General features: G+C 42.1%; 1 protein-coding gene across 1 annotated transcript; it reads right to left on the bottom strand.

Moving 5' to 3' along the window:
- Positions 1 to 21,626: 21,626 nt before the first annotated feature.
- On the bottom strand, positions 21,627 to 47,150 carry LOC106026535 (ADP-ribosyl cyclase/cyclic ADP-ribose hydrolase 1-like). Its single transcript, XM_013147311.2, has 8 exons — positions 46,826 to 47,150; positions 38,729 to 38,858; positions 37,096 to 37,228; positions 32,542 to 32,624; positions 29,125 to 29,198; positions 26,587 to 26,676; positions 26,161 to 26,246; positions 21,627 to 22,509 (listed from the first exon to the last, which is right to left on the bottom strand). The coding sequence occupies exons 1-8, from the start codon at positions 47,029 to 47,031 to the stop codon at positions 22,484 to 22,486; spliced, it is 828 nt and encodes a 275-aa protein (XP_013002765.1). The 5' UTR covers positions 47,032 to 47,150; the 3' UTR covers positions 21,627 to 22,483.
- Between the last annotated feature and the right edge of the window lie 24,939 nt (positions 47,151 to 72,089).

The raw sequence follows: 72,089 nt of genomic DNA on the forward strand, positions 1-72,089 counted from the left end.
TTGTGACCATACTTATAAGTGAAATAAATCAATCTCACATGTATAAATACTGAATAGCTTCCCAACTGTAATAAGTGATATAAATACATAAAAGTTGTGCTGATCATGATTCCCCGTTATATTGCTTTGAAGCCTTATAATGTTTTCACTCATTAATTGGAATGGGTTCATTCTGGGCTGTTGGATTTTATTGTCTGTGATGGTATGAACAGCGATTTTGAAGGCAACAAGACATCATAATAGCTAGTGCTGATTCAATATCATCTTGTTTTGAAGTCCCATCAAACTGTTGTTGTTTTGTCTCCATTGGTTTTATCATGTTGTATCTTATTGGATTTTATTATATGTGATAGTGTAAACAAAATTTTTTATAGGCAAAGAAATAATATAGAAACCAGTGTTCGTTTTCCATTAGCTGGTTCTAAATACCTTGCAGTTCTTTCATCCTCTTGAATGGTTTCACACTGTCTTGATATGCTTGATGTTATAGTGTGTGAAGTTATATTCAAATATTTCAAGGATAAAGACACTATGGTGACTACTATTAAGTCGGTTTATCTGGTGGTGAAACACTGTGTTGCTTAAATTGTTCTGTTCTGAAGAAAAAAAAAGAAACAATTAAAATCACTGAGCCACATGGTAGGGGGTGCACACCTGAAGTCAGCACTCAGGGAAGTGGAGGCGAGATGATTCCACATTCAACCCTGGTCTAGAAAATTTACCAATCTGGGAAGATCCTGCCTCAAAGTATGTTTTTTAAAGGACTGGAGATGTAGCTCAGTGAGAAAGTCCTGGAGGCAGACCCCATTACCATAAGAAGGAAGGAAGGAAGGAAGGAAGGAAGGAAGGAAGGAAGGAAGGAAGGAAGGAAGGAAGGAAGTCACTGATATGACCACTATCCAGAGTTAGCCAGCTCTGCCTTCTGGTTTATTTCCTGCCCTTTTACTCCTTTACTGTGTGTCACACACATACATATTTAAGATTTAACTTATTAAAATCATATTATATTGGAAATGGGTGTCCTGGTGACATAGGAGATCAGGGTGTGCCACAATTGGCTGGGCAGGGAGGTGGACACATTAATCACAAGATCCGGGAACAGGTGCACAGGACAGTCCCCACCGCCCCGCCTGGGGACATCTTGTGGACCCGAGCAGGTTTTCAGGACCCAGCCTGCAGTGCACAACCCCAGTGCTGCCTCTCAGGAGAGGAGGGCAGAAGCTGCCCTGTGCTTCCTGCAGATCTGGACAGCGTAAAGGGGCCCAGATGCCAAGAAAAGCTTGCTACTGTGGCTTTCACGGTACCTGCCCTGCTTCCTCTAGGGTCTGCTTTCATCTTGCTTTTTCCTCAGACCCAGTTTCTCTCTCTCCAGTTTTACTTTTTCAAATAATCATTCCCACTGCTTTTTGCTTGTTTTCTTCTTTAGTCCAGAAGAGAAAAACCTGTAATCAAACTCCAGAAGGACATGTGAGCAACCCCAAACCCAGTACAGTCTGCGTGGCCAGCCACTTTTAGAAAGAGCTACTAGATGATGTGCTGCTGTAGACAGCCAGGAGTCTCAAAAGCCAGGAGATTCCAGCAGCAGTGGTGTGCCCAGCACTCAGGAGGCTGAGGCAGGAGGATCACCACAAGTTCACGGTCTGCCTGAACTACATAGCAAAAACTTGTCTCAAAAAAACAAAACTTAACAACTTATTTCTATTATGTTTTGGACAACTGGAGTGTGTAATAGCTTTACATTCTGCATAGTATCTTTCACACATCGATGACGGTTTTGCTATAGGATTAAAAACTCTTCAAAGGCCTCTCTTTTCATTTAAATAATGAGACTTATGCTTTCTGATGTACAGCTCAAAGAGATATAAAAGTGTGCAGGTCCATGTTTCACTCACCCCACCACAATCAAGGTAAGAACAGACCCCCGCTTGCTCTCCCAGCCCCTCTAATGTGCCCCACTGCCTGTTCTCGTATCCGCTCCCCTCTCTGGCTCAGCAGCTCCTGGCCTGCCCTCTTTCCCACTGTCCTGCCCTCCTGTACCCTCATATAAACAGAATCACACAGGGCACACACGTTTGATCTGGTTTCCTCCCCTAGCGGGATGATTTGAGTTTCATCCACATCGGTGCAGAGGCATCAGCAGCTGATACTTTCTGTTGCTCAGCTGTGTTCCAGGGCGTAGGTGCCCCTCAGGTAATTTACCTGCTCTCCACTGAAGGACATTTGTGTTGGCAAGCGTGGCTTTTACTTGTTGAATGATACTGCACCCTACAGACTGCCCAAGGCTTAGCAAGCAGGGCTAAGCATTTCCAGTCAGTGTGTAAATGTTACTGGACATTTGGATTGCCCCTACTATAAGCAGACTCTCAGTAAATCTCTTTCTATGTATAAATTTACATATCTGATATATGTATATTACAGGGTACATAGATCTCAAGTATCTATAAGCCTACATCCTGCACTCATGGAGATTTAGAAAAATTCTGAAAATAAAAATACTGTCCTAGAATTTTCTAAATTTTGTTTTATAAGATTATGCAACCATCAGGGGTCATGAAACTTGGTGCCATTATTAAAATAAAGGAATCAAAAATTGCTTTATTTTCAAGGCAGCAGATTAACCTGCTGAAAAGGATGGGATTAGTCTTGTTTCTGGAGTCCTGAGCATGAACCTCACTGAAAAATGACCACATTTCCTCAGGAAGAAACATCTTCAGAGAAGAGGACCTTGTGGTGGATGCAGAATGGGAGAAGACCCAGGGCAGGCAGGCGTGGCCACAGCTGTTCAAACAGCAGAGAGGAGCTTCTCCTCACTCTGGGGAACCCCAGGCCACAGCCACTGACAGAAGCAGGACCAGGGCGGTGCTCTGTTCAGGAACTTGAAACGTGGCTCCCCCTCCAGTCAGTGCTGCTGACCTGAAAATTAACAGTGAAACAAAAGACATCAGTCCTGCCTGCCATGAGACCCCTGCTTTCCACAATACACATGCACCTTCCAGAAAATGTTAACTAGGGCAGACAGTTATAAAGGGAAAACAGTCTCTCAGGATCTGCATTCCTCCTTCCCAGAGAGAATCACCACTGGTAATTTGGGTTGTCCTTCCAGGAAGCAGACAGACAGACACAGCCAGCCAGCCTATCTCTCTGTCTCTGTCTCTCTTCTGTCTCTGTTGCTATCTCTGTCTCTATCTCTGTCTGTCTGTCTGTGTCTATCTCTGTCTCTGTCTCTCTCTCTGTGTGGCTCTGTCTGTCTCTGTCTCTCTCTCTCTTTCTCTCTCTCTGTCTTTCTCTCAGCACAGGGAATCTGCAGTTTGCTTCCTTCATCTAGCCCACTTCTTGGATGTACTTCCAACACCGAGGTCCTCGGTGGCACACATTACATCTCTGGGGATTAACTGATGCAGAAAATCCAGTCCTGACACAGGTTGGCTTTTAGAGAGGGCCTGGTCAAAAGTCAATCCTGTTCATAGCAAATAGCAGCTGACCTCTGGATTTTTGAAAACAGAAATTATGAATTCTGTGAAATCAATTAAAACATGAATTTTAGAAATCCTGAAGCCACCTTGTGTTGGGTGGAAAATAAATCTGATGGCACCAGAAGAGTGGTCTTAAAAAATTCCCTATTTTAACATTGCTGACCCCTTTGCCAGCAGAAGGAATCTGGCCTTCCAATTTGTGTTAGGCCTCCCCCTGCTGGACATTTGCTACAATTACACTTCTGGTTCACTTCCTCAGTCTGGATTCACTAATTCTGCTTTCAAATAACTAATTAGTATAAGGATAACTTGCCAGGCTTGGGGTGCTGCCCACAATCCCAGCACTCAGGAGGCTGAAGCAGGAGGACTGTGGTGAGCCTGAGGCCAGCCTGAATTACACAGTTAGAGCGTCTCAAAAAGAAAAAAGAAAACAAGATAAAAGAACATAGAAAGATACATAGTGGTCCTGAGAGTGCCCTGTGATCTTTTTCCTCCCTCTGAGAACTAAGGGCTGTTAGCAGCTTGGAGTTCGCGTTCTCAGACCTGCTTCTATCATGTACGCCCACTACCACCGACAGGTGGAAATGCACAGCTTAGGTTTCCTTTGCTTCCCACGTCCCTGTTCATGCTCTGTGTTTCGCTTCGTCAAATTTTATCTTCATAAGCTTTGCTTGCTGACATGGGTTATACTTGAGGCAGTTTGATGCACCATTTGTAGTTATTCTGGTTTTAATAATTAATTCTTAATATTAAATTTATAAATTCAGACACACCTTTATGTTTAAGTTGTGAATTGTGTCATTCTATTGATGAACCTTCTGCACTCTGACAAGCTTTTCCCACTCGCAGGGACTGAACTCCCAGGTCTTTCCCAGTATACATCACCAGCGTTTCTTAAAATGCACTGTCTTGAGACAAGGTCTTGCTAAATTGCCCACGCTGCACTTGAACTTGTGACCCCTGCCTCAGTTCACCAGAGTATGGGTGTGACAGGGCATCACTGTGCCTGACCCTGACAGCTTTTCATGGTATTTCTCATTTAATTTCCTTGGATATTTATAGCAAAAGTTATTTAAGGTTAAAATATGCAAATTTAAGCTTGATAATATTACATTAATTTTCCACAAATATTTTAGCTGTCTTTAAATAGGCAAAGCTTCCAGGGGTGGTGATGCATGCTGATAATCCCAGAACTCAGGAGGCTGAGGCAGGAGGATAGCCTGTGAATTCCAGGCTACCCTGGGTTACATAGTGAGTTCAGGGCCAGTCTGTGCTACACAGTGAGACCTTACCTCAAAAAATAAAATAATTAAATAAATAAGCAAAACCTGCTCAAATATTTGATTCTAGTAAATCTAACAACTGCGTAAGAATTGATCTTAGTTGTTTTCAATATTCCAAAAATGACTAAAAAATATAATTAAATTCTCCAATAAGTTACACCTAAGCCTCCCAGATCTCAAATCAGCTAATACCTGCGTGCTTGTTGAGATTGTGGACTGATCCAACCACTGTTCTCATATGCTGAATTCTCTAAAGTCTTGCAAATAAACTTAAAACCAAAGCACAAGATTGTGTCTACACTTACCCTGCAATTATTAATAATATGGATTGAATTAATATCAACAGCAGCTTTGATTCAAAATTTTGCAGACTAAAAATCCTTTGCCCCACTGTGTCTAAGCAAATGCAGATAAATGATCCTGCTACTGTGGCTGGGGGCATTTCTGACCAGACACTTCCAGCCACAATGAGAGAGCTAACACTTGCCCTGGGCTCTCCCCAAATAACTATCAGGAAGAGGAAGGGGAGGTCTGTGTTTTCATATCCTCACCAGCCTGGTCACTGGATTTCAAGCCAATATTGCATCACACGGTCACATAATTTTTTTAAAAGATTAGATTATTCGACATTTTCGTAGAATTATCCACCATTATCTTTGAAGGCTACAACCTGTTCTGCTTCAGAAGCGGATGCTTTTGTGGATTCCTTCACTTGTCACTGGGTATTTAGGTCCAACCGGAGTCTCCAGTTGTTCTTCGTTGAACATCTTTGACCATGTAGACTATATCCATTTCTCCATTATTCCTTTAGAATAGGATACCAGAAGTACCCCAAAGGCTGATACAGCTCAAAGGTTCTGAATATTTTCATACTTCTGGTCATCTGTTGTCAAAGAGTTTTCCCAAAAACATTTTACCAGTTGAAAACCCCATCACACATTCAATGACTTCATGACAGCTTTACTTTTTTTTTTTTTGCTTTGTTTAGAAACTGAGGTGGAAATTATACCTTGCAAAACTAAAATAGTAAGCAGTTTTGCATACTTGCTATGCATGGATTTGTTTTTGTAAATTGTCTATCCATTTACATTGCCATAATGTTCAAAGCAGAGATTGAGAAAATCACTACAAGGGGCAATGAAAGGGGAGGAAAACTTGCCAAAGGGTAAAAGAGGGTTTTCGTCCTCTCATTGAAAGGAAATGGGAAAAAAAGGGTCAAAAACAGACCTGCCAACGATCAGTGAAATAAATACTGAAGCGAGGGGGAGAAAAGAGGCAGAGAATCTCCAGGCCTTTGCACGCCTGCTGTGTGTGTCCACGTGGCCTGAGGGACAGGCAGGGTGGTAGCGGGCACAAGGACTTCAGCTGGTGTTGCTTCTGGCTCTGATCCCATGGTAGTGAACCTGTGACACACATGGCACATCACAAGGCCACATCAGCCCAGCATCACCTCAGCTGCCAAGCATCCAATATCAGCACACGCAGGAAGTGTAGGCACTTTGCTACTTTCTGGTAGGTATGTGGTTTGGAATTGCAGTTTGGACCCTCGGTCTCTGAAGTGTTCACCATCACTGCTCTACACAGTCTGGGTGAACTTAAGGATTCCTTAACCTCTCCAAACCTCAACATCACTGAAGACCAGTGAGGTGGTCCAATGAGGGGAGATGGAAACCACACAGCACCAGCTGGAAGCCCCACCCAGCTACACCACCCTCCTGCCGCCAAGATCAGAGACGGGGCCCCTGGGCTGAATCTCCCTCAGTCAGGAATGCCCCATGGATGCAGTGGGTGCACATGAGCTGTGCCCAGACAGGCTGAGTGACAATACATGGACCTAAGTGACACCACAGTCCAAGACCACACCCCCACTCTGGCCTTGTGACACTCCTGGGGCACTGGGAATCTGTCCCCTTGAGTCCCTGAGATAATGTTTACTGTCCTCCTCTCCACTGAGAGTGGCATAAAATCACAGTTCACTTCCCCAGGGGCTGTGCATGAAGGAATCTTAGGAAGGACAAGAGGTCTGAGTCCAAACATTTACTTACAAAGTCAAGGCACAGTCAGGGTGAGCGCTGTGGTCCACACACATCAAGAGCTTCACTGGGCTACAGAAAGAAAAGGAGGGATTTTTGTTTTGATTTGATTTGATTTTTGAGACAGAGTCTCACTATGTAGTTCAGGCTGGCCTTATTACTACATAATCAGGCTGGCCTCAAACTATTGGAGATCCTCCTGAGTGCTGAAATAACAGGCATGTACTGGCAGCATTTAAGAGATCAAATAACACATCTATCAAACACTTATGGTGGACCTGAAAAGTCTTGGTGATACAAAGACTGGGTCCTTGAAGAACATAAAAAGTATTCTTTTTTAAACCTGAATGGGTGGTCCTTGCCTGTAATCTCAGCACTTGGGACTCTGAGGCTAGCTACGATTTACTACATAGTGAGTTCAAGGGCAGCCTGAACTACATAGTGAATTCCAAAGAATCCAAAGTATGCAAAAAGTAAAGCTAGCTACTATTTACTATACTATGTGCCGAAAAATTTATGGTTATGTGCACCTGTGCATGCTAGGGAAGCCATCTGCAACTGAGCTGCACTCCCCCTGGTAGTAAGAAATGTGATCAAGGATTTCACACAGATCATGTCATTTAATCCCAAATGCAACTGGTTCTATTTTCTCCGATTGCCAGTATTGAGAGCTACACACAGTGACTTGCCCAAGTTCTCACAGTAGAGAACTGAAGAGCCAGGTTTTATCCTTGGAGGTGACTCAAAGCCAGAGGGTCTCCCCTCTCCTGCACAGACATATTTTAAAAGAAAATGCTCCCTGAGGGATATAAGATGATGCTGGTTCCCTAACAATGTAAACACCAAAATACTTCAGTTTCAGTTTTTTTGTAGCCCAAGTAATCTTCAGTTTAATTCAGTTTCTGTTACTCCTGGCTCTAAGAAACAGCAAATCACTAAGATGCATTGCTGGTCACAGGATGCACATTGTCAGAATCAGTGCCAATGTCAAGCCATCTTATTTCTGTACTTCTGCTTTGCAACCTCACAAAAACCTCCCTCCCTGCACCTTGACAGCCCAAATTCCTTAGGAACAATGCTAGTCAGTTCTTCCAGAATATTTAAACCTCATTCTTGCCTCCAAATCTCAGTATAGCTCAGTCAGAACTTTGCTGTTACATTTGGTTCCGTGACCAGTAAGGCTGATGTGCCAGCCATTTGTGAGTGAGGACCCTTCAGCCCTTCCAGGACAAAGGTGTACCTCTAAAATATTTTTAGGGTTTCCCCAAGGGACCAGAGAAGGACACCCTGCTTTTCCATTTGTGGCTCACTGGATCAAGGGAGGGGGTACACAAAGAAACCCACCCTGCCTTTGGCTAAGGTGAGACTCTGGCACAACCCCAAGTCAGACCTATCCCACTGAGCAGGAGAGACTGAGAACTTCTCATTAGAAAAAATTTTCTCCAGAGGAGAGGAACTGTTTTAACCTCTGAATGAATGCTGAGTGTGTGTCTGAATGTCATGGATGGGATAAAACATAGATCATTCCATTTCTGCAGCTCCACAGCAAAGTAATCCTGGACCGTGGAGTCTGAATGTGTCCTAACCTGAAGGTCTGGGCATGCTTCTAAAGAGACATAATGGAGACCTTAGTGATGACTTTCTCCTTAGCCCAGATGGTCCTAACTTTCCAAGAGATGTACAGCCAGATGGGCACCTGAATGGCCTCTCTCTGAGGGGCATCCATCCTTTGTCTGTTGCAACTCTGCTCAATGGCACATCACATATGTGTAGGGAGTCAGCACAGGATCTAATTAGTCAAAGCTTATAATCCTGGAATGAATCCTAAAAAATATTTTAAGAGCTTCTCTGCTGATTATAAAGTTTAAATGAAACCAAATCAATTCCCTGACCCTGAACAAAGACCCATTCTTCTTGAGGATTCTTCCTTGGCAGATATATCACCCCATACTGCCCACTGCAGCTGCTGCCAGAACCTCGTTTCACTGGGTAGTCCTCCTCCTCCTCCTCCTGCTCCTGATGCCTCTACCTCCAGCCTATTGAACTAGTTTCAGCCAATGGTGCTTCTGCTGCCAACCCTAGGCAAGTTCTTCTGATACTATGGCAGTGTGCCTCTCTACACCCAACTCTGGAGAATCCAGTCAGTCATTTCCTGTGTTCAGCCACCAAAGCGTCCCTGGAGCCTTCTGTTTTAATGTTACCCTTACATGCCTATTCTGTCAGATGGCATCATCTAACATCCAGTGGGATGATTATGAGCAATCCCAATTCTGTTCAACTCAGAAATTTTACCACATTTTGACAAAGAGAAAAACTGGAGAAAGGGAGAGGCAAACTGTCAGACATGATGAATGGGTTGCTAAGGCCTTTCCCAAAGGGGCCTTGCCAAAATTACAACACACACACACACACAAAAAAAAAACCCAAAGCAATCCAGTCAAGCACTCCTCAAAGGCATCAAAGAGGGCCACAAACAGCCATCAATATGTCTAAAGTTACTACTGTTACTCTGAAGCTTGATAAAAAGTCATCAGACTTTTTGAGAGACTTTGTCAGGCTTACAGGGTCCACATGCCTTTTGACCCTGAGGCCCCAGAAAACTTACAGATGGTAAATGCAGTCTTCATGCACAAAAAGTACCTGACATCCACAAGAAAATTTGGTCTACAAAACAACTTTAGCCTCTGGCCAAAAATCAATATGTAAGATGTAAGGGCTATCAGCACATTTAAAAATGCTCATACAGACTAAAAGATAAAAACTCTCAAAACTTCAGCCTGGATCAAACAACAGGCTTTTCATCAATCTAACAGGATCCATCTAGGTAAGATTGGACTCCCTTCTTCAGCTGGGTCACTGGCAGACCACAGTACACATCCATATTGGAGAGCCAATATATGATTTTTCTGAAATAGAACACTTTGTAGTTACTTAACCTATTGTCCCTCTGACAGAAAAAGGTTACCATTACCAGGGCAAATGGTATTCTTCATCCCTTCTTGCCAAGCATGACCTTGCAGCCTAAGAGAACATCAAATCAAACATGAGTTCCTATGTATGTCAGAATGCTCCATACCACTTCTGAGAAGAGGCTTCCTCTCCAAATTCAGAGCTACCCTCTCTTTCACAGAAAGCCTAATCAGCCTCACTCTAATTAATCCTGCATCTTCAAAGTTGGTCCTAACTCTGACTGTTCTCAGAGACCAAGAAGGATGCTGTTATACCCCAAAAATGAGCCCCGAGATGTTGTCCAAAGAACAGGGCAAGACATCTTTTAAAGAAGAAAAAGAGCACTTTTATTTAAGCTGGCACCAGCAACACAATGCAGATGGAGTTTGCAAAGCTGTGTAACTGGGTTAGAATTTTGACAAACTTTTATAGCATATTAACCATAGCACATAAACCACAAAGTACAGAGTGATGATGAGCAGGAATGAGGAAGACCTTTGATCCCCCTTTGTTTGAGGTCAGAGGTGTTTTGCAGTAGTTGGTTATCCCTTTCCCTTCCTTATAGGAATCCACAGCCCTTGGTCTGATATTCCAGGTATATTTGTCTCTCACAAAGGGAACAAAGGTGGACACAGCATAATTTATGTCTCACAAAGGGAACAAAGCTTGACACAGCAAACAGGTTACGATGGTAATGACACATACAGAACAGTATGGCTGCGCTTACTTCAGTTAATTTATAACAATGTGGTAGGTGCTCCAGGGTGGCCAGTTGCACAAAACAGCTGTGTTTGAGAAGAGAGTTACATGGTTACTAGGGTGATAAACATAGCACAGGATGACAAAGCTTTTTTTGCTAGTGCACAATAGTTACAGTTTTTTTAACTTTGCATTTCAGCTTTTTAGCATTTTAGCACAACAGATGCCTGCATCATCCTCAGACAAATAATCACAAACCTGAAATTTTGAAAATACTTCTCCAGAGATGTGAGCCAAAGCCTCACTGCTGGGCCTGCTCACCAACCATGCTCCTGTAGTGATTTAATTCCACCTCACCACAACTCCAACTGCTGTCAGACAATATCCCACATCACAAAACACAAACAGGCATCAGCCACTAAAGCAGTTCAGGATACACTAATTTAAAAACTGTCATCTTGGAATGCTCCTCACCTCCTGATGAAAAAGTCCAGGGGGAACGACCAGGCAGTGCAAGATCTTCATGCCATCAACAATGCAACCATCACCTTTCACACTGTGGCTCCCAACCTATACACCATTCTTGGACCTCAAAATGTCACCTGGTTTACATGTGTAGATTTAAACGATGCTTTCTCCTGCTTGTGGGTAGCTCCCATAAGCCAACTACTCCTTGTCTTTGAATGAAGGTCCCTGAGATAGGAGAGGGCCAACTCCCTTGGACTTAATTGCCAGATGGGTTTAAGAACTCTTCTACTACTTTAGGGGTGATTCGCACAAGTTCCTATCATGTTCTCTCTGGGAGAGTCCATTTCTCTGCCCCTTCCAGTTCAAGACTCTCTTTCCTTGATTTTGAGCTGTCAACCTCCTGTTTCTGATTCTGAAACATCATCCTGGGGGAATCTCCATCTGCATCAAGCAGTATCCTTTGCCACAAGAGACTCAACTAGGAATTCAAACACATATCAAGAAGCTTCAGAACTACTGGATTTCACAACTTTTGCCTGTAAAGAAACCCAGCAGGGATTATTGTACAGTTTAGGATGTCTTAGCTGTCAGTTTCACCACAGCTGCCTTTTATCCTGCAGCCTAAAACTCTTATACTCTCCTCAGTCTTCTACCACTCACATCCTTCTGGCATACCTGATTGAACTTGAGGATGCCTCTTTTGCCTTTGATTGGCTCCTGTCAGCTAGCCCCTTTTCATCTTTTAAAGGAAAAAGCCCAGTTCAGAACTCAAAATTAACTGATCTGCACTTATGCAAAATCTCTCACCTGATACTTGTGGCACTAAAATCACTCAATCCTGCCATGTACCTACTCACAAACCTGGGCCCTCCAGGCCATGACTGTCTGGCACTAACTGATGAGCTTTTCTCAGCCAACCAGACTTAAAGAAGAATTCCCTGAGAGATGCTCAGCACATGCAGTTTATGGATGCAAGTATCCCTGTTAGAAATGCAGTCTGCCAGGCTACATATTCTGTGATCACCTTTGACAAAGTTCTTTTGGTCAAAACTTTCTCTCAGGATGGGCTTCACAATGAACTAAACTAGGAGACCTCATAAAAGGTCGCCTCAATTCACCTGAAAATGAAAAGATCTGCTGCTTCCTGCTGTTGCCTGGAAACCCACTGTTAAAAGATCACCCTGGCATGAAAATACCCTACAAGTAAACATAGAAATTCTAATGGACAATTTCCCTGACACTATGATGGTAATCAAAACCCATTTTCCTGCTTATACAAAAGAAAAAGATGACTAACCAAAACAACAGAGAGCCATGAATGGACTCACCCCATGGTGAACATTCCCATATAGACAAACTGTTGTCCCACCAATATGGCCTGAGATACCAAAGAACCAGCCTGGGTTCAAAATCACCACAATATATCTCAAAAATGAAAAGTACCCATGAAAGACCTCCTGAGTCACTCCTATTGCATCTCATGCCTGGTCAGCATCTGTTCCACTATCTACCAACTATTCTAAACCTGTGCTCAAAATAAACCGATCCAGAAGCCTAAGCCTCCTCTCCAGGGATCCAACAGACTGAAATATCTGTCTTTGAAGATATACAAATAGACACTACTGAAGGAAAGCCTTACAATGGTGACTGATATCTATTGGTGCTTATATACACCTACTCAGGCTGGCCCAAGACATTCCCTACCCAAACCATAAGTTTAGAGGATCCTGCTTCAAAAAAAACATTCATAGATATGGCCTCTGCTTCAGCACTGGCAAAGACAATGGGTCTACATTTGTGAAAACTCAAAAACCAGCAGAACTATTAAAGATTAAATGAAAAGTACCTACAGCACACAGGCAACAAATTCTATAAAGCTGAGAAAATAAACAGATCTTTAAAGTAAATTCTTGCTAAATATCACCAAGACACACATATCCCCTGGGTTGACTTACACTCCATGGCGTTATTCAGCATGAAAAGTTTAACCAAATGCACTGGATACACACCCTTTGAAATCTTATATGGAAAACTACCACCAATTATCTTCCATGGAGATCTCTGCCAATTAGGTAACATAGCACTACAGGAACAGCCTATGCAATTAGACATTTAACCAGCTCCATAAAATTTTAACTAAAAGACCAGCCATACCTGCAGAGACCCCTACACACACATATAACAAAGACAACATGATATGGATCAAAATTGGAAAAAAAGAATTCCTATGATCTACATAGAAGAGACCATACATGGTCATACTAACTACATCTACCACTCTTAAAGTTTAAGAAATCCAGTCCAACATTCCAGAGATAAAAGGGTCCAGTCAGACAATTGCTGGAGAATCTATCCAGACCAGACAGCTCCTCTGAAGCTCACTCTGAAGAGACAATGCACTCAAAGCTCTACTCTGGTAGCTCCAGAGGCTAACTGATCTACACATGACTTAACCTTAAGGACACTGTTCATAGAAGTGTCACATATCTAAATGCTTGATTCCCTTTGATTCTTGCACCTTTTCAAATTTTTTACCCCAATCCTTGCTTCCACTTCAGCTTACAAATGTACCTTATATTATATTGTCAAACTTGAATTTGTTTCCCAATCTCCCGCTGCCTGTGACCTTTGCCTTACTCTGTGGATGGTTACCCCAAGAGAAAAGCACAAAATCAATATGATCCTCTTTATTCTACAGTTCACTAAGCAAATTGACCAAGATTTGACAAGTTTCCAAGGTGCACAGAAGACACTCCAGGGTCAGATTAATTCTTTTGCCAAAATACTGTTATAGAACAGACAGGCCCTTGATTATAGATGACCACTTGAGAAAGACTAGAAAAGGGCATAGGAAAGACAAGCCACAAATTCCTGGTGGTAAACTTTCCAATCTTGAGAATCTAAGTTAGGACCCATCCTAGGACCACTGACAGCCTTAAAGCTACTACTCCTATTTGAGCCTTATACACTTAATTAGCTTACTCAATTGGTTTATCTCAATTGATATAAACTCTATCAAATTCCAAAAGGCAAAGATTTGCAGAGGTACTGAAGAGGGAGAAATAAAATACAAAATGCTCCCCTCCCAGGATATAGGCTGATGTTGGTTTTCTGATGATATAAACCACCAGTATACTTCTGTTTCTGTTTTCTGTTGCCCAAGTAACCTCCAGTTTAACTCAGTTTCTGTTACTTCTGTCTCTGAGAAACAACTGATCTCTAAAAATGTATGGAGGTCCCTATCAGGCACATTGTAAGAACCAATCCCCGACTGACAAGACACCCTTCTTCTGTCCAAGAAATAGGAAGAGCCTCTCATGACACCTGAGTGTAATGATACAAATGCCTGCTCATAACAGCCTCAAGAAATGCCTGCCTGATAAACATGAGGTTGTGAGTTCAATATCCAGTACATAAAAGGAAAAAAGAAATGGAGCTATTATGATCTTACTGGTTTATAGTCTCATTGTATCTGTCTGTACCCTATCAAACTCCCACCTTATGCTGTTATGAAAGAGGTCCCCACAAGGTTCCAGAAACTCAAGAAACACATTTCTGTTCCTTGGTTATGCCACAGTAGACAAAGGGAGGAGAAAACAACTTGGACAAATGATAAAGTGTTCTGTCTTTAACTGTCATTAAAATTGACTCTAAAGAGGGCTGGCTTTGTGGAACCGGAACCAGAAGGTCCTCTCTGCCCACTCTTCTGGAGGCAACAAGGAGGCTTGAGCCCATGGGCTCTGCAGCAGCTGCCCAGCAAAATGATTTCCACCCCTATCAACACCCCGCCCCTGAGTGCACCCTGGTCATGTGCAGGGTCACCTACAGGTAGGTGGTCATTAAGCCAGGGGTACTGGAACCCAAGGCCTTCAGTCTCTCCTCCAGGATCTTCACACTGTCCCCACCACAGGACTCTCTAACACAGAAAAACACGTTCTCAGCAGTGAATAAACAAAAGGAAGAGAAGAGGACAAGGGAGAAGAAGAGGCTGACTTTAAGCTGAATGTTTCTTTAGAACACCTCTTAGAGGCAACCTGGGAAAGTCTCTGATCCAAACAGTGCAGCTTCCAGTGAATGCGCAGCGTCCAAGACGGGGCGCTCTGAAGACGCAAAGCAGGGTGTGAGGCTGTGCTCCTGGAGTCCAGGCAACATTACCCAGAATCTACAATGAATCCTGTGTAAGGATAAGAAACTGCTCACAGATCAAAAGTAATTAGAATAAGGGAAAGGAGGGAAGAAGGAAGAGAAAAGATTAAGAAATAAATTTGTGCATGTATGTATATATACATATATATATATATATAATTAAACTGACTATGTTATGCATTGTATTCATTATTAGAAAAGAACAGTTAATATTCCTCTGTTTAGATCAATTTTACATGCCTACATCTGTTAATCTAAGCAACTCACTTGAAGGTAAAGTTACCCAGTCAAGAAACATGGGTCAGGGTTGTAGCCCAGGGGATGCATGAACAAGGCTCTGACCCTGTTAAACCTACAGTGAATTAACAACCGATACACTTTCTGAGTACTGGAAAAGAGAGAGCTGCTACCAACACTCCCATGCACTCTAGCACACATTTATCCATACTTTTGTTTCCTGATTTTTGTTATCCACAGTCAATACTGACCCAAAAATAGTTAGGGGGAAATTCCCTGAATATATGATTCATGGGTTTGAGTTTGCCCAGCATTCTGAGTAGCAGGATGAAACCTCTCCCTCACTGTCCTCTTCCACAGGACATGGATCATCCCCTGGTCTATCATTGAACCCACCACTGTCCATGCTTCCTGTTTATTAGTCACTTAATGAACACTTTTGGTGACCAGATGGACTGTTATAGATAGCAGTCCTTAAGTGTTAATAACCCTCTTGCTGTCAATAATGGTCACGAAGCACAAGACTAGCAATTTCACTCTCTGGTGTTTTGCTGGCTTTTTTGTTTTAGTCTTGTTTTGTTTTTTTGTTTTGTAACTGGAATCAAACTCAGGATCTTGTGCTGGCCAAGCAGCTGCTGGACCACTGAGCTACATCCCTGGCCCTGTGATTTCCTTTCAGTTACTTTTTTCTCACAAGAGCAACTAATGTCTATTTAGCAATAATCCGTACCATAACACTATTTTATTGCTTATGATCTCCAGTTATTCCTAAAATCTGAGCAGCCCAACACCCTTACCGTCTTATCTCATGACCTGCAACTCTGTTTAAACTGTGGTTTAAAATTACAGGTGAGTGTTCTGACCTCTTATCAAACTTCTCCCTCAGCAGACATGATGCACTAGGAAGATGAAAAATTGCAATTTCCTACTGTCACTACAGGTAGTGTCGAAGATCAAACTTTCTCTAATAGATACATTTAAAAAATAGATGAGCCTAACTTCTAGCCGAAGAATAGCTTTTCACAAAAAATGAGAACACCACCGTGGATTTCTCACAGAACAGTAAGTATCATTTGTCTTCAGAGAAGGTAAATGCTGATCTTAGCAGAACCTGAATTATATGCAGTTTGCACATTCATTACAGTCCATTGCCCAAGAGCTAAGGGAAAATCACACCCATTATATGGTGAGTCACAGACGAGGCAGGGAACAGATCTTGCTGTGTTCCCTTAGGACACATGTGCAATGGCACCTCTGCTCCAGGGTTTGGGCAATTCTCTCCTCCAAATATCACCAGTGCTCTGAAGACCAAGGTCTCAGCTTGATGCCAGAACCCACACTTCGGACGCTTCAGGCCGTGGTCTCATTGAATGTTTCTGAACCAAAAGGATTTAACTTATCGGGTCTTGCATTTGTGCCTGAAATGTCTTTATGGGTGCGACATACCAGTTCAGTTTGCACTTATATATAAACTCAACAAGTTTCCCAGAAAAATACGATACGAGTCTTAAAACTTTCTTCCCAAGGTTATCTGAGACACAGTGGTGGAGTTGGTTATTCTGTGAGAATAAAACCTTCATCACGGAGTCCTTGGGCTGATTCTAAAGACCCTGATGAGAGCTTTTGGGTTTATAATGACCAGAAAGATGAACTGGCTCCAAACCTCACATAAGCATAAGGAACTTGCCTATCCAAAGCTGACCAGGTCATTCAGAAACAAACCTTGTGCTCCCTGGCAGGATAAAGGAGGTTTTCCCTCTGGGATCAAAACTGAACAGTGGCATTCCCAGAAATCTAGAACTGCGACCCTCTCAACCAACCCTACCAGAAACAGAAGACTGGCATTTCCCCCAAACTGAGAGTGGAAAGTGGACTTAACTGTACCATATTCAAGAAAACATGATTATCCTCACAGATAGCGCCAAAATTTACACATTAGTCCCTCAATATCATGCATGACCCAGACTTCAATTTGTGTGACTTTATCCATCTACAGGTACAAAATTCAAAATCTGGAAAAAAACTGAGAGACAAAGGGAGTCGTTTTTGTTTTCCCCTTTGCAGTGCACCCCTAGGCCCCAGCCTGGAAGAACATTGCTCACAGTTCTAAGCAGCGGTGGAGAGGCTATGGCACCCGCGCCCTCTCTGTCACCACGGGAACCAAATCACCCCAGCAGTCAAGCATCAGATATTCAGGCCTCATTGCAATGCTGACTCTGTGACCAGTGAGTGAGCAGGGGGTTGCAGTACTGGCACTGGGTCTCCAAAAGGTTCGTCATCACGGTTCTGTACCAAAATGATTCTTTCTCTTTTCATTTTTAATTGATTTGCAAACTGTTTTTCAAAAGGGATTGTTTCCTAACTTTTTTTTTCAAGGCACATTTAATTAATATCAGAAGTGTTAGTGTGAGAAGCCCAAATCCAGTGAAGGGGCCCATCCCCAGTATCACCAAAGACGATGCTGTTAACAGGTGTCAGTGGGATGGACTGGGGGCCTCCTAAAATAATGCAGCGGTCTCCTCACTGCGGCCCTCACACAACCCAGCTGTGAAATGAACATCCACCCTGCTTCAACAGGTAAGCCTGAAATGTGGCAGCATTCCTTCACTCCTGTGTCATCCCTAGTTCAGATTGCCTCGCTTCTGCAACCATTCGAAGCACAAACCATTGATTAAACCACATTGATTCAGGCACCATTAAGTATCACAGTGCTCTGAGCTAACTGGTTAAATACACCTGCTGTAGCACCAACATCTGTCACTTCTGTCATGACTAATAAAGGGCTTCCTATCAAATAAACCCTTTGAAGGTAAAATTCCCCTCATTTGAGATCCAACCCAGAAACACAACAGTGCTCACAAGGTCCACAGTCTCAGTGGCGAAGCTGATACATGGTGTCCCTAAGTTACTGCGCTCAGTTAAGAACAATGCATACCCCATCTTGACATTGAACTGGGACTCCACATGCTCAGTTCATGATTGGATATCTTTAGTTTTCAATCTTCCAAATTGGCTGAAGACACAGCATGACACAGACTCAAGACTCCTGTTCCTCCATTTTCTTCAAACAGAAACATTCCTCCAGTGTCTACATGTTTCAGAAGGGGAAATTTTCAAAGTTGGCCTCTTCTTCAGAATCATCCTCAGGCCTCTGAAGCAAGGGGAGGGGAAAAGAAAAGAGCAGAAACACAGGCTCATCTGGTAAGGTTACAGGAGCCACTACACGCTGGACAGTACGTGAGTGTATGTATTCTTTCCTCAGAAAGCCTGAGCCTTGGTGTGTCCCTCCCCAGTTTTCTCCAAGTATGACTGTCAGAAGTCCTGACCAGGGCACATGACTGACTTAGGAATCAAACAGAAGCTTCCGGGTTCCTTTTGGGCTTGTTTGGGTTGGTCTATCGCCTGTTCCAGGTCACCTTTCATGTTTAGGGAACACGTGTTGGCCCTGGGGTTGGCCACTGTGGATTCCAGTGGGGCAGCACTGGCTGCCAGACTCCCTTGAGGTACTAGGCCGCACCGTGCACACCTGTCCCGTGGTGGTGGTCATTTCTGTTTCCCGGCGTCAGACTCTAGCTGTTGGTGCTTTAGCTTTTCCTCACCCTGCCTTGAGCCAGTCACACCATGTAAGATCTGCGTCCTTGGCTCCAAAGCATGAGCAAGGCTTTCTGTTGCATCCATCCTAGGTCCACTGCGCTCTGCCATAACTGTGAGCTCTGTTTCACTCCGTGGAAACTCTCTGGGACCTTTCTGGGAAGAGGTTATTTGGTCGTCACTTTGAATCTGAGGAGTCACCTCCAGGGTGTGACTAGGTCCCCTGGGGACGTAGGTGCAGGAGGCTGGGTGACAGATGGGGACCTGAGGCATAAAGGTGCAGCTGAAGTCCTCCAACAGCCTCAGCCCAAGACTGGCATCTGGTAGGGTCCCTTGATTTTTATTTTTAGGTTTTGTTATTCACATATTCATCAGCTGCTCATGGTTTAACTGTATAGACAAGGCTGCAATCCTTCAACTATAAACCTGAATTTACAAAGGCAAGCATTCCACTGGGGACTAGGCTACTTCTCTTTAGCTTCCACTCACACCATTTATTTATGAATAAATATTTTTTAACCCTCTACTGTTTTCACTGGTGCTGAAGTGCTTACCGTTTGACAGGATAGGCTCCTTCGTCTCTGAACCATTCAACATGACATAGATCACCCCAGAACTATCCCTGCAATACTGCAAGAAGAAAGAATCAGAGTCATTTTTTAGCAAGCTGAAAGATGCCTCTTTTTCTGCTATGAAATGACCTCTTTTAGTGATAGTTTTCAACATGGGAAAATGTAGTATTTCGAACATTGTGTCCTTGAAATCAGAAAGTGTGCAGGGCTGGGTTGGGCTTGTTTTAAACATTAAGAAAGGCCCAGATCCTGCCTGAGACAAAGCCTCACTGAGTTTCACCAACACATTTGACAGCTTTGTGAGTTACAGAACATTGCTGAATACTTCAGTGTCAGGCACTGGATATTTTTGCTGTTGTTTTTGTAACAAGAAATCATACACACACATTTAGACGCACACACATTCCTGATGTATGTATGTATATCATTTCAAGTATTCAAGTCTAACATTTCACAACTGTATTTGCAAATGTGCTTCAAACATGATACTTTCAAGAGTCACAATAAGGGGAAGAACATGATTCTTAGGAAGTGTGAAAGGTGACATTAGGCTGGAGTCATTTCTAACCTTAGGTTAAAAGGATGGTGTGTGGGAGCAGGGATGGAAAGAGAACTTTCTAGAGCAAAGAAGAACAGAGAGGGGAGATGAGGGCAGCGAGTTTGTGGGTGAAGTGGGAAGTATGTGAACAACCAGAAATGCAGCAGTCACCAGCGAGAAGAGGACCGCAGGTGCTGTTCATGGGTAGCAGGTCCCTAGGGCTGGAGATGGATGGCTGTGTGGCCAATGGCAGCAACACTCCAGGTTGGAAGTGCGGAAAGGAAGGAGGCGGGGACAAAGCATCACAGTAGCAAAGACACACAAGGAGGTGCATGGGGAAAAGAGCCTCCAGGCCTCCAGTCACTTCCTTGGCTCCTTGGGGGCCCCTGTAGCATCAGCTGAAAACCTTAGAGGCCAAAGATACAGCTCAGAGGAACAGCAACTACCTGGCAAGTTCAAGGTCCTCAGATCCATTCCTGGTACCAAAATGAAGAAGAGAAGGAAGAGAAGAAGGACGAAAGAAAACCTTAGGACCAGTGTCCTCTAGGGTTTCCACTGTCTCTGAATTTGTCCACTTAACTGAGTCTGTTTGTGTGTTTGTGTGGTGGATTTCATTTTCCATTTTCTTTAATTTTTATTAGTACATGTTCACAAGACACACTGATTTCCTTTGTTGTGCAAAGTTGGTACATGCACATAACACATTTCAAATCTATTTTTGGTTTCTTTCTTTCTTTCTTTTTATTTTTTCATCTTTTTGAGGCAGGATTTCACTATGCACTTAAGGCTGCCCTTGGACTCACTTTGTAGCACAAGCTGGTCTCCAACATGCAATGATCCCCCTGCATCAGCCTCCCAAGGGTTGGAATTACAGGAGTGCACCAACACATCTGGCTTTTCATCTATTTTTGTCTCTTTCCCTTCTCCCGCCTTTCCTTCGTCTTTCGATTCTTTTCTCATTTGCAAATCCATGTTCCTGTTTCCTATTATCTTTCTTTCATTTTACTCTTTATCATATAGTTTGCATTTCTCACATAACAGAAACATCACCACATTTTGATGGGGATAAGTTAATAATCTTTGAGTGAAAAAGAAACTGAAGTTCAGAGAAGTTAGGTATTTGGCTCAGAATCACAGAGAGGTGCCAAACTATAAATCTAGAAATATTTGAGCCCCCTGCTCACGCCATTTTCAACAAACCAAGAAAATTCTTAGAGGAAGACTTGAATTCATTTATTAACTCTCATTCAACATGTCTATTTCCCAAAAAATAGTAAAACTCAAGTAATGTACGTCTTCTTCATAACAATGAAATCAGAAAATACTTCTAACAGAATGATAGTGAAAAAAGACATTGAAATCTAAAAACTACAGCTAGCATAGGGCTCAGAGTAAAATTTATAGTCCACAAAAGTGTGTATAAAGGAAGAAAACAGGCTCAAAATTCAATTCTGAGCTTCTATGTCAAGAAACTGAGTGAGGACACACAGGAATTAGAAGAAATTTTTATACTACTAAAATAAAGAGCAAAAACCAAGTATAAAATAAATCAACCAAGCTAAATGTTGGCTCTTTTAAAAACTGATAAAGTGAATAAATATCAAGAAAAAAGAGGAATAAAATGTAAATGGGCAGTATCAAGATCAAATATATTTTTTTATTTTAAAGAGATTAAGACAAAAGAGGACATAACAAAGCAGATCAGAAGAGAACAATGTAGGCAACACAGTATTGCACCACGAGACAACCTGTAATCAATATATATTATTTTAACAGCTGACTGTGTAACACGTTGAACATGAGGAGGAAAAAATGAATTTTTTGGTGCCATCTGTAAAAATCACATTCTAGAATATACTGTGCTTAGTTTCACCCAGCACACATTTGTTGGAGAACATAACATGCTGTCAGCTTGGTGTTCTCTGCCTAGAAGAGAGATTTTGGAGCTAGACAGAGCTCAGTTCCAATCCACCTCCTACCTTGATATTAAATGTGTGACTTTTGGGCTAGGAAGGGCACAAAAATAGACCATGAGATAAAGTTGGTTGTTTAGATTCTACTGTCTTCTGAAAAGTTTACACATTTTATTTTCCTATCTTCCTGTGTTAATCAGAGAGGTTTGGTGTAGTCATTTTTTAACAGAAAGGATGCTCCTAGCTAGAGTGGGGTGTAGCTGAGCGGCACAGCAGTGGCCCACATGGGACCCTGATTTAGTTCCTAGCATGGCCAAAAAGAAGTTACCTACATATAAAGCACATAAAAGCAAAACATGAAAGTTTAAAAATACCAACATATTTTGTACAATTTTTTTTTGTTGAATAGTAGCAGAACACAAGAAAAAGCTATGCTGACAACATAAGTTATCTCAGTACGATGAGGGGTAGAGCTTCAGTCTCTGGTGTTGACCTTTCTGCCTGAGGGCTCCCCCAGGCCAGCAGTTCTCCCTGGGCTGTTGCTGAGTCTTCCGTACCACCAGACAGATAATTACGATTTTTCATGCATGTAATGAACATGTCAGGTCTAGGAGAGGGGAGCAAAAAGAAGAGATCAAGAAGTGGGACAACACGTTTATGCTGCTACTCACCAGCGAGCTAAGCCCTTTCCGCGCAGACACACACATGGCTGACACTTTCCCCATTCCCACTCCTCACTTTGTTGGCGATGGTAAAGATGCTTTTTAATTTGATGTGACACTATTGGTTAATTCTTGGGATTATTTCTTGTGCCACTGGGATTCTGTTCAGGAAGATTTTGCCTATGCCCATGATTTCAAGTGTTTTATCTATTTTATCTCTCAGCAGATTGTTTCTGCCTCAACGCATAGATCTTTGATTCATTTAGATTTTAGGATTTTAATTATCAAGAATACATAAAGAACTTTAAAAAAAAAAAAACTAGACCTCTACCAAAAAAACAAAAGGCTCAATAAAAAGTTGGGCAACTTAAATGAATAGATATCTGTCCAAGAAGTACAAATGACCAATAAGCACATGAAAAAAAGTTCAACATCAGGGCCATTAGAGAAATGCAAATTAAAACTGCAATGAGATGCCATTTTACCCCAGAAAAAATGGCTGTCACCAAAACATCAAGTTAAACCAGTGCTGGAAAGGACGTGAGGAAAAACGAAGTCTTATACATGTTGGTGGGGGTGGAAACTATCATCACCACTAGGATCAGTGTAAAGATTCCTCAGACAATTAAAAATAGTAATTTCATTTGATCCAGGTGTCCCCTTTCTGGATGCCTCCCCCAAACTTAGAGTCGCCATGCTGCATAAATAACCAGGCTTAGGCAGCACCATTGATGGTAACCAGTTCTTGGAAACAGGGTGTGTGTGCCCATTAACAGATGAAAGGGTAAAGAATATGTTGTATTTACATACAGCGCAATACTACTCTGCCATAAAGAAAGATAAATTTGAGGAATTTGTAGGCAAATGGATGCAACTTGATAACAGAAAGTTAAGTGAAGTCAGACACAAGCTGCAGTACTGTATTGTTTCTCATACATGAGAAACTTACATCTGTCCATATGCACAGTCTCGCTAAAAGTATGCAATTCTTCAGCGATTCACAAAATTACTCAATATCTGGAAACTAATGGCCTCCACTCTGAGCACCTCTTGTAACTGTAGAGGCCAAGGGTAACTTGTATTAGTCTCACGATGTTTCAATAAATTTAATATTAAAATATTTATACAAGTTTTTCTTTTCCCTGAAGTATACAGTTCTTTGGCAGACTCTTTCTACATTAAAACCTCACTTCATGAACTTGATTCTTTCCATGATTCTGGTCACAAACTGAGTTGGAGGACAAGTCAGTCAAATTCAGGGGTTAGGTTAAATGTTGACTTCATAGGAAATTTGAGCTCACTTGAAGCCAATTGTCTTGACGCGTTGGACTCCTTAGCTGTAAGGGCAAAGTCTCACCATCCCACCAGTATGGTCAGTGGGACTCCGCATATGACTCCATTCCAGGCAGAGAGAGCGTCTCTTCCTTAAGGAACTCTCCCTCCCATGGAGAAGGAGCTTTTCTGGCCATTTAGGACTTTTGAAGCTTTTTTGGCCTCACATTAAATGAAGAGAATATGATGTTTTTTTATAACAGTTTCTGACCTATTGGGAATTTCATTATGGAAAAGAAGCAGCCATTATATTGTTAAGATGCTCTCTCTCCATTGATATGTAAACATTCACATCCAATGTTCTAAGAAAATAGATGCACCTCTCACATGTTGGGTATATTTTGAGGGATAGACCCAGGGTATATTTTAAAGTAACAGAAGAATTAGTGCACCCCTTAAGAGAGATATTTAGTGCTGTTTTTGGTGTCTTTTTTTTTTTTGTATCCCACTAGTGGACACCAACACACTGATCTTTGCTGTTTTTATGGGGAACCCCCCCAAATTGTTCCGGCTATTCATTCCCTGTTTAACACTTATATCAATAAAATTTGTATGTATTTTATCAGGAGCGTATGTAAGGAAAGATAGGAAAGTTCCTAAAGGACACAATGCCAAATGTCATTAGTGTTTCTCAGGGGAGTAGGATTTCTTAAGGGGCAGCATCAGTATCACTAGGAAATCTAATCTATGTATATGTAATTACACTTCTGTTTGTTCATTGAATGCTCATACCTAGGCAGCCAGATGAAAGTTTTCAAGTAGGGTGGAGATTTGGGATAGAGAGATTGAAATTACCAGACTACAATCTGTAACATTCACTTTGGGCTCCCTAGAGACAAATGCCTGTCCCCAAAAGCAGCACAACTCACAAGGGGCCCTACAGATCATCACTTCATGTCACCACAGAGGCCCAAAGAGTCACACCAAATATAACAGTCCTCTTGGTCGGAGAAAACAAGCAGTGATTTTAACAGATCCCCATAACTAAGGCCACAATTTCTGGTCCTCTGAATGCCAAATGTCGCCTTGGGAAGGAGCCACTGTCTGTCCAGGCCCCTGTGCTTCTGTGTTCTTCCCAGACAGAGAGTGAACGAGTTCACCTGAGCATCAGTGAAGGTGGTCAGTGGGGTTTAATTTAAAAGTTTCTGGCCCTTAATGTTTAATGCAGGAAAAAGAAGACTCAGTGAGGGAGACCCTTCACTCTCCAGTCTTCTGCTGGACTTTGAGTACTCTGTATCCTCCAAGAAAAATGTCTTGGGGTAACTCACACTGACAGCCTCCTCTACAGTTCCTTCCTGGCTCATTCTGCCTTCCCATCTAATGGCTGCAGGTTGTGAGTGTGATTTTCTGGCAGTTGCCAAGCAACAGCCAGCTGAGTGTTGGAGCATTTGGAAAACAAGTGTCATTAGTGAGAGATCCTTGCACCTCTCTTTCTGCCATAATATGGCTCATGGGGTGAGAATACAGAAAAGACACCTAGCAGTTCTGCTTCCAAAAATTTTTCTTCATATAGTAGTTTTGTTCTCAGTCACTATACACAGAGGAAGCTCCAAAGACGCTCCTAGCCATGTGTCCCCACCTATATTCTCGGCCAGAAAAACTTAAAGGTGAATGGAGCGCTGGGTTCAATATGTAACATGGAAGAAAGAAAGAAAATGGGAGACAGACAAACAGGGAGAATGAAACCAAGAAAGAAGTAAAGAGGAAAAACAGAAGAGTTTCTGGCTTTGAAAACAGAGTTACAGGTAAAACATACTGTACCTGTCTGTAATTTTAAACATTTTCTTTAAAATTTTTCCTCTTTGTTATTTAAAAAGGCAAACCTTAGTAGACTGCAGCATAGCAGCTTACCAAGCATTCGGCATCTACACCCAGAGCCCAGTAAAGAGGCCTGCGTATGCCAAATTGCAAGGGTTTCCTCAGGTGGGAGATCAGTCTTGGCCAAACACACCTCTGCTCCCCTGAAATCCAGAAAATACACTAGCCCTTGGCATGGCCGCTCTCTCTGGAAACCAGCAGACAGGCCCTTAAAGGCCAGGTCAGATTCAGGAGAGGGTCTATGCTGGGGGTTGGCATTGGGGCGAGTGTGACAGGGAGAAGGTGCCCAGCTAAAGTCCCCTGGCTAGGAAAACCTTCTGAGCCAGGCTTGGCAGAGGGACAGAGATCACCACTGAGGCCCAAGAGGGAGCCCAGCCCAGAGATCAGGAGAGGTCAGATGTGTACAAAGGGCAACTTAGCTGTTTCTTCACAAAGAAAGCTATTACCTGTAATATCCCTGCAGAGAAATTTAATTTTCCGTGCCTCCACAATTGACTTCAGTTGTTGGAGGGAGGAACTTGAGCATAACTCCCTGGGGAAGAAAGAAGATGTCAAAATAGCAATATGTCACAAATGTCTTCCTTAGATTCTTCATCAGAGGAGGCCCTAGGCAAAGCCCTGGGATTAAAAGATGGAGCACAAGTCAACTCTTCAGAGCTTTTGAGTCAGGAGGCAGAGGAAGGTGAGAGCTAACTAGATGCCCATTTTGGAGATAAAATTAAGAGGTTCCTGGAGTGAGCTCAATGTAAAACACTATTCATCTCCTGAGCCAGAGTCTGTTCTGTGAATATGCTCCCAATGTCTTCTGAGCATGCATTGTTTTGTGGGCTAACTCCTAAAAAGTTTCCCGGGTCCTCAGGAATAAGATTTACCTGTATTTTGATGGTTGATGAATCACCAAGGCATGTAACTCAAGGACTTTCTTGGCATCCAAATGAACAACTTCCACACTTCCAAAAATGCTAAAATAGAAGAGACAGAGACGTTTATGGGAAACTATGCCTCTTGTCAAAGACCAGCAGGTGAGGCTAGTCTCCTTGGTCAGACCCACCCTTTGGAATTGACCCATTTACCTTAGACTGCCACTTATTCCCTCTCAACACAATCCTGAATTATTAAAGAATTTCAAGATAAGATTTTTAATCTGCACATCGAGTTTTTAAAATATTTGCTACTTGTGAGGTTTCATCTTGATTGTCAAGTTGACTGGCATGAGCGATGCCTTGGAGATCTGTAAGACACACTTCTGGGTGTATGCGGGTGAGTCATAGGACTGCAAGCTTGGAACTGTATCAGATTCACGCCTCATTCTTCTCCAACTTTTTCACTCTGTCTCACTCTCCTTCTTGACTGCTGTGGGTTGAGCTGCTTTCCTGTGCATCATCCTCCCATCACAATGCCTCTGCCTTGGAGCCAGCGCACCATGGAAGGAAACCTTTGGAATTATGAGCTAATATGAACCTTTCTTTCATTTGCTGTTGGTCACAGCAACAAAAAGCTGACTAATACTCAGAGAGATCCACAGATCAGTAGATGAAGATCGCCAGCAAGGTAGTCAGAACCAAAAAGTCTCAGCCCTTCACCACCCGCTGAGTTAGTTGGGGCCAGAACTGCCCCCAGGTGATTTCCATACTCAGCAAACTCCTAGAAGCGTATAATCTTCTCTGACCCCATTTCTAAACTCCCACTCATTTCTGACAGCTGTGTCCCTCCTGTCTCAAGAACATAAATCCTAATATCTGAGTATAAAATCCTTGAATGTTAGGTTTCTCTAAAAAGCCCACAGGAGATGGTCAGTAGATGCCATAAGGGCAAACATTTCTTTGTGGATTAAATATTAAATTCACGAAGCAGAGAGGGCACGTACAGGACCCAGAACAAAACCAATATATCTCCATCTCTCAGCCAATCAACCCTATCAGGAAAAAGTTAGATAAAAAGGACCACAAGCAATCAATGTGATAAAAACTGTAGCTAGAAGAGGAGCTCAGAGAATGAAGGAAACAGTGCGGCTGGTTCCATGACGAGGATTAAATGAGAGATGAATCACTGACCCTCACTGAATGGTGTCTGTGTCAGGCAGAGCTCAGCACTTTTCACTAACATCATCTCAGTGAATCTGTATCACAATTACCTCTTCTGGTTCATATGCTGGGGTTTAGAGTTAGCAATGTCTAACACAATACAGATCATATGTAAAGATATCTGGAGACATTTTTTTTCCAGTACTGGAAGTTGAACCCAGGGCCTTCACACTGGACCACTCCCCGCCCTTCCCTCTTCTCTTTTTTCCTTTTTTTTTTTTTTTAGACAAGTTCTCACAAAGTAGCACAAGCTCGGCTCCATCGTGAAATCATTCTGACTCAGCCTTCTAAGAACCTGGGATTCCGCCTCGCTGAAATACCTGCACAAAGATGAAGAAGGTGAAGCGCCTAGCACATTCCTGATGTTTGAAGTAGTAATCTTACTGCTTAACTGGGATACAAACTTCGTTGAAGATACAGGAGGCAGGACAGTTATTCCTGGATGGAAAGAATGGTGGTGGGGGTTGGGAGAGCAGCATGAACTCAGGTGGAGGATGGATGTGTCAGTGTAACAAAAGAGAAAGCTGAGAAAATTACACCAAGTCTGCAGTTGTGACCGTTCATTGTGATGTGTCTACTTGACCTGAGTAGGCCCACACAGCAGATTAGGAAAGGCTTGGAGATGTCTGCGGCTGGATGACATGCAGACCATAAACCAAGGAAGGGAAGCTGGCTCCTGGTGAGGATGGCATCAGCCAGGAGGCTTGTAGACTGGGTGGAATAAAAAAAAGGAAAGAAGTCTCCCCTTTTCCTCTGGCAGAGCTCCAGTCTTCGCTGTCTCCTCCGGACATAGTTTTCCACTTCTTTAAAGCTTTCAGCCCACGTTCTTCAGCCTTCCAACATAGACCTTGAAACTTTCAAACACAGCCATACACCAGTAACCCTGAGGTGAGCTTCCAGGGCTTCACTGGCTCCTCTGTCTCTGCAGCACATGGACGGCCATTCTGGAGTTTTCCACCACCGATGACCACTAGGACTCTTCACCTCTTGAGCCTGTAAGCCTACCTAATCAATCCTTGGTATAACTGTACTTGTACTGTATATTGATTCTGTTCCTCTGAGAGCCCTAATACAGAAGCCAAGAGTAATACCTGCAAACAGTGTCACAGCCATTAGGAGAATTAGAGGATTTTAGATAAAGATAAAGGAGAAAACATAAAAGCACTGACCCAGAAAGACAAACTTTATAAAACTTTTTTTTGCCTTTATATCCCATATCTATATTATTGATGTGAAATATGAAAAGTATATATTTTCTCTAGGGATGAAATACTTAACAGGGAAATATCAAAGCACTTGCAAATAGGGACTGAAAGAAATAAGTACCTTTTTTTACTGAATGGTTCATTTAAGGACCCGTTGAGCACCACGTGGACCTCACCACAGGCAGACTCTGCAAACTTAAAAGAAAGAAATGCTCACCATTCCTCAGTAAGTTATCCTAGTCACCATTCCCCAGAAGATGCTTCTACAATGATTCTTAGGATTATCTGACTCAGGAAGTAACATCCCCTAGGGAATTGGCACAGGAATGCCAGGTCTAAAGAGCTGTATTCCAAAGCACTGGAGCAATTATGCTTGAAAATATCAGAGTTTTTGAAGCAGTTCCTCCAGTCTATAAGTGTTCCAACAATTAAGTTCAGTGGCATTGTTCACAGGGTTGCCACATTCAGAGAAGGAAGTCCAAGGGACAAATGTCTTTAAAGGAGGAAATTGAAAGTACTTTCCTAGCACCATGCACAGGAGACACTGAATTTAATTTAGCAGATAACAAAATGGACAATTTAGCATATAGGAAATGGGAACATTATGGAAATGGAGACGGGTGAGAGAAGGTGACCATGAAGCCTGAGCAGGCACTAAGAGAAAAGGAAAGTAGATGAATGAGTGAGTGAATACAGTCGAGCAAGGAGTTTTATTTCCTCATGCAACATTTAGCTGAAATCTTTGCTAAGCACTGGAAGAAACAAAATGAACAAGGAAAAACCATCTAGAGTTTCCTCCAGGAGACACACCAGGACTGCTGTGTGGGAGACTGCCCAGCTGCACTCTCCTGGGAAACAAAGCCCCTTGCCGCCATCTTTCCCTGATCCCTCCTTCAGCCCTACCTACTGAGATATGCAGAGATGAATGTATTACACCAGATGTTCTCTTAACTGGCTAAAAGAATGTGATCAAGTCTGGTAGAGAGGCCAATGTGTCTCATTACAACCGACAGGTGAGAATTGTGCACCCTGCTGAAAACTGGAATGGGGGCTCCAGCAAGAACCTCTGAGATTCTAGGGTCAAGCCATGAGTTGACAGCTCAGCTGAGGTTCTGGGACTCACAAAAGAATTATACCTTCCTTTCTGTCACATTGAGAATTGGAGGCCTTTGTGCCTGGTACAAAATTGTGCTTCTCATTATAGCCAATGCTTTCAAAGTTTCTCTTCCCTACCCATCTGCCTCCACCTCCACTCACCTCCCTGACTGATACCAATAAAAGCCATGAGCTATTGGAGTTGTAGCCTTTTGTTTTACAGAGAATATTGGTCAGCCCAGATCCATTCAGCTGAAGAGCATTCTCCCTTTGTCTTTTGCATCTGTGTGCCATGTTGCCAGGTGGGAGACCTGAACCCTCTGCATGGAGTTGTGGTACTCCTGGAGCACACTTAGGCTACCTTCTCTGAATCCTAACAACCTCCCATGTCTCCTTAACATTATTAACTGTACAGAATTGTAATGATAAGCTAATGCACTTTGGCTATCAGTAGTAACAGTTTCATGAGAACTGAGAGCCCAGTTTTCCTGCTCACCTTCACAGCCCTGAGTGGCATGTCCTTCATATATGGCATGATTGACTGACCAATAGAAATCAAAGGAAGGAAAAAATGGAGGAAAGAGAGTAGGTCAAGAGTAAGCAAGGTGTCAGAGAACCTGTGGTAGAGACCAGGAAAGAGCAGGCGAAAACCTTGGAAGGCACAAAGGCCACATCCCAAAGGAAGAACACACTTGCAGCAAGCATAGGCTGAGGCCGCAGTGAGTGGAGGGCAATGTAATGTGAGCAAGTTATTGTTTCTGAGGAAGAGGTTGTTATTATTTGTCATACAGTCAGTTGAACACAGGGAATTTGCATCAACCTACATCCCCAGTTTTTACAAATCTTTTTCTTGTTTTTAGACAGTCTTTCTAAATCCTAAATAGCCCAGGCTGGGCTCACACCTGTAATCCTCCTGTCTCAGCCTCCCAAAATGCTGAGATTACAGGCTTACACCACCATACTCAGCTGAATCGACCACAGTTTCAACTCCCAGGCTATCTGCTCTTCTCACCTTTTCCTGAATCTCCTTGAGGTACTTTAGTTTGGTACCAAAAGGGAGTTAAAGAAAATCAAACCTTCCATTTAAAAGACAAAGCAAATAAACAGAATTCCATAAACAAAATCAAAGAGCACTGCTTTAGAACAGATAAAAGTTTGGCTCTTTCAGATTTGCTCCTTACTAGCCCAACCTTGGTTGAGTCATTTAACCTAAGAATCCTGGTTTCTTCACTGTTACTGTGTGAATTTGTTCCTTCTTACACTGCCATTTGGGAGGAATACATGGGAGTGACTTAGAGAAGGCGCCTCTTGGCTTGTCACACAGGAAATGCATCAAATGTGATGCACAGTTTAGCCATGCCGTGCATTCATCTTCCTACCTGCCCCCGTCTGCAAGCCAGAAGCTAAGACCCATTGTGACAGCATGAGTAAGATGGGGCCTTAGGAAGGGATTAGGCCATGAGTGTTCTGCTCATACGAATAGGACTAGTGTCCTTATTTTAATGTCCAGCTGGGCATTTTTACCCTCCTGCCTTCTGCCATGTGAGGGCAGAGCAGCAGGCACCGTCTTGGAACCAGAGGGCAGCCTTCACTACTCATCCAGCCTGCTGGGACTTCCCTGTCTGCGGATTATGAGGAATCTATGTATCACCTGTGCCCAGATATTTTATTATAGCAGCACAAATGGGCTGAATGATAATCACTAACATACATAATATTGTACTTGCCCTACCTGCCCCCTCAGTTATCTATTTAAAACCTTGTACTTCGTGTTTTTTACTTTTTCTTCTTTTACTTCTTTTCATTTTTTTCTTAAATCTTTTTATGCCTCCCCCTCCCAATCCACTTACAAAGCAGTTTTCCTTTGATCATTTCCAAAGAAGCAAATTAAAAGGGAAATAAATATACACTGGTAGTTTCAAGTGAAGACAGATAATATTTGAAGGGGGTGGCAATTTTCTCTCAGATTCTGGTTCTGAGTTAGATAAGTGGGAATAAATTCCCAGATCTAGGTGGGCATATTTTAGACTGATTATGTTACATGATATCCACAAGCCTTACTTCATAGCATTCTTGTGGGGATGAAAACTTTCCATTTATGTAAAGAACTAGGCACACAGTAAATAACTTATCAATGTAGACTCATAACGCTATTCAATGAATCTAATCATCCTGTATCAAAGGACTGAAGCTGACCTAACTTCCTGGCAGCCACAGCCAAAGTAACAGGTAAGAGCCTTGATTTTGCAACTGGAGCCTATCAACCCTTTACAAGCACCATAGTACCGGATGTGAAAATCTGCCTGCATGTTCTTCCAAACATTTCACTCAGGAAAGAATCTTACAGTCTTCTCATATCTAAAGAGTTCTGTGATCCATTTACTGGGTATCATCTTCAAGGTCTATGTCTCACCAGTCTAGAACTGTATTCTTTGTTGCTTACGTTTTGGGAAATCGCCTTCCAGAACGCTGAGACAGCTGTATCTTTGCAATCACTCCAGCGTGGGCAATTTTCATAGTTCAATTCTAAAAGACATAGTTGATAGAAAATAATGAAAGTACCAAAGAGCTATCAGAAGCCCCATTCTTCCCTGGATTGTCTATCACAATGGCATCATTTTCCAACAGCATCATTGCCAAGATAGAGACCAGGAAGGGACAAGTCTCAGTGCAATTTAACTACTGTGCCCCGAATCTCTTCCAAATCCTTACCTTCCCTCCAGATCCCAGGCTACAACACAGCAGTAAGTTTGAGTCATCATTCTTGGAAATGGCAGCAAGAGTTCACCCAACCGAGATAAGCCCCTACCCTTATTCCTGAGTCCAGGAAGACTCAGGGGTAAAACCGGCAAGAACACTTCTCTCCTCATTCACAGCTCTCTCTGGAGAGTTTCCTCCCTGACTCTGTAAGTTCTGACCTCCTTGTGCTCAGGTGACCTTTGCGGCTTACTACACTGGTGTCCAGCAAGAGAGGCTTAGCCCTCAATGGAGGGCAAATACAGAGCATCAAAATGGATTCTGTGTCTCTTCCTTCAAGGGCATTGTTAACATTTAGACCTAGATGCTCCCCCAAAGCCTCATGTACTCATGGAGGGGCCCAGGGAGGTGACTGGATTATGGAGGAGAGGCACTCATTGGTGGATTAGCCCACTGATGAGTTTAGCTCAATGCCATTCTGGGTAAGATCTTGTGTGAGGAAGTGGGTGACTGGGGAGGAGGACCAGGAAGTTCTATTTTCCTCCCTCTCCCCTTTGTGTCTCTCTCTCTCTCTCTCTCTCTCTCTCTCTCTCTCTCTCTCTCTCTCCCTCTCTCTGTTCCAGCCTCCATGCCATGCACAGTTCTTCCCTGCCATACCTCTTTGCACTCTACCTCTAATGATTTTAGTGAGCAGCCCAAGGAATTTAGACATTACACTTCAGGCAAAGGAGACATTCTAGGTTTTAGGGGGAACTGCTTACAATCACAGCTTCATCTTAAGAAAATCACCATTATCATTAGAGGGAGTGTGACCTAAAGAGGTAAAGGTGATCAGTAAGAATACTATGATAGTCCTTGCAAGAAAGGAGGGGACTCAAGCAGCAGTAATGGGTAGAAAAGATTAATTACTGGGCAAACAGTTTAGGTTGGTGAATGACTGACTATAAAAGGAAAAATATCACCATAAAAATGGTGACTACCAGAAGAAGTCACTGCTATTAGCTTAAGTGCAATAAGCAGTTCACTATGTACATGTGCATCAAAACTTCACCCTATATACCTTAAATACACGCACTTTCAGCTTAAAATCAATTTTAAAAAGAAGAAAAGAATGCACACTCTAGAGAGGCTGAGGAAGGAGATCACTGTGAGTTCGAGGCCAGCCAGGGCCACCAAGTGAGTTCAAGGCCAGCCGGAACTGCATAGTGCAACTCTGTCTCAAAACAATAAAAAAAGAAAAGAACGAACGAAAGAGAGAGAGAGAAAGGGAAAGAGGAAAATTGATCCAAATTTCTTAAACTATGTCCCAGAACTATGTGGCATAGAATGAAATAATCAATAGCCAAGGTGGCTATTTCCCGAAGGAAGAAAGAGAAGGGGTGAGAAAGACAGAGATAGAGACAGAGAGAAGGAGGGACAAATGGAGGACGAACAGAAGAGATGATGATAGGGCAGAACCTATGAACAGCGCACCCCCAGCTTACCACTGTCAAGCAGCAGTAGGATTTAAATGTGGTTCCCCCCCCCCACCAAACCCTGCGCTAAAGATTAACTCCCCAGTATAGCTGTGTCGAGGCAGTGGGGCCAGGAGTGTCGCCCTTAGTAAACTGTTTTTCTTGCCATATTGGATTAGCTCCCTCTAGGCTGAATGAGGGCTCAAGGGACTGAACTGGTTCCCAGGAAAGCGGGTTGTTAGGAACCGAGTCTGCTTTCTGGGCTCTCTCCCTTCCTTCCCCTCTACCGTGTGGCTGAGTTCTCCTGCTGGCACACTCACCACTGTGCAGCACTGTCCACCATGCTGTGAGGTGACATGGGCCCTGAGCAGGCACAGTCACTCAACTTCACCCCTGGAACTGTGACCGGGATCCATCTCTTTTCTTCCATAGATGTCCTGCCCTGGTTACTTTGCCAGATCAATGCAAATAAGCCCATAGATAGTCTTGATCAGAGTGTAAATTGCTACCACCTTTTAAATGAAAGTACAGCAGTTTCCATCACAATGTACCCTTAAACACTGAAATTCCATTAAAAAAATTTCTCTTTCAATATACTTTCAGCATTCAGTGGTGTATATTTGTGTGTGTGTGTGTGTATGTGTGTGCACACAAAAGTGTTTCTTGCAACAGTAGTCTATATCAATAAAAACTAAAACAACCTAAATGCCTAGCAATAAGATTGTTTAAATATGAAGCCTGTTGTAGTCAGGGGTTGTACACAGAAAACAACTAGGATTAGGATATGGAGTTTATAGTATTTTATAATGGTTAACACAGGAAGTTAACACAGGAAAATGCAGGAAATCTATCCGCAACACCAAAGACGTAGATTATTTATTCAAGAGCCTAAACACCCCTGCAATGTCCCACATGAATCCAGATAAAAACCCAGAGCTCAAGACAATGCCTCCCACGAGTCCAGCTGGAGGTCCAGAGCCCACAAGAAGGACTCACACCAGTCTCTTTTATGGATCCGTGCCGGGAAAACCCAAGGGTCAGCGGTGGAAGCCAGAAAGTCTATGCCAGCAGGATGAAGGAGCTGTGCTAGTGGAATGAGCGTACTATGCTGGAACCAAGAAGTCACACTCACAACAAAGACCAGGGCTGTCCTGAGAGGCACCACAGCTGTCCTCAGTTACATGGAGGCCCCCAGCTCCTCCAACAACAAGCACAGTCAGGTATATGCCAGGAAGCAGCGTGACAAGTTCATCCTGGAAACTAAGCAGCACATGTCTTCCCCTCCGGAGCCAGGAAGCAATGCTCAATGTGAGGACCAAGGCTTCTCCAGGAGAACCAACAGCTCAGACAGCAACACATAAAAGAACCCATAATGCCTCCTTAACGCCTCAACCTTCCAACAGTTCCCTTCTTCTCCACCTATTTATCCTGGCAACTTTCCTCAGGTGGAACATCTTCACTCAATGCCATGCTTATGTAATCCAGCTGGTGTTAAGTTGACCACCAGTTCTTAATCCATAACAAAGCCTTTTAAAGAATATGGTTATCTCTATATCTAATAATTAATAAGCATGTTGCAAAGCTGTAAGTACACATTTTAAATATATATACTTCCATAACCATCCGTTCTGGAAAGAGATGTACTGAATTGTTGAAAAGCTATTGTTTTCACAGTGATATAGAGGTCAGCAGTGGTATGTTTCAAGGTGATCACTTTTTTTAATTTTTGTTTTTACTAGCACATGTTTGCTGCATATTCCTTTTATTTTATGCATTTCTGTAATATGTAAGATTTTTTTTGAAATAATCAGGGTTCATGTTTATCACAGGAAATAATGAAAAATATAAAGCTAAGTGTAGTGGCATAAGCCTGTGATCCCAGCACTAGAAGGCTGAGGCAGGAGGATTGCAATGAATCAGAAGCTAGCCTGGCCACTGTGAGGGTTGATATATTCTGTCAACTTGAGAAGTTCAGCAGTTTAACCAAGTGGCTCAGCAGAGGGTCAGGGGCCTCGCTTAGTAAACATGCTCAGCTTGTGTAAGAGGAGGGGGGAAAGGCTTGTTGTCCCCGCACTTCTGTTTTTGTTGCTTTTGCTGCATTCTGCTGCCAGGAGCTGTTGCCCCTTAGTCATGCCAGCCTGCCTTGGAGCCTGCTGATTATGGACTGAAATCTCCACAACCTGTGAGCTAAATATACCTTTCCCTCTTTAACTTTGTATGTCAGGTATTTTGTTCCAGCAACAAGAGAGAAATAACTAAAAGCTACATAGTGAGTTCAAGGCCAGCCTGAACTACATATCAAGACACCATAGCAAATTAAAAAGAAGGAAAGAAAGAAAGAAAATAAGACAAACATTTGCACTAATCAAAAAACACTAAAAATAACATAAATAAAAATACTCCCCATATAAAAATAAAAGAGAGAGAGAAAAGCAAAGTCAGGCTCTGGGTGGTTTCGTGGAGGGCGAACACCTTTCTGAGGGAGGTGCTCTGGGTCTTCCTGTGTTAGACAAGCCACAAGGTGTCCATGGCAAAGCCACCACTGGGGGCTCCTGTGGCTGCCGTGGCTTCCATGGGACACGACATTGGTCTGGAGGCCTCATGAATTCTTTGGTCCTGAATGACATCCACAATATGGGGCAAAAGCCTAAGAATCTGAAGCCCTCAGAATGGAGGGAATCAGGCCAGGGTGATCCCAGACTCCCCAGCAGGTTAGGGGTTTGCTAGGGCGCACGCCTCCCACTGGACACAGCTGGTGTCAGGATGGCAGCCCAGGGCTCTCTCACCACACATGCCTCTTGGGGACCCCTTGGCAAGGCTCCTTCCCTGAACACCCAGGTCCTCACCAGCAGAGCTGCTGTTTCCACACCAGTTGAGGTCGTCGGCCATGTGGCCCAGCAGTGTGTCCTCCAGCATAAACATCCCACGCACCTTGGCAAAGCAATGCGCCAGCTCCTTCGCCTTGCTCCAGAACAGGCTCTGGGGAAGAGCAATGCAACTTCAGTCAGAGAAGGCAGCCATGCTGTCAGAGAACATCACACACAGCAAAGGTAAAGACTGATCTGAGCTAAGTGCATTCTATGAGAAGCAGTGAGGAAGACAGAACGTGTGTGTGTGTGTGTGTGTGTGTGTGTGTGTGTGCTCTCGTGCATGTGTGCACGCACATGTGCACATTCTAGGTCATAATGGAAAATGCATTTATTATTCTGGGTTGTAGTCAAGAAACCTTAGAAGCCACTGAACAAAACCTTACAATTAACGCTGCACTGGAGGAGGCGTTAGGGAGCTCCAATGTTCCTCCAGTTCAGTTATCTGTGCAAAGTTTTGCCTATGTGCTGTTTCCTGGGAGATTTGCTCTTTGTTTCTTAAAAAGCTCCATAGTCCTTTCTACCTTTACCCAAATGTCCCTAACATGCACACAAGGCGGGGGGGGGGGGTTCCGTCTCTCCCTGAAAGGAACAGCCAGTGGCATTGCAGGAGACCCTGCCTCCTGAATCTGTCTATCCATGAGGCAGAGGGTGTGGCTCACAGCATGGGCCCCGAGGTCCCGCCCCTTGTGGATGTCACCCAGTGCCACCACTTTTCAGCTGTTTGACCAAAGTACTGTGGAGCCTCACCTTTGTACCTGAGAGCTGGCAGGGACACCCAGGCAGCTGGGCAGGCTCAGTGAGTTCCTGTGAGTAGATCACAAGGCACCATACAGGCAGAGTTGCTATTTGCCAAGCTCTCTGCACAGGGAAGCATGTTTGGTGTCCTGATGACTCCAACTCACAGAGGCACAGGAAGAGAGGCCATGATGCCTTTGTGAATGGGCTTAAGGGCTTCACAGGAACAGTCCTGGACACTCAGGAAATTGGGCGACTCTGGAGAAGCTGCTCTCCATGCTGTGCCCTTCCCTGCATAACCAGTCCATCTGAACCCAAGCTTCTATGTCTCCAGGTCTTGTTCTGAGTACGTTTCCAGCCTGCCACACTTGGACAGTCACCGGCCACCTGAATGCCACTTTCTCGCTGGTGACACAGGAGTGTTCACAAGGGCTCATCTGTCTCACAGCACAGCCCTGCTGCCTTAGAAACTAGCAGGAGAGTACGCTAAGGGCGGGGCTGCAAATGCGAGTTGACTTAGTTTCTGTTCATTTCCTTCTGTTCGGAGGCCCAGGGCAAAGTTCTCCTGTAAATGAAGTCAGGCTGCTCTTGCTTCTCTGTGTGCAGGGGGGTGGTGTTAGGTGTGCTTCCCTCGATTTGGGGCCAATTCTCCTTTATTCTCCCCCTGGTTCAACCTTACCTTTCCTCCCGACAGGTCTCAAACCCTGATGATATCCTCATTTCTTCGTGGCCCCAACAACTTTCTCGCTAATGCCCACTCCCAAGTTATAATATTTATATTTCCATCTTCCCTGATCCCACTCAAAACCTGTCCCCTGTCCTCTTCCCACTGGCTTTTCTACCCAGTTTCAGGCGTAAGACCTTGACCACTTACTTTGTTGCAGGGCACTGTTTGTTTGACCAAGCGAACTAATGGTTCATAGTCTTCTTTTGTAACACTGCAGGGATTCTTTGATATAAAAGCATTTTTGAATGCATCCCGTATTTTGAGGCAGGTTTCACGTCTGTGCGGTAAAATGTGGAAAATAAAATTAAACAGAGATGGATATTTAAAATATTGAGTTGAGTGTTGTTATGTGTGCCTGTAAATCCAGCACTCAGGAGGCGGAGGCAAGAGGATTGGCCTTGCCTTCCAGGCCAGCTTAAGCTACACAGTGAATTTAAGGCTAGCCTGAACTGCATAATAAAACACTGTCACAATGGGGCCAGGGGTTTGGCTCAGTGGCATAGGTGCCTGCCTTGCAAGCACAAGGTTTTGAGTTTGATCCCTGGTACCAAAAAAGAAAAAAATGTAAAATTAGCTAGTATTTACTGAGCTCTTACTCTACTACGCACCAAGAATTTATAGTTGTTTGTGGTGCTGGAGGTAGACTTCATCAAAACCTCACACACCTCCAAATTATTTTTATGCCTCTTAGGTACATAAACACTTTTTTAAGAAAGATTATCTTAAGAAGAGTTCACGAAATTTCAAGCTAAAAATGTAAGAGAAAAGAAAATTAAGAGAGTTTCTTCCTTAGAAGGAGTAGAATCCAAAGCATTGCAAGAGTCTGTAACTTGGTTCCGAGTCCTTCATGCAGTCTAGGATCGCAGCCTCCCAAGTACCCCATGTGAAGACCAAAACGGGAAGTGCTGTGAAGTGTGGAGGAAGGCTTTGTGAAGCTTTCCTGCACCCACGGAATAAACACTTCCCTCTGCACAAGCACATCAGCCTTTTCACTGACTTAAACACCTTGAAACAGAAAAGAGCTAGGCCTTCGGTGGACAGAGATGGGAGCAGACCTTTCTCATTCCGAGCACATGGCAGAGAGGCACTCCTGCAAGGTCAGTATCACAGTTTTCTTCCAAGCCCGCTCTGTTACAAAATGGTAGGCCCAGTCCTGAGAGCTCAAGGCTGCTGCTTAGGAGGGGACTGCTGGCAACAGCTGTCAATGCAGCAGATGCTGCTGGGAGCTCAACCTGCGCCCAGGTCGATTCCCACCTGAGCTGCAGTGCTGCTGGACACTGTCCTACCCGGAGATCCTCAATGCAGGCCCCAATGGGGGACCAGCTACAGAGCCTCAGAAACATCACAGTGCCTGTGGCCACCTCAGCGTGGGAGTGGGCAGGCAGTAGGACTTGAAATTCTCCAGTAAGCTTAACTGGGTAACTGCCGGTGAGGACACTGATCTAACCAAGCTTTCATTTCACAGGGGAAGGACACTGGAAGTTCAGAGGGGCGACACATGACTAGTCATTCCACGGTTCTACTGAACTCTTCAATCCAGAAGGAGCTCTTGACCTGTGCCTCCAGCACCTCCCTACTTATGGTCACCTGCTTATGGCTGGTTAGCCAATAACCACCAATGTCCCATCACTGCGATAACTAGAACCACAGCCATTAGATTCTACCAGGGTTGCCCTGGTATACAGTTAGGAATATGGTTATGAATAGTTATGAAATTTATTTTCATAGCTAGCTCCTTGCCACAGCCACTGACCCAGGCACCGTGGGGAAAGCAGATGGTGACCGGGACACTGGAGTGGACACAATGGAGCAGAGAAATGGCAAGGTAATTTATAATATCACTGAGCCCTCTTTGAGAAATAATTTTTCCTCATGAGACCATAAAATCTTTCCTAGTTTTCATTTTTATTGGTACATGTCTGCTACACTTGATGGCACTCACTGTGGGTACATAACATATCCTAGTTCTTTTTTCATCCCCCCTCAAGCTCTGCATCCCTCTTCCCTCCATCTCTGGATCCTCTTTTCTTTTGCAGAAGATTGATTTCCCTGTTTCCTATTCTATAACTTTTGTGTTTTCTCCTCAATTTATTTACACCCTGGAATTCTTGTGTAAGGAAAGAACATACAATGTTTAATCTTATGTGTCTGCTTTATCTTACTTAACAAGACTGTCTTCTTTTCCTATGATAGTCCATTTTCCTATGAATGACTGGGGTATGCCACTCTCTGTGGCACAGTAGTGCTCCCGTGGGTATAAACACCATGTTTTCTTTACCACTCACTGGTGACTGAAATATAGGTCGCTTCCCAGCCCACACTTTTTTGTTTCCCCCTCAAAACAAAGAAGCAAACAGAACTGTCTCCTCTTATCCCCACTCCACAGGTAAAATATTCCACTTGCTCTTATTACCCATAGGGCTTGCCTGCCCATGCCTTGTGGGCGGAACTCTAATCACATTACATCTTTAACAAAATGTGGGCTTCTCTAACGTAATTTTGCCTAGTCTTAAGTGTTTCTGCAGAGTTGGAAGAAGATGGGACACAGAGCCCACTTTTCTACTTTCAAGAGTTTAGAAGTTGGAGAACACAAAGTAAAAATGACCTTGGCCTAAGTGAACAGAAATACTGCCTTCTCTTGTCCCCTGTCCTTTCCACTCACACTGTCAACTGCAATGGAGGACACAAGACAAAGAGCCTCTCTGAAAATTGCTGTCCAGATGCTGGAGTATAGCAAGGCAAGGAAGGCAAGGAGGGCGGTGGGTGTCTCGGCCCAGTGGAAGAGAGGAAGACAGGGAGGGAAGGCTTGCCTGCCTGGCAAGCACTAGGTCACAAGTTCAAATCCCAGTATCAAAAAACAAACAAACAAGTCAACAACAACAGCACCAAGAAAAACACAGGAAAGGGAGAGGCAGAACAGTCCTAACTGCTCAGAGGGATGAGAACTGAAAATGCTCTCACTGTCGCACTGCCTCCTTCCTTGGCTGTTGGTTTTAGTGCAGAATAAAAACAGTGGGTAAGAGTCCAACAGTGGGAACCACTAACCTTTCTAGGGATGCTCAGTCATCTTTCCCATTCCACAGGCTTCCAACCAGCCTTTCCTGCTAGAAGATTCTACTACCACAGCTGCATTGTCCTGGACATCCTGGCAGCACCCCAAGCCCCACAGGGCCCAAATCAGTTTATTGGCCCATGAATTTCACTCCACCCATCCACAGATTACTCAGGTTGAGAGCTGACCGCCCTTTCATAACCAGAGCATCCCCAAGCTCCACTTTCAGACAGGTGGATTAAAGCTGTCTGGCTGCGGCTTTAGTCCCAGGACCTCTGAAGGAAAGGTGGGGTGGAGGAAGCTTGAAAATCATCCCCTATGATTTAAGAAGACATGAAGGGTACAATTCTGTCCATAGGTCTGAGGAAGCCCGCAGGCTGACAGGAATCCTGCTGGGACCAGGGGGCCACTCCAAGGTTCCAAAGTAAAACCTTGCTGGGATCCCCTCCTGCCCTGTCCTGCCCTGCCCTGCCCTACCCTGTCCTGTCCTGTCCTGTCCTGCCCTGTTCTGTCCGGTCCTGTGTGAAATGGTTCCTCTCCTACTCTTGTGAGTACTGAGAAGACCCAGGTCACAGACAGGAGGTCTGTACTCTGTCAGCAGTAGGATCCTCGCCAAGCTCCCTCCACCTTTAGAAAGCATAAAGTGTTCAACCTTTTGTCTCCAAAAGGGAGACGGTCCTCAGAGCACCGCCTTGATGAATCCGATCTCAAAGAAGGCTTCAGACAAGACTGCATTCCTGGAGACCTCCTAACTCCCCCAGGCCTGCAGGTGATGCCCCTTCTGCACCGAGGTGGTACCATGCAGGCACTTGGCCCACACACTCTGCCACATGCAGTGGGTCTCTGGGTGTGTCTGACACATCCCTGAGGATTCCAGGAAACCAGTGGACCCTACACAGCTGCAGATCATGCAGTCTTGCAGCGTTTGGTTCTCGGGCTGGTCCTCTGCGCCTCTCACTCCAGAGCAACCCAAACCTGTGGCTTCTTTTCCTCCCACCATTCTGAGTGCTGGCACCAGAGGGGCAGTAAATCCTCCCTCAGAGTCTGTGTGCATTTGTGTACAAATGAATTTCACGGAGTTGACTTTCACATATCATGTGTGTCATCAAAACAGAAGGTTTGGGGAAGTAAAACTGAAGAATGGGCTTCTGAGATAGCCCGGGAATGTTGAAGAGGAAGGAGAAGCAAAACAGAAAGAGAATCAATAGCTGTGATGTGAAAATAAAGGACCCAGAGAACTCATTCAACTTGGACACAGAAGTGATGGGCAGAAGATGGGGGAAGATGGTTTATCTGGCCAAGTTCATTCCCCAGGTGACAACAGGCCTAGGTGACCTGTAGCTGGTGGATCTGGGCCACCCCGCAGACTTCTGAAAGACAATCAGTGATGGCTGCTTTAAGTCACTAAACTTCAGGGCACTGGTTCATTGTGCAAAAGCAGAAAATGTTATCTGGGAGGCAGGAACTGCACAACAAAAACCTTAAACAAATGCATGACAGTGAACCTTCATCCTCACCTTGTTGAGTCCCAGGAACCCAATCACTGCCTACCCACTTCCGGCTGTTGACATGAAAATATTTTTTAGACAAGAGTCACACTTAAATCAAGAGACCTGATGTGTACATTGTCTTCTGTGTTCTGGGTGAGCTGCTTCTAATCAGTGGAAGGCCTTCAGAAAAAAACTGAGATCCAGGACCCAAGCTGCAACATCAACTCTGCATGGGTCTCCTGCCTGCCAGGATTTTCCAGTTGCCTCCCTGCAAAGCGATATAAACCAAGCCCCATCCCTCCCCATACACATACTATGTCTCTTTTCCTCTGGAGGCCCTGACTACCCCTCTGTGACATTATCACTGAGACTGGGTGGCAGACAGAAGAAGGGAAGTCTCAGGAGATGGTGAGTGCAGGCTGGAGGGAGCAGCAGACCACCAGCCTGGAGTGCGGCAGGGCAGCAGCCCACCTCACGTGATCTGTAGTAACACAGTCACCTGCTCTAATGGAGGTGTAAACGCTCCTCATGGGCTGGGAGGTCCAGCTAAGAGGACTTCCATGCAGAATGCTGAAAGGACATATTCCTTTCGCTAGCTCTGTAGGCTGAGGTATAAGAAGAAAGAAGGGAAAACCAAAATTCCAAGTTGGAATTTGCGGAATGTAAAATAAAAGTCGGACATGGAAGCACATGCCAGTATCCCCAACACTTTGGGAGACCGAGGCAGGAGGAGCACAAGTGCTCCCAAAGTGAGCAACTTAGCAACTGAGTGAGACCTGGTCTCCAAAACATAAAAAAGCTGGGGTGTAGTTTAGTGTAGAAATCCTGGGTTCAATCCCCAGTACTGCTGAAAACAGAAAGAAAAAATAAGAAAACTGTCAGTCCTCAGCTTTCCTGTAAAAGACTATCAAAATAAGAAACAGTCTCAAGGTCATCATCAAATCCAGGAATCTGCCAATCAAACATGGTCCCAGAGTGAAATTCCAGGGAAGGGGTTATAAGATAATGTGCTTGATGACATTATCTAAAATATATGAAGAACTCTCACAAAAATAAGTAGATGTATAACTCTATAGAAATTGTCAAGTGTCTGAACAAGAACATCACAAAAAAGTATAAACAGCTGATAAAAATACACAAGATGCTTAGGCTCTCTGGGGTAAAATTGGAAGCCACTTTTCTCATAACTAAACAAGTTGAGAATATTCAAGAATGAAGAGATTACTGGAACACACATCCTCTGATACATTGATGTGAGTGTGTGCAATGGGATAGCTATTTTAGGGGAATTTGGAAATTTCAGAAATGGGAAAAATTAAAATTTAAAGTGACAATGTTGACCCAACAACAGCCTTAGAAATTCGACCTCCAGAACCATCCCCATGGGTATGTAAAGGCACAGACACACAGATGTTCTCAGGGCTGGTCTCTACCAGCAGAAAGAAAGCTGCATAAGAGTGGGTGCTTCATCACACTCTCCTGTGACTTTATTGGTTCACTGCCTGCAACACAATAGGTCCTCAACATGGATTTTGCTGAAAGAATGAGGGATTTAAAAAAAGGGAAACAAACTAATCCATAAGCTGAAAACGGTCCCATCTTCTCCAATGGAATTATTAAGAGATGCTGAAAGGAAAAAGTGGGTCAGTAAGTAACAAATGAAAGATTCCTGATCAAGCATTAAGCTTAAAAGATCATTTAAAAAGGACACCATAATTGCTGTTGTTAAAGGGCTGATTTGCTCAGTGGACACAAGCCATTCACTGCAATGACCTTGATCTGGACTTACTAGTACAGAAAGGTCTCTGCGTGCTACATTTCCAAAACAGGACACTGACAGGTTATGGAAAGAAGATTCCTCCTCCTACTCACCACAATTGGTCCACACAGGAGAAGGCTATGGTAAACACTTCCATTTACAGTTGAGAGCACCAGGGCACAGGTAAACTTAGGGACGCTCACGAGGTCACACTATGAGGTCACCAAGCTATGAACCTGGATGCTGAGACTCGGAGCAGAGCAGCTTAAGCCACCCCAGGATAAGGCAGCCACATGCTCTGATCACAACCTGTTCACTGCAGATTTTTGATACTCATGTCTCTATTTCAAGTCTCCAGATCTGACCCACAAACTCACTCAGCCTATAGAACACAGGACGATAAATTTGTGGCTAAGAGCTCATTCTTGCATTGCCCAGTTTTGGGCAGCTCATGCAAACCCTCCATTGACTTCTCTGTCAACTGGGGTTATCAGTGGTAACCACCAATTTAGTGGTTAAAGGATTAAGTGATTTAAGGTTCTGAGTGCTCAGTAGATGGCAGGAAGCTCAGTGTTATTAGTAATCATTCATTCCAAATGTCGGTGAGTGGGTGTGGACAGCATAAGACATCTGTAAAGATGTCTGCAAAACTGTTAAGGGACCATACCCTGTTAATCTGAAACTGGATCATGATTAAACAAATATTTGCCTGTTAATATTTTGCTGAACATACAGGCACAAGTGAAGATGTGTGTCCACACTTGTGGTTAACACTGTGTCCACACCCAGGAGGACACTGATAGCCGTGCCGTGACTGGGTGCATCTGTCTTGCTATGGCTCTGCACATGGAAACGACTGTATCCGTTTATCAAAACCAATGAAACAACCAAAAAGTCTTAACTCTGTAAATTCAGTTGAAATCAAAAATAAGATCTTTTTTGCCTTTGCTTATGCTACCCTTCCCTCTGTTTTTTCTTCTTCTTCTTTTTTTTTTCTTTTCTCTTTTACTCTTTAATTGAAAAATTAAACTTCCCTTAGTTGTGAAGTTACCCAGGCTGGGGCTTGTGAGCTCCTGCTTCAGCCTCTCTGAAGACTGCTTTTTAAGAGTCCTTTCAAGTTGGAGTTCATACTGCAAGGCAGAGTGTAGCCCAAAAGAGTGCCCCCAAGTCTAGTTTCTCTTTCAGTTAAGCATCCAGTTATCTGTTAACGAAACTCTCAGTGGGACCCTGAGACCCTTGGAACTGAACAGTCTGCAAGCACTGCCTCTGCTTCAGATCCACCTGCTGAGCAGAGCATGGACTGCAGTAGTTGGTCTTGTCCTCAGGGCGCTGTGGCATCTGGGACCAGGGGTTTTGCACCATTAAGCACCATGCATCTTGTAGCTCCCTGCAGGCTTTCCCAGCCTCGCCTACTTTCTATACATCTTTAAAGCTTAGTTCCACCAGGCAGACCCAGCCCTGGGGGCAGGAGTAGGGGTAAGAGGGTTTCCCTGCAGAGGGGCAGCATCCCATACCTCAGAGAGCTATGGGTTATGAGCAGTTGGGGATGCACAAGATGCAGAGCAGAGGGTATTGTGTATATGAACCTAAAGACTTCCAGGGCTGGGGCCCTGCACACACCCTGTGGCCTCACCACAGGCTCGCAGAGGGTGTCCTTGGAACAGTCATCCCCATGCGCTTTCCACGCTGGGACCGGATGGGGACAAGGATGTGGACAGGGACTGGAGCAGGGACGGGGACCAAGATAGGGACCAGGACAGTGACCAGGATGGGGATGGGGACCTGGACTGGGATGGTGACTGGGTCGAGGAAGAGAACTTAAACTTCCAGGGGGACCAGAAGGATGACCATGGCAGGGACAAGGACCTGGACCAGGAAAGGGATCAGGACCAGAACCAGGACATATACACCCAGTGGTACAGGCTGTGCCCACCCCAGATCACCTGTGGTACAGCAGTTCTAAAGTCCACTTGTGCAGGATACACCGGTGCAGGACAATGTTGAAAAAGTCTCGGGTGCTGCCAGGGCCATTCCACGCCTCAGGATTCCGTGCCCACTTCAAAGTTACAACCACAATCACTGGGATGGCGATCAAGACCAGGAGGCAGAGCACAGCACAGCATTTCGTAGGGATCCCACAGACAGCCATGAGCCTAAGGCAGAAGGCTTTGTGGCTGGCCAGGCTAAGACAAGGGAGGCCAAGGCAGCTGGAGGCTGGGCAGGAAGAGAGGAGAGCGCAGTCCTCTCTCACCTTGAACCTCCCCCTTTCCTGTGGGTTGCTTTTCTTTGTTTCCCTTCCCACCCCCCTTTCAAAGTTTCCGTGGGACACTGAGCAAATAGGGCTTGAAAGAGCTTAAAAGACACCACCTTCCTCCAGCCCGTCACTTCCAGTACATTGAGGGGCTCAGACTCCCTTCTCCATGGGGGAGGAGGGAGGCACTGCCTGGAGCCCTCCCAGATGCTGAAGTTACAGCCTTGTCCCTGCACTCTGGCCTCATCAGCTTTGAAGTTTACACTTGAGCCACTGCTCAGGAAGCTGGAAAAGCTGCGGGCTCTGTGCCAGCATCCACACAGTACCTTCTCTCTAGGAAGGGTCGCCCTGTGTCGGCAGGTGCCTGCTCCACCCCTACTGGCCCAACTTAAGTTGGACTCCTGGAAGCTGCATCCTTGGGGTGGCAAAACTCTGAGTTGAGATCCAGCCTAGTTACATTTAACATCTGCCTTCAAATGTGAAGTGGAGATTCATGCCCTATGGGCTTTGCAGGGTTTCAGGACCCTCTGGGTTCATGTTTCCCAGAGGTTTAACACACTGCCTGGCCATACTTAGTGGTCTCTAACTTGTTACTATTCAGGTTTCCCAGAGCTCTAGAAGAAGTGCAGCTCTTTGGACTGTGGAATGAAATCAGAACAGGGTTAGAGTTAGAGTTTAGGAATCCAAGGTCTTGCCCCTGGCTGTGGTTTCCCAACAGAATGTCTGTGACACTTCACCAGAGACCTGAGTCACACGACAGGTCAGACCACAGGATTTCTACAGGGCAACTGATTTGCAGGCAGAGGGAAGTGCAGATTTAACTCTGATGCCTGGCGGACTCCTGAGTAGATAGACAGGTGAAGTGCATCTCCCTGAAGAACCCATGTTCAGGGGACCCTGTAAGCTACTTGACCTGTGCCAGCAGCAAGCAGGACACTGTCCCTAGACTAGAGAGAGCATGGAGACAATGAAAGCTTCTGAAGGCATCCTGTTCCAGATCACCATGGCTCTATAGGACAGGATGCAAACATGTTGGGGTTTTTTGGACAATGTGCTTTATGTTTAACCCATTCAGGTCTCAGTCTAATATGATGCTCTCAAGTTTCAATCTGCCTCTGCTATGGAGAATACAGTGCAATACAACACAGAGAGCTCTGCAGACGGAGCAAAGAGCAAAGCAGAGAGCTCTGCAGGCGGAGCAGAGAGCAAAGCAGACGGAGACCTCTGCAATGAAGTGAGGAGCTCAGGGATGCGAACGTGCAGACCATTCCTATTACTTTGCGGAGACGGGGAGTGACCAAGGCTGCAAAAAATAAAAGCAGAATTGTTGATGTACTTTGAAAGTAGAGGCTGCAGGATTTGCTGGTGAATCGGGTGTTGAGTTTGCTAGCAGAAGGGGAGTGAAAAGTGACTCCCAAACTTTGGGTCTGTGTAACTTATCAAAGGAAGGACGGCATTGCTAGTTAGAGAGATAGGAAAATTGGGAACGAAGTGGGTTTGGTTTTGGGGAAATCTGAATGGAGATTTTGTTTCAATGTAGTGAGTCTGAGATGCCTGCAAGAGGACACATCCAGTAGCTAGTAGGACTTAAACGTCTGTGCTTCAGGTGAGGCACCAGGGCTGCGGGCAGCGTATCAGGAGGTGTTTGCACACAGTTTAGGACCAAGAGCGGGAAAGGATCCTATGGAGATTACAGGCAGACAGAGAAGAAAAGTTCCACAGACTCAACACGGGGGCGTCCTGGACTAGAGATCAGACAGAGCTGGGTGGGCTTGAGAGCTGAAATAAGAGGAAGGGCAGCCTGGATGTCACTGGAAAGATTGGCTATCAGCACCAGTGTAAGGAGAAAGGAGACAAGCCTACTCAGAGAGTCCACAAGTAAGCCCTTTGTGTGTGTGTGTGTGTGTGTGTGTGTGTGTGTGTGTGTGTGTGCAGAGGTAGTCTGTCCAACAGAGTAAGGACATGGTTGGAAGACTCTGGGGACTCAGGGGAGAATATTGTCTCATGAAGTGAGACCTCTAAGTGAATGCCTGTAGGATGCCTCACTAGAAAGAAAGCGGCTGACAAGGAAGGGCAGGAGGAAGTGAGCAGAGCAAAATTTTCTGTGTAGAGGAGAGGAATCCTGGGCCAGTGATGGCAGGGCGGGTGCTCAGTAGTCCACAGAAGAAAGATGGAGAAGGCCTCTAAGCTGTGCACTCCTGAAATGGTACAGATCTTGGAGATTCTGGACCCAACCACTCAACCCAGGAAAGAACCATCTGGAATTTCTTCTAGAAGATTCCCTCTTCCTCAGCACAGGAATTTGCTCCTGGCTAGTGCAGCAACTATCAAAGCTTCTCTTTCACTTTGTATCTAGAGCCCAAGTTGAAGTCCTCAAATGCTGATTGAAAACGGAATAAATGACCATTCTGCCATCCACTTTTCTGCCCCTTCTTTGAAGTGAAGCGCAGGGTTTTCTCGCGTTGTCGGCACTAAACTGCAAGTGTGCACACAGTGAGAAATGTTGGTTCTGCCTGGGTTTTGTTTTCCTGTGCCACAGCTGTGTCCCTGCCTTCTCCCACCCTGTTATCCTGTGTGTTTTTCATGTCGAAGAATAAGGTTAAGAACCAGTTCCATGTCATAAGCCATGTTTTCTCTTTCTTGTTTTAGAAGAAAATATCTGGGGCTTGTCCCCCACAACATCCCTTTAGGAAGGATGTTTGTTTTTGACATGATATGATAAATAAACATGAAATGAAAGTCAGGTAGATATAAATAATGTTTCTCCAACTCCCAATCCCTCTAATGTTAATGAGCAAGTCGCCCTTGTGCATACACACAGAGAGACAGAATTTTATTATTTAATAAACTTATTGCATAAAGCATGTCCTTTGGGGCACCTGAATTTCTCCACATGATGATACATGCTGAAGACACTCCACATGAGCATGTGCTGCTTTATCTAATTCTTTTAAATAAGTCCACTATTCTACAGTTTCCTTAACCAGATACTTATTGGTGAGCACATAGGTTCTCCACATCTTCATTACTACAGTTTTTGCTACAATAAATATGTTGTGACAGGATATATTTGACATGTCTAGGATTCTAGGGCTGTTGATGGAGCTCATTAATACAGCATTTGCCTAGTGCAAGGTCCTGAGTTTGGCCCAGAATAACACACACACATGCACGCACACACGCATACACACACACACACACACACAAAGGCACATGTGGTCTCTTAAAAATTTACTTCCTGGTCAAAGTGCATGAAGACTTTCAATGATGCAATGTTATGATTTATAACTAGAAGTTCCTGTAAATCCTCTTGTAACCCTAGGTGGGAATTGGAAAGCTGACTTCATTACAGGGGCTTAGAGCTGACTTACTGGTAGGAGGTGAGGCCTGACTAGAAGAGGCCTTCACTGTGGTGCCACCAGCAAGGTTGTATTTCCTGTCCCTGCTCCTCCTCAGAGCCTCTGCTTCCTGATCACTGTTGCTGAGCAGCTCTCTGCCTCCACACCTCTATGCACTGAGGTCAGCTGATCATGGACTAAAACGCAAACCCAAATAAACTTATGTCTCTTTAATTTGTGGATGTTTTTGTCTAGCCACAAAGTGACCAAGACATAAGGATACCAAGAGCCTTAACTAACAGCCATGAACATAGAGAGTGCCTAAGAATCTGTTTCCCAGCAATCACAACTGCAGGTGAGCTTTGTCCTCTCTGGTGATGACCCATCTGCAGTGTCTGTAGGGAATTTAAGCTTTCAGTTCTCCTTTCTCGCAAATGTAGCAAGCACTTGAGAAAGTAAATACTAAAGGGATCCTGAAATCTTTTCCTTCTGCTAAGTCCATGGCTTGGAGAGCACTTTCCCTTTGTCTTTTGTCTTTCTGCAAATAAGATGCTCAGGTACAAATGTTGGATATGGTGATACCAAAAAGTATCCACCTTTTCCTAGAACACTGTATTACTGTGTTACGGGTGAGGCCAAAGTACTCAAGTTTTTAAACTTCTATCTCTCATCTGTAGAGTGCTATAAGGCAATGCCTCCTCATTAAACCAAAGTGGAGATGAGTGGGGAAAAGCAGACACACCTAGGATGGGTCAGACATGCAAGGCATGGTAGTACTTGTTCCCATGAACCTATTTGTATGCAACTGCAGTGCACAGAGGCTCAAAAACTGACACACTCTAGCATTCATTCCTTCAACAAATGTTAAGGACCTGCTCTATGCCAGGGGCTATGTTAGGTGCAGAGAACATCACAATAACCTGCTTTGAAGAACTGCTCTGTCCCATAGCAGCGAAAAGCATGGGTTTTGTGGTCAGGTACAGATGAGTAGGCTGTGTCTTTTAGAACAATAACAACACTGTTCTGAACCACAATTTCCTCTGCTGTAATATGACCTGAGAAACATCCTTGGCCTCCCTGAGTTCATTAGTATCTGGCCACCAACAAGTATTCCGTGAATAAGCCTTAAAGTCGCAGCGACTCTGTGGTACACAGGAGTGGCCTGTGGGAAGCTTTCTCAAGACAGGGGTGCAACCTCAGGCTGTGAAGTGCCAGTGAATGGAAAAAGCGGAACTGGCTTTAAACAGAGCCTCAGGGAGAACACGGGGAAATGGTTGCCCAGGGAGGCAGTGGAACCACTGCTCCTACAATGAGGGTTTGCAGCTTGCTTCTCTGTTCAGCACACTGCATTGATCATCTTTAAATCACTCAAGCAATATAATCACATTTCCAAAATTATAAATAGAGAAAAGAGGAAAAGTGCCCCTCATTGCAAAACACTAACCCAACTGCCAGTAAAATTTTGGTTATCTCTCCAGTTTTTTCCTCATATTTGATAGGCTTTTCAGTGACCTATAAGATATTACTTAACTTAGTTTGTTATTTTACAGTTTGATCCTTCACAAGTAGTGGGCATGCAAACATGAATAGGGAATATTTCATAAATCTAAATTAAATAATGGGGTATAAATTCTCTAGTAGACAAGAGAAATCGGGTTTTTCTTTAAAAAAGGAGACCAAAAGGTAATCGTATTTTTTAAAGGGTAAAATATATTTATTGAGGAAAGAATGCTTCTGTCTGTGAGAGACAGAACGAGTCTCAAGTGGGTTGCAAAGTGTAATATTTAAATTGTAATTTTAATAAATACTGCAGCTTCAAAACACAAAGCAACTCAGAAATTCCTAAGGGCCTGTAAATTCCCTTGTGAAATGGGTCTCTCCTTCACAGATGGGCCACAGCTCTGTCATCTACAAATGGGCCATCACCCTTCTGCAAAAAGACTGTCACTTTCAACCCCTTCTTTCCACAGAGCCACAAACCCTGCAGAACTTACTCTTAAATTCCTATATATATAGAGAGAGTTCAAGACTCTAAAGTGATGCTCTCACTTTTTGTGACCCACATTTTACCTCTTTGAGTGTGTACTTTTAAAATCTTGTCTAACAAGTCCCTTTTAAATCTCATACTGTTGCATCCCTAATATTCTCTTTCTGAGACAGAAGATAACAACCTGAAACCTGTTTCATGATGTGTGGTGAGTCTAGGTTCTCCCTCTCCACTTTGGGGACCTGCTTAGACCCTGTCTTATGATATTTCCACTTCATTGTGCAGGCAGGGTTCCTACCAGGCCATGTCTCCTCTCCCAGCCTCAAATGCAAACTCTCACCTTTGGGAGCTCGTGGCATCTCCCCACATCTCAGGTTTCCTGAAAGAACCTTAATGTACAAAGCAGATACAACATCTAGGAAGAGACCCCAAGAAATTGAGGTACCTCCTCTTCTCAATCTTCCCACTGGAAGGTCTCTCCCCTGAGAAGAAGGATATTGCCTGCCATTGTTCACCAGCAACACCAAAGGCACTGTGTCCTCAGTACTAAGACCATGCTCACTACATGGCGAACACATGGGAAAGGAAGAAACAATTCCCGGTCCCTATTCAAACACTCAACAAGAGGCTGAGCAGCCACCAATAATCCAAGGCCTTCCACAGATTCTCCAGTTGAACTCTGTCACCAAGTCTCTCATGCCCATTTGCTGAGAACAAAGCTCAGTGATGGAAGGAGAAGTGGAAGGTGGTACAATTAACCAGATAACTTTATTTTTCCCCTTTCTATGCTTTAGCATGGCTAAAGTCATTTCTAACCTGAGGTTTTGCTTGTGAAGCACTGGAAGCAAGCAATTCTTCATGGGCCTTGAAAGCAATACTTCATGCAGTGGACATCTCCTTGATGTGTTCTGGGTACTGCACTGTAGATGAGGAGCTGGAAATGGAGATGACTGCATTCTTGAGGATGATACATGGCCCACAGTGGGACCTTCAGGAAATGTGCTTGGGTACAGGCCAAGGAGATCTCATGTGGCCCCGGGAAGCTCTGGGTCCATCTGTCTTCTGGGGAAAGATCTTGCCTCCTCAGCGGGTTTTATACATCCTCATAAGAGAGGAGTGAGTAAAAGTTGAGTATTGAAAACAACAGGAAAAATGATGGCAGATCAATAAGTAGCAGAATATAGATCCTCCCTGAGAGAAACAACTCAGATGCCAGAATAAAACATCCTGGAGAGGTCCAGACAGAGAGACATGGATCCTCTCAACCCAGGAGGAAACTAAAGGGAAAAGGGCTGGTCAAACATGCAGTCAAGGGGCTACCAGTGGAGCAGCTAAGATTAGCAGCCATGGCACTCCCACTGGAGCTGCCCAAACTTTTGCCACAGTGACTAGCCCAAGCTACCCAAACTCGCCCCCCTGGTACTCACTGGAGCTGCAGTCATGCTGAAGTCAGAGGTACATGAGCCCAATGGAGAATGGAGCCAGCAAGGGATGTGCATTAACCCATGGTGAATGCTGGGAATAAGACCCTCTCATAGGAAAGGGGAGACCAACTGGATAACGTGTTAGAATTGGGCATGTTGGAGAGGAACAAAGAAGGACGATGACTTCAGTCAGTTCCTCCCTTCCCAGAGCAGATTGGTTGGATCTGCTTAGCCTGGGTCACGCCCCTGGTTGGGACCAAATAAGTCATCCCAAACCAGTTCTGTAGGTGCAGCACACACCAAGCTAATGATGGCCCCCTAAGGTTGACTTGCCTGGAGGGGAGGGGCCAGCATAAGTCATCCATGCTTGCACTTTAGTGATGAACAGCAAATTGGAGAGGGCAAAAATTCCTAGCCAACACGCTTCAGAAGAACCATAACCAACATGAAAGGGGCTAGGACCTCCACTATACACCTGTATGAAAGAAACCAACAACATGACAAGAGAAAGAAATAAGAAAAGCCCCCAGCCCCAATTCTGAGAATATTGATCCAGGAGAGGCAAATACAAAAAGAGATTGAGGACAGCAAACATGCAATATCAGACATGGCATCAGCCAACATAAACAGATATCTTCCAGACCTTGTAGACAAACTCAAAACTGAAATATTAATTCAAGTAAAGCAAGATATAAGCAGATTAATAAAAGAAATGCTAAGCACCTCTCAAGAAGACACTGATGGAAGAATAGAGGAGCACAAAAAAGGAGAGAAATGTTCAATGAAGAATATAATGAAAACCTAGAATATATGAAGCAGATTCAAAGAGATTAAAAGCTCCATTGAAAAACTGGCAAAACGGCTTGAACAAAACTAAGGATAAACTATCAAACTTGAAGACAGGTTTCCAATGTGTGATCATGAAAGGAAAGTAACAATGCAAAGGCTAGAAGACAACAAGAGAATCTATAACTCAAGAATAAAAACTTTGTAATACCTAATGAGATAGGCAATTCTTTTTAAGGAAGCAACAGGCATTATGGTAACCATTGTTGATAATCTTGTACTCTGTTTTTACATCATGTGCTATGTCTATCCTTGGTATTGACTGACAGCTTTGTTTTGCCATATTTGACTTTATTCTCTTCCAAAAGAAAAGTAATAAGAACTAAGGAGTAATAAAACCCAAAATGTGTAAATTGTGTTGTAAAAAAGAGAGGGAAAAAAGGGCTCTTAAGGATACAACTTCAAGTGTGTTTAGGGGTGTTAAATAGATGACCATATTAATGTTTTTCGTTGGATCACTGAACACAACTGTTTGCAGTCTCACTGTTTGAATGTCCACTTTGTATGCTTTGATACTGTGACTTGAGCAACTATCTATAAATAAATAAAATGATAATGTGTAATCTATTAACTGGTGATTTCTTACTGTTTTTTTTTTTTTTTTGTAGTTCTGTATTACTTGTACCCTTACATTGCTTTGTTTTGTTTTTTCTCTTTTTCCTTTTAAATAAAATTTTAAAAAAATTAAAAGTGTGGCGGTCCTGAGCGGGCCTGAAATGGCCTTCCTGCTCCCGGCCGAGCTTGAAGTTCTAAGCAAGCAGGCGCCATCAGTTCTAGAGGCTGGGCGGGTGGGGGTGAGTGTCCCCTGTAACTTCCCCTGAGCCCAGCTAGTTTGGGACCCTTGTTTGGCCCAGAAAGGGAACTTCTTGGCTTCTGGGTGCACTGGACCAGCGCAGGGGATCCTGAGCAGGCCTGCAATGGCCTCCCAGCTCCTGGCTTTGCCTGGCGGACTGGAGTTCTAATCGAGTGGGTGTCATCAGTTCCAGAGGCTGGGTGGCCTGGGTTGAGTGTACCCCGCACCTTCTGCAAAGTCCAGCTAGCTTAGGACCCTTGCTCGGCCCTGGACAGGGAACCTCATGGCTTCCTTTTGCACTGGACCAGCTGGGCAGGTCTTGAGCTGGCCTGTCCCACCCCAAGTGACCCTCTCTCAATCTGGGGAACTGGGCAGCCAGAGTCCAAGGAGATGAGGACATAGAAGAAGATTTCCAACAGACCCTGGGGAAGCCTTGGAATAACTCTTTAAATGCAGAAAAATAGGAAATGACAAAATGAAATACCAAATTACAATCTCAAAACTCAGCCCATTGCAAGAAAACTTAGGAGCTATGTACATAGAAGAAAATATATGCCATACACTTGAAATATCAGACATAACAGCAACTGAAATAAAGAAGTAGGAAGCTTTAGAGGAATTCAAAATAGAAATAATCTCCCAGGTAAAAGAAGAAATGATAAAAGAAATGAAGGAGATGCTGAACATACCTAAAGAAGACACAGTTTTTAAAAATTGGAAGAACTAAACAAAAAGATAGAATCCCTGGATGAACAATACAAGAAACAAAAAGAATACATAAAGCAGATTCAAAGAAATATACAGGAAATCAAAAATTCCATTGAAAGCTGTAAAATTCACCTCAATTTTAAGTGAAGATAGAATTTCAGACCTCAAAGACAAGATTTCAGCTAGTGAACAGGAAAGGAAAGATCTCTTAAAAATAACAAGGAATCAGGAAATAACAATTCAACAACTGCAAATGATGCAAAGAAAAACAACATAAGATTGATAGGGATAAATGAGGAAGAAGGGGACAACATAAAGGATGTCAAGAGGATATTTAGAGAACTAAGACCTGACAATTTCCCAAACATGAGATTGGAAACTGACATCACGATCAGTGAAGCGTACAGAACTCCAAATAGCCATAACCAAAATAAAACTACACCCATACATATAATAATCACCACCCCAGAAATCCAACAAAAGAAGAGAATATTAAAAGCTGTCAGAGAGAAAAGACACATCTCTTATAAAGGAAAACCTATCAGAATCACAGCAGACTTCTCAGCACTAAAAATAGAGTCAAGAAGAGCATGGAGTAAAATATTTCAGACCCTAAATGAAAATGATTTCCAACCTAGACTGCTGTACCCTGAAAAACTGTCCTTCAAAATGGATGGAGAAATAAGATATTTCAATGACAAAGAACAGCTGAAGAATTTCATGATCACCAAGTCAATCCTGCAAAGAATAATGAAAGACAGTTTAGATACACTTAGGAAAAAACCACTAAGCAAAGCAGACAATTAAACACAATGGAAAGATAAAGATGCAACAGCAGAAAGATAACATGTCAACAATAAACCAACATATAACAGTCATTACCATTAATGTAAATAGTCTCAATGCACCAATTAAAAGAAATAGGCAAAATGAATCAAGAAACAAAATTCATATGCTGTCTACAAGAAACCCGTCTAACCCAAAAGGATACACACAGACTGAAAGTCAAAGGACAGAAAACAATACTTCACGAAACAGGAACCAAAAAAAAAAAAAAAGCAGGGGTAGCTATTCTGTTTGCAGACAATGTGAACTTAAAACCAATAAGGACCAGAAGAGATAAAGAAGGTCACTACATACTGGTTAGGGGAAAACTTCAAGAGGAAGAGAAAACTATCTTAAATATATATGCACCAAATTCCAGAACAACCAGTTATATAAAGCATGTAATAACAGAAATGAAAAACCAAATTAGAAGTAACACAATTATAACACGAGACTTTAACACACCATTGACACCAAGGGACAGATCAACCAGACAGAAAATCAGCAAAGAAATAATAGGACTGAATCACACCTGTGAACAAATGGAATTGATAGACATATACAGAGTGTTCCATTTAACAACATCAGAATGCACATTCTTGTCAGCGGTACATGGGTCATTCTCTAATATAGATCATATATTAGCTCACAGAACTTATTTAAATAAATGCAAAAGAGTTCAACTTATCCCTTGCCTCTTATCGGATCATAGCACCATGAAATTAGAATTAATGATAAAAGATACTGCAAAAATCCCACAAACACATGGAAACTGAATAACATACACTTGAGTAATCAGTGGGTCACAGGGGAAATTAAAGAAGAAATTAAGCAATACATTACAAGCAAACAAAAATATAAATACAACTTACTGGAATCTGGGGGATGCAATGAAAGCTGTCCTCAGAGGAAAATTTATTGCACTGAGTTCCCACATCAGGAAAACAGAACGAATACAAATAAATAACCTGATGCTGCACTTCAAACATCTAGAAAAAGAAGAGCAAGTCAAGCCCAAAGCCAAAAAAGAGAGGAAATTACGAGTATCAGAGCAGAAATTAATGCAATAGAGACTAAGAAAACAATTCAAAGAATCAATGAATCAAAGAGTTAGTTCTTTGAAAGAATAAATAAAATTAGTAAGCCCCTAGCCAACCTTATTTTAAAAAGGGAAGAAAAAGCTCAAATTCATGCAATAAGGAATCAAAAAGGCAAAATCACTACAGACTCTGTAGAAATACAGAAGATCATCATCACCTATTTTGAAAACCTCTGCTCTCATAGATTTGATAACACAGAAGAAATAGCCAGATTCCTAGAAACATATGAAGTACCAAAGCTAGGTCAAGAAGATGTAAAACTTCTGAAAAACCCAGTTTCTATAAATGAAATTGAAAATGTTATTAAGTCATTACCTACAAAGAAGAGCCCAGGTCCAGACAGATTTACTAAGTCATTACCTACAAAGAAGAGCCCAGGTCCAGACTGCAGAATTCTACAAGAAGTACAAAGAAGACAAAATGCTGACACTCCTCAAACTCTTCAATGAAATTGAAAGGGAAGCAATCCTTCTACATCATTCCTGGGAAGCAAATATGACTCTAGTAGCAAAACCTGAGAAAAACCCAACTAAAAAAGAACTACAGACCAGTCTCCCTAAGAAAGACAGATGCAAAAATCCTCAATAAAATATTGGCAAATAGGATGCAGCAAATCATCAAGATTATACACCATGACCAAGTGGGATTCATCCCACGCATGCAGGGATGGTTCAACATACGTAAATCAACAAATGCAATCCACCATAAATCCAAAAGTAAGAATCACATGATCGTTTCTATAGATGCAGAAAAAGGTTTTGATAAGGTCCAAAATTCATTTATGATGCGAACCTTACAGAAATTTGGAATAGGATGGTCTTTACCTCAATATAATAAAGGCCATCTATAACAAACCAACATCTAGCATCATACTAAATGGCCAAAAACTGAAGGCCTTTACCTTAAAATCAGGCACAAGACAAGGATATGCCTTATCACCACTCCTATTTAATACAGTACTGGAAATGCTAGCCAGAGTAATTAGATGAGAGAGAAATAAAAGGGGTAAAGATAAGAAAAAAAGTTAAATTATCATTGTTTACAGATGACATGATACTCTACATAGAAGACCCCCAAAACTCCATTGAAAGACTTTTAGATATAATAAATTCAGCAATGTAGCTAGATACAAAATCAATGCTCAAAAATCAATAGCATTCCTATACACTAACAAAAAATCACTGATTTTTTTGAGAGAAATAAGAAAAGCCACACCCTTCACACTAACAACCAAAAAAATGAAACATTTAAGAATTACTCTCACAAAAGAAGTGGGAGACCTATACAGGGATAATTATAATACACTGGTAAAAGAAATTGAAGACAATCTCAGAAAATGGAAAGACATCCCTTGCTCATGGATAGGAAGAATAAATATTGTGAAAATGGCCATTCTCCCAAAACTGTTATGCAGAGTCAATGCAATCCCAATAAAATACCATCAAGATACCTCATAGATCTTGAGAAATCACTCCTAAAATTCATCTGGAGCAAGAAGAGATCTAGAATAGTGAAGACAGTTCTAAGCAGCAAAGGCCAGGAAGGACGAATCACAATCCCTGACTTGAAGTTATACTACAAAGCAACTGTAGAAAAAACTCAACATGGTACTGGAATAAAAACAGATCTGAAGATCAATGGAATAGGTTAGAAGATACAACCACAACTACAAATACGCTCAACCACCTTATCTTTGATAAAGGGGCCAAACAGGCTTACTGGATGAACAACCATCTCTTTAATAAATGGTATTGGAAAAACTTGCTCTCCACATGCTGAAAATTAAAACTAGACCCATGCCTATCACCATGTACTAAAATAAAATCTAAATGGATCAAAGATCTGAATATTAAAACAGAAACACTAAATCTATTGGGAGACGAATTGGGTTAAAATCTTGAAGACATAGGAGCAGGTAGAGAATTCCTAAACAAGAATCAAACCACCCAGGAAATACTACCCAGAATCAATAACTGGGATTACCTCTTACTAAAAAGTTTCTGCACGTCAAAAGAAATCTCCAGCATAGTAAAAAGAAAACCCACAAACTTGGAAAAAATCTTAGTGAACTCTTCCTCAGACAAAGGACTTCTGTCTAAAACATATGAAAAATCTTTTTAAATCAGACGCCCAAAATTCAAAGATCCAATCCAAAAATGGGCATCTGAGATGAATACACAATTCTCAGATGATGAAATAAAAAAGGAAAATAAATACATGAAAAAATGTTCATCATTACTCAGTAGAGAAATGCAAATTAAAACCACACTGAGATTTCATCTCGCTCCTGAAAGAATGGCCAGGATCAAGAAAACCACCAACAATAAATGCTGAAGAGGCTGTGGGGAAAAAGGAACTTTCCTGCATTGTTGGTGGGAGGGTAGACTGGTGCAACCACTGTGGAGGTCAGTCTGGAGATATCTCAGAAAGCTGGGATTGGAAGTCCCATTTATTCCAGCTATTCCACTTCTAGGCATATTCTCAGAAGAACTGAAAGCATCATACCACAGTGATACATGTGCACCTATGCTTATAGCAGCACAATTTGTAATAGCCAGATCTTGGAAACAATCTAAGTTTCCATCAATTGAGGAATGGATAAAAAAAAGTTGTGGTATTTTTATACAATGGTGTACTACTCAGCTATAAAGAAGGATCGCATTGAGATATTTATAAATAAATGGGCACAACTTGAGACCATACTCATAAGTGAAATAAATCAAACTCATATGTATGAATACCGAATAGTTCCCCTAGTGTAAGAAATAATAAGAATACATAAAAATATGTGGTAATCATGATTCCCGATTATATTGATTTGAAGCCTTATAATGTTTTCACTCATTAATTGGAATGGTTTTATTCTGGGCTGTTTGGATATTGTCTGTAATGGCATAACAGCTATTTTGAAAAAAACAAGACATCATAATAGCTAGTGCTGATTTAATATCATCTTGTTTTGAAATCCCATCAAACTGTTGTTCTTCTTTCTTCATTGGTTTTATCATGTTGTATCTAATTGGATTTGTTATATGTGATAGCATAAGCAAATATTTTTATAGGCAAAGAGATAATATAGAAACCATTGTTCATTTTCTTTTACCTGATTCTAAACACCCGCTAATACTTTCATCCTCTTGAATGGTTTCACACTGTCTTGATATGTTTGATGCTTTAGTATACAAAGTTATACTCAAATATTTCAAGGAAAGAGACACTATGGTAACTATTATTAAGTCAGGTTATCTTGTGGTGAAACACTATGTTGTTTAAATTGTTCTGTTCTGACCTGTGTTGTTATGTCCTCTTTTATCTCAATCTCCCCTTTTTTAATTTATTTATTTTTTTATAAATTTTAATTAAGGTAAAAAATAAATTTTAAAAATTAGCAGGATATATTATAGTAACTTTTTAAATTTCCTATTAACTTGATCTGAAGCCCTGTATTGCTCCCACCATCTTGTTTTGACTGATTTTATTCTATCCTGTTTTGTTTGATAGTATCAAGTTTAAGGGTATAGCAACTGCTTTGAAGGCAATAAGATTCACTATGATGCCCATTCTGGTTTGACTATTATCTTCTTTTGAAATCCTGTAATGTCTCCAATGTTTCAGTTTTATTGGTTTTGTTCTGTACTGTTTTGTTCAATTTTATTATACCTGATGATATAGGCAATTCTTTTTAAGGTAGCAAGAGGCATTATGGTAACCCTTGTTAATCACCTTGCATTCTGTTTTTACATCATGTACTATGTCCATCCTTTGTTTTGACTGACTCTGCTTTGTTTTGTCACATTTGGTTTTATTCTCTTCCAAAAAAAAGTAATAAGAACTGTGGGAGTAATAAAACCCAAAATGTGTAATTGTTATTATAAAAAAGAGAGGAAAAGAAAGTGCTCTAGAGGATACAACTGCAAGTGTGTTTAGGTGTGTAAGATAGATGAACATATTACTAAGTTTTTGTTGGATCATTGAACAGAACTGTTAGCAGTCTCACTGTTTGAATGTCCACTTTGTATGCTTTAATTTTGTAACTTGAACAACTATTTCTAATAGTTATAGAAATCTATTAACTAGTGATTTCTTACTGTTTATTATTTTGAAATTCTGTATTGCTTGTACCCTTTTACGGTTTTGTTTTTATTTCCTCCTTAAATAAAATTTTGAAAAGATTTTTGAAAAAGAATAAAAAATGGTTGGGGAAGAAGCTAGAGTAGGGGCTGGGGATTTAGCTCAGCGGCATAAGTGCCTGCCTTCTTGCAAGCAGGCAGTTCAATCCCCGGTACCAATAAAAAGACAAAAAAAAAAGCTAGAGAAACAACAAAGGAAATACAAAGGCTATTCACAGAAATAAAGAAAACTTCCCAAGCATAGGAAAAGAAAATGATATTCAGATGTATTAAGCATACAGAACTCCAGCCACCTACAACCAAAACAGAGCTACACCCAGACATATAATAAACAAGATGCTGAATTTCAATACAAGGACAGAATATTAGAAGCCATCAGAGAAAAGAATCATGCATAAAGGAAAACCAATCAGATCATGCATAAAGGAAAACCAATCAAAATCATGACGGACTTCTCAACACAGATTATCAAATCAAGAAGAGCCTGAAGCCAAGTAATCCAAGCACTGATAGAAAATAACCTCCAACCCAGATTGATGTAACCTGAAAAACTGTCTCCTGAAATTAATGGAGAAACAAGATGCCTCCATGACAAAGAGGAACTGGGGCAACTTGTGACCACCAATCCAACCCTACAGAGAATACTGAAGGACATTCTAGAGAGAGAGAGAAAAAAAAATACCAGGATTCCAGGAACACTGGCAGAGAGGCTTCAATGAACAGGCCAGACAGTGGAATGAAGGAGAAAAGTAGACAACCAATGGCAGAAAAATAGCATAGCAGAAATGAGTCAGAGAAGGTTGGCTATAATCTCTAACATTGATGGCCTTGATACCCTTAAAAAAGAGAAAAGAAACACAGGCAGAGTAGATCAGGAGGTAGTGTTCACCAAGATGCTCTGTGTAGGAAATATAATTAATCTGAAAAAGCATTTATGGACCAAAAATCAAACATGAGAAAACAATGCTCTATGTGACAGGGAACCAGAGAGAAATAGGGGCAACTTGACCAGCACCTGCAAATAGACTGGAAAGACAGATACTTATGTGCAGTACAGCACTATTCAGCTATAACGAAGGAAAACCTTGAGGCTTTTGTAGGTAGAGCAGTACAACTTGAGATCAAGTCCAGGAGTGAGAAGGTTCAGAACCACTTAGGTAAATAGCAAGTTGCCCACCCCCCTCCAATCTAAAAACTGAGGGAGTTTGTGGGACCCAAAATACGCAGGGCCCTGTGGGAGTGAAAGGGGACGAATAGTCTAAAAAAGAAGGCAGAAGATTTGTTAATAGTGTCTCATGATTTAAAACCCACATTACTTACACTGCTCTGTTTATATGCACTATATTCCATTCCAGTTTTTCTACTTGTACTAGATTTGAGGGCACAGGCAGCTATCCTGAAAATAGCAGGATACAGTACAGTAATCATCCTTAATTTCCTATTAACTTAATCTGAAGCCCTGTAGAACTTATACTGTTCTATCATGACAGGTCTTAGTTGAATCTGGTTTGTTAGGCTGCTGTTTTGTATTGACATATTTTATTCAAATATGTTATGACTGATAGCATCAAGTCTGAAAGTATAGGCAACTACACTGAAGATGACAAGATTCACTAGGATAACCACTGTGATTTGATTATTACCTGCTTTTGAAGTCTTACACTGTCTACAATGTTTTGTTTTTATTAATATGTTATGTACTGCTATAATCAATTATACTATGCCTGATGATATGGACAATTCTATTGAAGATAACAAGAGACAACACAGCAACCATTGTAGATCACCTCGTACTGTGGTTTTATTTGAATTTTCATTTCATATTTTTATAGGAATTTGTTTTGTTTTGTCTTGTTATGTTTTGTTTTTCCCTCTAATACAGAAAGGATAGAAATACATGTAGAGACTCATGCATGTGTAGAACTATAAACAGTTTATGAGAACTGATTATACAATGAAGGATGAAATTAACAACTACTTTGAAGAAAAAGAGACACTATGGTACCCATATGATTCCGTAGTGTCATGATCTGAAATCCAACAATAATATTATTCTTTATTCAAAGTGATTTCAGTCTGTTTTGTATTGTTTAATTTCAACATACATGAAGGTATGGACAGCTATTTTAGAGAGAATGAGAGACACTAAGGTGGAGGGTGCATGACCACCAAGCCAGCCACGGGCAGTGATCCAGGCAAGAGGCTGCAACAGCTCAAATCACCCATGTCCGCGCTTCATGGCCTGGTTCAACTAAGCTCTCTATTCTGTTTTGTTTTTGTTTTTGTTTTTTTGTTTTTTGTCTTTTTCCTTTTTATCGGTACCGGGGATCGAACTCATGACTGCCTGCTTGCAAGGCAGGCGCTTATGCCGCTGAGCTAAATCCCCAGCCCCTAAGCTCTCTATGCTGAATTGACTGCTAAATCCACTTTAGATTTTTAGTTTCTGAATAATGAAAGTAGAAAGAAAAATAAAACTATTCATAACTTCATTCTTTGAAAGCAAATACTAATGTTAATGTCATAGTATAATATTTGTATGATTTTCCCAGACTTTATATCCTTGCATTTTAAACACTATATAATAAATATTTTGCTTCATCTTCATACATGAAGTTTAGTAGCGCATAATCATCTATAGTATTGTCATACCATAGTTTAATCATTGTCTTGTTTTCAAATGTTTCCAGTTTTTTATCATATTGCAGTAATAGCCCAAAGATAAATCCATGGGGACAACCCTTATAGTTTGCTTACAATAATTTTCTGGAATTTGAATAAAATCTATGCTCTTCATGTTAGAAGAAAAAAGACAGAAATTAAAAGGAGCAAGGAAATAAAACATATTCTAGCCACAGTCATTAAAACCCATACCAAAAAAAAGCTCTTAATAATCAAGAAAATCATCTGAGGATGCAGCTGAGAGGGTGAAGCATTTTCCCAATGTACAAAGGTGTAATCAAAAGTACAGTGAGTGTTCAATTTAGAAGCTTTTTAAATATCTTATAGTAAATGATGCTTTCCCGTTACTCCACCTCAGAACACTGCCTTTGACTTCATGGCTTAGCCCATCCTTCTTGCCACTTTCTGAAGTGGTCCTGGAAGTTTTCTCTCTCATGAGTGTCTCTAGTTATGCTGCTGTGGCCGCCTCAATATCCTGAATTCACTGAAGACATGTACAACAATTTCTGTCAAACAAAAATGATGAGATGTGTCTTCAGGCTCCTTATTCACCAGATCTGGCACCATGAACCTTCTGACCCTTCCTCAAAGTCAAAACGGCCATGGCAAGTATGTGTTTTCACTCAGCAAAGGAGATGGAGACAGCCAAACACAACAAGAGACACTCACGACAGAAGAAACTTCCTGAGCTGTGTCAGCAGCACCAAGAATGTTGGGATGGATAAATTTAAAGTGAAGAGAAGCAGTTCAAGGGGAATTAATGGCAATGTGTCTTTCACTGTAATTATTTTTAATTTAAACATTCATGTAGGTTTCAAACACATATCATATGTGGTGTTCTGGTTTTCATGCCCATGGTGGAGGGAAAGACAGAAAGAGAGGAGAGAGGAGAGCAAAGAGGGAGAAAGAGAGAGGGAACGGGGAGGAAAAGGGGGAAGTGAGAGAAAGCAGGAGGGGGGGGGAGGGAGAGAAAAATAATGCCATCTAGAAGTCAGTTACTCGTTTTCTAGATTATACTTATTAAATGTAATTTCCATAACTCAGTGTAATACAGCCTATGTCTTTTGAAAAAGAATGGGAAAAATAATCATGTTCACTTCAGCATTATTCACAATTGCCAAGCCTCACAGCCTAGTGTACATCAATGAATGAATGAATGAATGAATGAATGAATGAATGAATGAATGAAGAACTTGTGGTACATTGGTACAGTGGAGTGTAACCCTGGCATAAAAAGAAGTCCTCTCATTAGTGGTGATGTATGCACACATGAAGGGCACGGTGTAAGTGACACAAGCGAAACACACAAGGAAGAGCGCGTTCTGATCTCACTTATATGTGGAATGTGGGGGAAAATTGAACTCATAGAAGCAGAGAGTAGAATAGTGCTTACCAGGAGCCAGAGGACAGGGAAATGGGAAATGCTGATCAAGAGTCAAATCTTCGGGCATCCTAGGAGCGAGTTCTGAGGATCTAAGGTACAACATGGGTGTGAGGAATGCGGTGATTGCTGTGATCGTGGTAATCATCGCACCTCTGCAAGTTCATCACATCTCAGATTGTACACCGTGAATAGGCTCTGTCTGTATCAATTAAATATTTTACATAAACTTAAAAACTAGTATGCAGGGATGGTGATGTAGCTCACTGTGAGTGCAGGGTCTTGGCTTTGAGCAGAAAAATGTAAGAGGGAGAAAAGATGCAAGATTACAAATAAGAGAAAAAAACCACCCAGTGTCAAGATACCAAGAGAAAATCACATTTATACTCATCCTTCCACCCATACATATAGAGAAAAGAGAAAAGTTGTGTACATTCACACACACACACCACAGAGTTCCTAAAGCTGTCCACAGAAAAGCAAATAGCCTGTAGTTACTAAAATTACAACACAAAATGCTCACTTAGGGCTCAGTCATCCTTACTCTGTGCTTCTGTGTGTTCCTGACCAAAGGCAATGCCAGGAACCCCCAAGACCTTCACGGTAAGCATCTACACTGAGCGCATCTCTTCCTGATCCAGGAGAAGAAATTCCCAGTCCATCAAGCTAAGTGACCCTTATGCACACTATGATGCCAGCTCACCCACAGAGAGGGGTGACAGAAATAGTGACAGATAGGGACCAGAACGTGTGCTATAGCAGTGACTTCACCCAGGGATTCACCAAGAAATTATTTTCTCACATTCTGTGTACAGTTCTAAAATTTGGTCTTCCAGCTATCAAGCTAGCTTCAGACTGAAAGATAAAAATACAGAATCTACTTTTTAGATTCTAGATTCTGCCTTGTTTGGCAATTTAATATTTGTCTGTATTAATTATTTTCATTATTCTATACATGTATTACCATATATGGCTTGGTCTCATTTAAATTTCTTTTTTTAAATTTTATTTTAAAGAGGGTAAAATTAAACAGAACAAAAAAATCATAAGAAAATCATGTAAGAGACACAGATTTCAAAGCAAGAGAACAGGAGATCTTCACTGTCTATCATATTGTCTGTTTTCTTCCAAATAGTTGTCCGTATCTTCACCCACAATGAATTCATACAAAATAAAATTGTATTAAACTGATCAGAAGAAGATGATGAAGGCATTTTACGTCTTCAAAACCAGACAGTAGGGAAGTCAACAATGGCTGCCATAGTGTCTCTCGTTCTCTCCAAAATAGCTGTCCACACCTTCATGTAGGTTGAAATTAAACAACACAAAGTAGACTAAAATCACTCTTAACAAAGAATAAGCAAATTGCTGGGTTCACATCATGATGCTACAGAATCAGCACTGGGTACATTAAGAGTGTCTCTTTTCTTCTAAGTAGCTGTTCATTTCATCATGCATTATATAATCAATTCTCATAAATTGTTTAGGAGAAGTTCTACATCTGCATGAGTCTCTTCTTGTATACCTATCCTTTCTGTATTAGAAAGAAAAACAAGACAAAACAAATTCCTAGAAAAATCCAAAACAAGTCAAATAAACAACCATAGCAAAGAGCCCAAAACATTGACACTATAGGCCGTCAAAACAAGGTGGTAGGAGCATAACGAGGGTTGTTACTTTACATAATGATCTTCAAGAGTTCCTCAGATCACCATACAATAATATGCACAATATTTCCAGTCCTATGAATATTAACTATTTTGTTCCAAGAACATATAGAATTTGTAGCACAATCATCTTAGCTATCCTAAGTGTGTTTATATAATTTTAGATATTTTTTGCTTCTTTTTTCTTTTTTCCTCACTTTCCCTGAAATATTTTTTCCTTTGATTCTTATGATTCCTATCCTTTCACTCTATTTATTGAATTTTTGTATATTATTTACTCTTACCATTTCTTACACTAGGGAAACTATATGGTATTTACACATGAGTTTGATTTATTTCACTTATAAATTTGGTCTCGAGTTGCATTCATTTACTTATAAATATCTCAATTGATCATTCTTTTATACCTGAATAGTACTCCATTGTATAAAAATACCACAACTTTTTTTATCCATTCCTCAGTTGATGAGCGTTTAGGCTGTTTCCAAGATCTGGCTATTACAAATTATGCTGCTATGAAAATGGATGCACATCTATCACTGTGGTATAATGTTTTCAGTTCTTCCTGGAATATACCTAGAAGTGCAATAGCTGGGTCAAATGGGACTTCCAGTCCCAGCTTTCTGAGCAACCTACAGACTTTCTGAGCAACGTACAATGGCTGCACCAGTCTACATTCCCACCAACAGTGCAGAAGAGTTCATTTTTCCCCTGTAGCCTCGCCAGCATTTGTTGTTGGTAGTTTTCTTGATCCTGGCCATTCTTTTTAGAGTGAGATGGAACCTCAGTGTTGTTTTAATTTGCATTTCTCTAATAACCAGTGATGCTACACATTTTTTCAGATATTTATTTGCCATTTGTATTTCTATATCTCAGTATTCATCTCAGATATCTGTTTTTCGAATGGGTCTTTGAATTTTGGGGATTTAATTTTTTTCAGTTCTTTATATGTTCTAGACAGAAGTCCCTTGTCTGAGGTGCATTTCACTAAACTTTTTTCCCAATTTTTTGGTTTCCTTTTCACCATGCAGGAGATTTCTTTCAACATGTAAAAGCTCTTTAATAGGACCTGATCCCAGGTATTGATTCTGTGAAGTATTTCACACACGGTTTGATTCTTGTTAATGGATTCTCTACTTACACTTATGTCTTCAAGTTTTCTACCTACTTTGTCTTCCAACAGATTTAGTGTTTCTGTATTAATATTTAGATCTTTGATCCATTTAGACTTTAGTTTAGTACATGGTGATAGGCATGGGTCTAGTTTTAGTTTTCAGCATATGGAGAGCCAATATTTCCAGTACCATTTATTGAAGAGACTATCTTTCTTCCAGTGAATGTGTTTGGCCCTTTTATCAAATATAAGGTGATTGAGTGTGTTTGTAGTTGTAGTTGTAGCTTCTAACCTATTCCATTGATCTTCAAGTCAGTTTTTATTTCAGTACCATGCTGATTTTATTACAGTAGCTTTGTAGTATAACTTCAAGTCAGGGATTGTGATCTCTTGCCTCGTCTTTGTTGCCTAGCATTGCCTTTGCTACTCTAGGTTTCTTCTGGTTCCAGGTGAATTTTAGGAGTAATTTCTCTATATCTATGAGGTATGCTGTGGCTTTTTGATTGGGATTGCATTAAATCTCTATAACAATATTGGGAGAATGGCCATTTGCACAATGTTTGTTCTTCCTATCAATGAACAAGGGATGTTTTCCATTATCTGAGGTCATCTTTGATTTGTCTTTCAGGATATTATATTTTCCCTGAATAGATCTTTTATTTCTTTTGTTAGAGTAATTCCTAAGTTTGTTAGATTAATTCCTGGATTTCATTTTGTTGGATGCTGTTCTGAAGGGTGTGTCTTCTCTTATTTCTCTCTCAGAGGTTTTGTTGTTAGTGTATAGGAATGCTATTGACTTTTCAGTGTTGACTGTGTATCCAGCTACATTAGTGAATTTGTTTATTATCTCTGGGAGTTTTTCAATGGAGTTTAGGGGGTCTTCTATGTAGAGTATCATGTCATCTGCAAATAATGATAATTTAACTTCTTGTTTTCCTACCCTTACTCCTTTTATTTCTCTCTCCTGTCTAATTGCTCTGGCTAGTTTTTCCAGCACTATATTGAATAGGAGTGGTGAAAATGGACATCCTTGTCTTGTGCCTGATTTCAGCCTATAGGCTTTCAGGTTTTGGCCATTTAATATGATGCTGGCTGTTGGTTTGCCATAGATGGCTTTTATCATATTGTTCTAAAGATCACCTATAAGTTTTTTTTATCATGAATAAGTTTTGGGCCTATCAAAAGCTTTTCCTGCATCTATATAAATGATCATATGGTTTGGCTGCATTGATATGGTGAATTACATTTATTGATTTGCATATGTTGATCCATCCCTGCATGCCTGGGATGCAGCCCATTTGGTCATGATGTTTAATCTTCTTGATGATTTGCTGCATTCTATTTGCCAAAATTTTATTGAGAATTTTGGCTTCTATGTTCATTATGAGATTGGACTGTAGTTCTCTTTTTTGGTTGGGTGTTACTTAGGTTTTGGCCTTAGAGTAATATTTGCTTCCAGGAATGAGTGAGGGAGAATTGTTTTCCTTTCAGTTTCATTGAAGAGTTTGAGGAGTGTCAGCATTAAATCTTCTTTCACTTTCTTCTAGAATTCCACAGTGAATCCATCTGGAGCTAGGCTATTCTTTGTTGCTAAGGATTTAATTACATTTTCAATGTCATCAATTGAAATTGGGTTCTTCAGAAGTTTTACATTTTCTAGACCCAGGTTTGGTACTTCATGTTTCTAGGAATCTGTCCATTTCTTCTGTGTTATCAAACCTATGAGAGTAGAAGTTTTTGAAATACGATCTTCTGTATTTCCACACAGTCTGTAGTGATTTCAAACTTTTCATTCCTTATTGCATGAATTTCAGGTTATTTTTCCTTTTTAAGTAAGATTGAATAGAGGCTTGTCAATTTTAGTTATTCTTTCAATAAACCAACTCTTTGATTCACTGATTCTTTGTATTGTTTCCTTAATCTCTACTGCACTGATTTCTACTCCAACCTTTATAATTTTCCCCTTCTTTTGGCTTTGATTTGACTTGCTCTTTTTTCTCTAGATTTTCGATGTGTAGCATCAGGTAGTTTATTTGTGTTCATTCTGTTTTCCTGATGTGGGATTTCACCACAACTGATTTTATTTTGAGGACTGCTTTCATTGTGTCCCACAGGTTCTGGTTAGAGGTATTTGTGTTTTTGTTTCCTGTAAATATTGTTTAATTTCTTCTTTAATGTCATCTGTGACCCAATGATTGAACAAGAGTGTGTTATTGAATTTTCATGTGTTTGTGGGGTTTTTGCAGTTTCTTTTGTCATTAATTTCTAGTTTCATGGCATTATGATTCAGTAACATACATGGGATAATTTCCATTCTTTTGCATTTTCTTAAGCTTGTTCTGTGGGCCAGTATATGGTCTACTTTAGAGAACATTCCATGTGCTGCTGAGAAGAATGTATATTCTGATGTTGGGTGGAACACTCTGTATACATCTACGAAGTCCATTTGTTCACAGGTGTAATTCAGTTCTGTTATTTCTTTGCTGATTTTCTGTCTAGTTGATTTGTCTCTTTGTGTTAATGGTGTGTTAAGGTCTCCTGTTATAATTGTGTTATTGATTATTTGATTTTTCATTTCTGTTAATATTTCTTTTGTATAGCTGGGTACTCCTGAATTTGGTGTATAGATATTTAAGATTGTTATTTCTTCCTTTTGATATTTTCCCCTAACTATTATGTAGTGATCCTCTTTATCTCTTTGGACCATTCTTGGTTTGAAGTTCACATTGTCTGCATACAGAATAGCTATTCCTGCTTTTTTTGGAGAGGGCATCCTGCCACATGGAGTACTGTTTTCCATCCTTTGACTTTCAGTCTGTGAATTTCCTCTTTTGTTAGATGGGTTTCCTGTATACAGAATACAGTTAGATGTTGTTTCTTGATCCTTTCTGACAGTCTGTTTCTTTTAATTGGTGCATTGAGGCCACTTATATTAATGGTTATAACTGATATATATTGGTTTAC

The sequence above is a fragment of the Cavia porcellus genome, unplaced genomic scaffold, assembly GCF_034190915.1.
Source record: "Cavia porcellus strain 051 isolate PalLab524CR breed Dunkin Hartley unplaced genomic scaffold, mCavPor4.1 scaffold_18, whole genome shotgun sequence".
NCBI lineage: Eukaryota > Metazoa > Chordata > Mammalia > Rodentia > Caviidae > Cavia > Cavia porcellus.

Bases quoted from the DNA above. Each gene is read 5' to 3' on its own strand.
- LOC106026535 (XM_013147311.2), bottom strand. From the start codon at position 47,031: ATGGCTGTCTGTGGGATCCCTACGAAATGCTGTGCTGTGCTCTGCCTC. The intron at 37,229-38,728 runs GTAAGTGGTCAA...GCTCTTCCCCAG, and splicing joins AAACAGTGCCCTGCAACAAA to AGCCTGTTCTGGAGCAAGGC. The intron at 22,510-26,160 runs GTAATAGCTTTC...CCCCTCTCCTAG, and splicing joins TCTCTGCAGGGATATTACAG to ACCTGACATGTTCATTACAT.